A 72089-nucleotide genomic window follows, 5' to 3' on the forward strand; every position below is an offset into this window, starting at 1 on the left:
TCTGTGACTGCATGTGTGACTGTGTGCGTGTGACTGTCTGCCTGTAACTGTGTGTGACTGTCTGTCTGTAACTGAGTGTGTGACTGTCTGTAACTGAGTGTGTGACTGTCTGTCTGTAAATGTGTGTGTGGGGCTGCAGGGGTTTTATAGAAGGGGCAGGGGTTTTGTATTGGGACAGGAGTCTTTATAAGAGGGGATAAGGAGGGGATTTGTGGAAGGGGTTGCAGGGTTTTTTGTAGACGGGGCAGTACAGGATTTGTAGAAGGGGGCAGGACAGGGGTTTTGTAGGAGGGGGTAGGGCAGGACAAGGGTTTTGTAGAAGGGGCTGACAGCGGTTTTGCAAAGTTTACAAATTGTAAAAAAAAAGAAAACATTTCAAAAAATGTACAGGTTTTTGGGGGGAGGGTGGAGGTGGGGGGCGCGTGGGGGTGCCAAGCACAGGATTCGCCCCGGGTACCAAATGCTCTAGGTACACCCCTGCATGAACGCCTTCACAATATAGGGGAGAGTAAGTGCAAAACATCAGCTTTTAAAATATATAATTCCCTATAACATTTTGAACCAACTTATAACCAAAAACAGAAGATTTTTTTAGTAATCCCAAAAGACAAATTATATTTATATGATCAAAAGAAAGCTTTAACTTTTTTAGAGAATATTACAAATGAACAAACACACAAATAATGTAAGTTATTCTGGTACTTAATGTATTGTGGCACTAAAATGCCATAGTACTAAAGTGGCACTGTCACTTGCAAATGTGACATGTCCTCTTGTATGGTGGCTCTGTAGGGGTGAATACCTATGTAGATATACTTATCTGGCGCAGTCAACTGCCCAATGCAGCCATCATTTCCAGTCATGACTCTTTAGCTGCTGATGTTTCCTTTTTTTATGAGCTGTGTGCATCAATCTTGTACTCTTGTCAATGTCATAGTACAGAGTCATGCTTTGCCAGCAATATGGCTGTGAGAGCATGATACTCTGGAGTGCCAAAGGTTGCCTACCCCTGCTTTAGAACATCCCTCAGGATCATACATAGATCTTTTTGCACATGTGCAATAAGACGCATATCACATGTTCACATCATTTGTCACAGATGGTATATTATGGGATATAGCAGGTTGTGATGGTGGAAGCTGCTCCCATTTTCATATTTTGCCAAAAACAGAGTATTAATTTTGTTTAATATAGTGTATACTCCTGATTGTGTTGGCATTTCATGAGGTTTTTAGAGAAATATTTTTATTTTTTTAAAACCTCAAAGGGAACCAAAGTGGAAATTTTGTTAAAAATTTCAAGCATAATTCAGAATATTTTCATCAATAATATTCTACAGGAATGACTGTTGTAGCTTACCATGTTCATTATGATTTGCTGTCTTTGTTCTGCATTTGAAAGATAAACGAGGGAGAGAGTGAGGCTGCTTTTATCTGCAGGGAAAAAAAAAAAACAATGAATTAAACTAACTGGAAGAAGATTTTTTCCAGCAAACAATCAGCATGTTGATTTAATTTTTGATGTTGATGTGCACATTTCGGTTTAGAGTCCTAAGGCCTTGATTTAATATTGTTAGATACACTTTCCAAATCATGTAATATTTTAGAATAAAATGTATTTCTTCAACATATCAAAATATATAAATATGTAAAAAAAAATCTTAATATATAAAAAATATTAAAATATTAAAAAGTTAAAATAGGTTTCACAAAATGATATAATTGTAAAAGTTTTTTGGAAAATATTAAATCATTTGGAAAGCTTATTCAACAATATTAAATTGAGGCCTAAGTTAAAATTAGTTGGCGAGGTTGTTCCTGTGATATTATTATTATGTTAGTATTATGTTATTATTTATATAGCGCCAACAAATTCCGCAGCACATTACAGTGGGTGGACAAACAGACGTAGTTGTAACCAGACAAGTTGGACACACAGGAACAGAGGGGTTGAGGGCCCTGCTAAATGAGCTTACATGCTAGAGGAAGTGGGGTAAAGTGACACAAAAGGTAAGGATAGTATTAGACAAATGACAGTTGCAAAAGAGGAATCAGTCGGGAGCTATTAACAGTTTAATTGATATGCTTTTATGAAGAAGTGGGTTTTTAATGATTTTTTGAAGGAGTGGAGACTGGGTGAGCATCTAGCGGAGGAGGGAAGTGAGTTCCACAGCAACGGTGCAGCCCTCGAGAAGTCTTGAAGGCGAGCTTCAGAGGTGGGAGTATGGACAGAAGTCTTCAGCAGAACGTAAGGGCGTAGACGGGATATGTATTTATGTAGAGATTTGAAAGCAAGAACCAGAATTTTAAATTGAGCCCTATATCTTACAGGAAGACAATGTAGGGACTGACAGAAGGGTGAGGCTTAGGAGGTGCAGGCGGACAGGAAGATGAGCCTTGCCGCCACATTCATTATGGCCTGTAACGGCACAAGTTGGGAGCACGTAAGACCACTGAGAAGCGGATTACAGTAGTCAAGGCGAGAAAGGACAGTGGAATGGACCAGCACCTTAGTAACATCTGGCGTTAAGTAGGGTCGAATGCGTGCAATGTTTTTTTAGATGGAAGCGACAGGATTTGGCGATAGACTGAACATGAGGCGTGAAGAAGAGGTCAGAGTCAAAGAGAACATCTAGGCAGCGAGCCTGAGTGGTAAAGCTGATGGTAGCATCTTTGACTTGGAGGGAGACAAACACAGGAGTAGCAACACTTGAGGGAGGAAAGACCAGAATTTCAGTTTTGGTCAAGTTGAGTATAAGGAAGTGGGCAGCCATCCAGTTAGAAGTAAGTTACTTTTGCAGAGGAAAGAGCCAAGCTGTATGAGCACAGCATAAATTTATAGTGGAGAAAGTCAGAGGCACAGTGTGACTTTCTCCAACAGTGTTCAGCAGTTCTGGAGCCTTTTTGGAGGTAACATCTTGGTGTGCCAATGTTGTTGTTGGGAGTGCTTGCTGCGTTTAAATGTAGGAGGTGCCATGATGTCTAGTTGAGAGGATAGGTTGCAGAGCTAGGACAGATGAGGTTTGAGATAGGTAAAAGAAGACTTTGGAGATAAGTGGAGAAATGCTCTAGGTCAAGACATTGGAGGTTTCTGTGAGATTGATATTCAGACGGTAGTGTCAATTGGGTCTTAGGTATGCCAATGTCAAAAGTCAGCAGATGGTGGTCAGATAGAGGAAAATGAATATTGGAGAGATTAGAGGCGGTACAGAGATTTGTGAAGGCGAGATCAAGAGTGTTTCCCACTGTATGGGTTGCTAAATTGGACCATTGCGTAAGGCCAAAGGAGGGGGTTACAGAGAGCAGACGAGAGGCATCAGTGCAATTGGGGTTGTTGATTGGGATATTGAAATCCCCAAGTATAAGGGAAGGAGTGCTAGATGAGAGGAAGTGGGGAAGCCAGGAAGAAAAGTGCTCAATGAATAGTCTAGGATAATCAAGGGGGCAGTGGATGATAGCAATTCTTAAAAGAGTGGGTTTAACTAGGCGGGCAGTGTGAACTTCATAAGAAGAAAATGATAGGACTGGGGGAGTTATGATTGGTTGAAAGGTACATTGAGGAGAAATATGGATGCCTACACCACCTCCTTTACGGTTGGGTCTGGGAGTGTGAGAGAATTGTAGCCCACCAAAACATAAAGAGGCAGGAGTAGCGCTATCAGAGGGGGACAGCCAGGTTTCTGTAAGTGCAAGTAGTGTGAGTGAGTTTGAGGTGAAAAAGTCATGTATGGCTGTTTTTAAATTACTGCAGATGGAGCGGGCATTCGAAAATGCACACTGAATGTATGTAAGTGAGGGTAAAGGGCAAGGTATTGTGATGAGGTTTGTAGGGTTTCTGGCTTTCTTAGTGTGTAGATAAGGTGAAGGGCCCTGGGTTGGGAGAGACATCACCAGCTTCTGGAAGCAGGAGGAGACAAAGTGACAGGTGTGAATGGGTTTTGTATGCATGGGGTCTAGGATGAGAACGATTGTGGGTAGGAGGGAGAGTAGAAAAATGATTGCAAGGCATGAGATGAGAGAAGGGGGGAGTATAGCACCATGGGTGAAAACATAATCAAACAAACATGTTCAGCCATTACCTTAGAAACTTCATCAGTTATACAGCACTTCTGAGATATTGAATTTGACAAAACAGCTGATTGACCCAAATTTGTTCAAATGGCAAATCAGCCAAATGCAAATGCACAAGTCTAATATTCATCTGCATTAATCAGGGAAGGAGGCCTTTTCTATGGAGGAATAAAATCCCATCCAACCAACTCTGTACCCTGCAGGATGCTAAACATAATGCAGGTGAAATTGGTCTTCTTGTAACTCTTTTGTCAATAAAACAAAAACATTCATAGCTTCAATATGAACTACGTCAGAGCTTTAACATGAACTGGTGATGTGAAAGTTAAGAAAAATGCGTGTGGAAAATTATCTCTGAAGCCATGAAATCTCTCTTCACCAGAAGGTGCTGCCACTATATTTTCCTTTTACCTCTTCCAAGGGGCTGAGTACCAAATAGTCAGAAGTTACTAATTTTCCTAATGCCCAGTGACATCAGAGCAGTGTGTGGAGTTACTGTAATATGTTACTGTGTATACATCTCAACACATTGCACATAACAGGCATAAAATATATCATATACACATACCCACACAGAACTATGCATTATGCAAATAATACATGCTTAGCATGCTTCACAAAACATTACACAAACATGACAGACTACAGTGACTTGAATAATGCACTTCATGACATACACTTATTAAACACATCAAACATATGATATATATATTGCACACATTATGCATAACTGTAGCATAAATATTACACAATATACACATGCATCACACACGCAATACATGCATCACAGGCATATGCACATACATCACACCAATACTACACATGCCTATACCTCACAAACATGTATTACACATATTACTTCAGAATCCACATTAGTTTCAATTTCTGTTACATTAACAAACCTCCCTTTGTGCATAGGACATCACATACATCTACTACTATTCTCTTCATTCAAGAGAATTTGTTTACATAAGGATTATTGTTCCACAACAGTTTTCTTTCTTCCAAGGCCCCAATACTTACGAGTAGATGCAGATATACTGGTACATTGACCTTTCAGGGTGTTTCCTCCTGACCTTGCACACACTATAAATGTGTACTGCATTCCTGCAGTCAAGTTTCCAAAAAAGATCAATTCTTCACGAGTAACACTGGTAATATTTATAGAACTGCTCTGGACTGAAATCAAATATGAACTTATATTCCCTCTAGGTGCCATCCAACTCAAGACTGCAGAGTTAAGGGTGATATTGCTAACAGTAATATTTGTCACACTTTCGGGCACTGAAAATGAGAAATAAAAAAATAAATACAAAGTTAGCTATATATTTCATTTTGCTTGTTTAATCTAACTCCCAAAACATCTTGAGGAACATCTTACAATATCTTATAAGTACTATATAAAATGATTAGTCACAAATCAGTATCTAACATCAAGTTTCCAAGTGATGCCTTATTTACTACTGTGATTCACATTTCAAGTTCAATTATCAGTGTTCCAATCCCATGTCCAGAAGACATCAAATTCTTAGCTTACAAAATATCAACTTTCCCATAGACATCAATGGAGGGAATACTAATCAGTAAGCAAAGTAAGCCATTACTCTGCAAGGAGACTCCTATATATAGTTAGAAAACAAACAGTGCCACCTCTCATTCCAGAATCTCCCAAAAGAGATTTCAATTACCTCCACTGAGCTAAGCCTAGCGGTGCAAGCCTGCACTCATTGACTGAGAACAGCTCCACGATGGGCCTAACTAGGGGAGGAGCTTATAGGTCAGTGGGGATCATCTTGTGGGTTACCTAGAAGAAATCAGGCATGCTCTATGCTGTAAAACCATTCTTAGATGGCTTGAGAAAATACCGTGGGAGGGCATCAGGTCACTCATGGAACCATAATCACTATAGCAGGCAATAGTGATTATGGTGCTTGGAATGTTTCCTTAAATTTTTCCTTAATAACTAATTTTAGCAACTAATGGAATGCTAATAGAACGATAATAATAAAATGTTAGAGCTTATTCACCCCTCCTCCTCTCATTGACTGTAGTACTAGTATTACTAATTACAACTTTTATTATTTTTGGGTGAGTATAGCTGATGTTTTAAACAATGTTGTAGACATTAAATGACTGGAATGTATTCCTGGCAGAGAAATGTGTCCCTTTACAGCCTGACAATTACTCCAAGATAATAAAAGATGGAGAATGAGCCTTTATGGACTACATTTTAAATTGGAAACTAAACGTAAATATGTATACACACATTTGGGAATTAAGGAGTTAAAAAGTTATCCGGAATTTGTTTCTGTTCTTTTATCTAAAACGTTTCGCTTACCACCTAATTCTTGTCAAATTTTCATTATGCAATTACCCTTTACTATCTTTTCAAATTTTATAATGTTTGCACCCTACTACAAAAGCTTAGAGGGGAGTCCTAATAGTATAAATGTTCACCACTAGACTACTAAATAGAAAAAAGAATAACTGGGTTGAATTAAAACATAACTTTTATTAGTGCAAATAAAATTAATCCTGAATCAGTTTCAATCGGGAATTATTATGTTATTAGCATGTTATTATTTATAAAGTGCAGCACTTTACAGTGGGTGGACGAACAAACATGTAGTTATAACCAGACAAGTTGGGCAAACAGGAACAGTGGGGTTGAGGACCCTGCTCAATTAACCTACATGCTAGAGGGAGTTAGGTAAAGTGACACAAAAAGTAATGATAGTATTAGACTAATGACTTACAGAGACCTGGCTGTCCTCCTATGACAGCGTTACTCCTGCCTCTTTATGTTTTGATGGGCTACAATTCTCTAACACTCCCAGACTTAACTGTAAAGGAGGTGGTGTAGGAATCCTTCTCTCCCCTTAATGTACCTTTTAACCAATCATAAATCCACCTGCCCTATCCTTTTTTTCTTTTTAACTTCACACTGTCTGCCTATTTAAACCCACTCCTTTAAGAATTGCTATCATCTACCACACCCCCGGTCATCCGAGGCTATTCATTGAGCACTTTTCTTCGTGGCTTCCCCACTTCCTCTTATCTATCACTCCTTCCTTATACTTTTTGATTTCAATATCCCAATCAACAACCCCAACTGCACTGATGCCTCTCGTCTGCTCTCTCTAATCTCCTCCTTTGGCCTTACGCAATGGTCCAATTTAGCAACCCATACAGTGGGAAACACTCTTGATCTCGCCTTAGCCAATCTCTGTACCGCCTCTAATCTCTCCAATATTCATTTTCCTCTATCTGACCACCATATGCTGACTTTTGACATTGCATACCTAAGACCCCATTGACATCACCGTCTGAACAATTTCACAGAAACCTCCAATGTCTTGACTTAGAGCATTTTTCCACTAATCTCCAAACTTTCCTTTTACCCATCTCAAACCTGACCTGTCCTAGCTCTGCAACCTCCTTCTACAAATTCACCCTCTCCTCTCAACTAGACATCATGGCACCTCCTATATTTAAATGCAGCAAGTGTCCCCCACAACAACCTTGGCACACCAAGTTGACTCGATACTCCCAAAAATGCTCCACTCACTGTGCGTCTGACTTTCTCCACTATAAACTTATGCTGCGCTCATACAGCTTGGCTCTTTTCTTTGCAAAAGTAAATAACTTCAATACCATCATAACCACACTCTCCTGCGAACCCAAATGACTATTTCACATTTAACTCTCTTCTTCGCCCTATTGTTCCTCCTCCACCTACTAACTTGACCGCCTAAGACTTTGCAACTCACTTCATTGACAGGATCTCTACAATCAAGGAAGAGATCTCTCATCTTTCTTCTTCCCCTTACAATACATCCCCTAACCTTACTCCCTCTGCTGTTCATATATAAAATTAAGTAGTTCCCAATTTGTCTCTTATAAACTAAATTAGAAGAGATTAAGTCCTAGATTTTATCCCAAGTATTGCAGTACATATTATGCACCTATAGAGGACACTGTTTCATCCACTGTGTAGATATTCAAAATCCTCACTAGCGAAAAGTGGAGTAATTCCCCAAAATCACTTATAGGAAGCCTAGACAGACACATATATCAACATAAGTGTGCTAGTATGGTGAAAAATGAAATAATGCATCTACGGAAGAGAGAGGAAAGAAAGATGTATACATGGCTGCAGTGGTGTACTAAGAGGGGATGCATGGGAGCTGTCCGCCCTGGGTGCCACTCATTAGGGGGTTACTCAAAAGTTGTGATCACCAGGTGATCGGCAGGATGGGAGTGCACTGCAAGCGCTCCCCTCCTGCCCGTCACAAAATGTAGCGTGACTGAGCAGGAAGAATACCTCTGTTCCCTTACCAGGTCTGATAGGAAGTGCTCACAGAGAGCACATAACTGTTTCCTGTAACACCGGGTATACGAAGCAGAGACTCCTCTGACATGGAATGAGCAGTCACAGGGGAGAAGGGCTAAAGACTGAAGGGCAGGGGGCTAAAGAGTGGAGGGGAGTGCACAGAAGGTGACTAAATAAAAGTACACAAGCGAAGGTGGAAAAAACAAATGCACAGGAAGGGGAGGGGTGCTAAATAAAGGCACAAAAAGTGAAGGGAGAAAAGAGAGCGCAGGTAGGGAGGGGCAAAAGAGGGCACAAAAGGACAGGGGGCAAAAGAGGGCACAGGAGGGGAGGGGTCTAATAAAGGGATAGGAGGGAATAAAAGAAGGGCACAGCAGCGAGGGCAAAGGAAGGTACAAGAGGGGAGGTGGGTAAAAAGTACACAGGAGTGGGGCTTATGAAATCACATGAGACAAGGGGGCTAAATAAGTCACAGAGGGATCTAAAGAGGTCACAGGTGGGCAGGGGGGCTGAAGAGGGCAAGATAGGGGAGGGGGGAAAAGAAGGGCGCCAGAGGCGAGGGAGGTCAGAAGAAGAATACAGCAGGAGAGAGCACAAATAGAACAGTACAGGAATAGCTAACCTGTTCTTGGACTTAAAGCAGTTATTTTTCTTTCTCATGAGGCGACAATATTATATTGATAATACAAATTAGAAATATGTTCCAGATAACTTTTTTGTCCATGACCAGTACCAAAACCTACAGAATCTTTTTACATTTGACTAACTACAACACTCTACTGCCAAAAGGATGTGCCCTTTAACTCCTAGATAAGTACTTAATGTCATTATTAAAAAAAAATGTTTTGCTTCATTTTATTTTAATTTTATTAGGTTAATTTCCCATTACATGAACTCTAAAACTTTCTCAAACTTAAAATTGCTAATTTATTAGTAGACTATCTTCTAGGTTGTATATGATTAATGATTTAAAATATCTTAGATCACATTATCAGCATTCATAAATCAAATGTTTACATTCATTTTATCTTCTATCAGTCTAATATCCCATTAAATATCTTCAAAACATTCAACAGAAGATTTAAAAGACAACTTAGAAAAATTCAGTTCGAATAAATGTAGATTTTCTGAATATTTTTTTTAAATAGCAAAACCTAAGTACAGGCAGTTGACATTTAAAAACAATATTATATAAACTATAAAGTTAACCTACGTCTATTTAGTCTCTCAATCATGTTTAGGATTATATATATCTTTCATTAAGTTAAAATCCAAAATTAATTTCAAACTTTCCATGATAAAAAGTTTTTCTTGCCAATTAATTGTCAAATGTCAATTATGCAATTACCATGTATTCTTTTTTTTATTTTTCCTAATAATTAAATCCTGATGCTTTTTTAAATTACCTGTATATGAAAAAGTCTGAGTTGTATTCCCAGTTAAACCATTTCCATCTTTGGCATAGATTGTGAATATATAGAAATTTCCTGGTACTAGACCATACACAAGGGCAAATGTGTCCAAAGAATTCTGAGAAATGTAGGCTTTCTGAATATTTTTTTTATTTTATTCAAATAGCAAAACCTAAGTACAGTCAGTTGACATTAAAAAACAATATTACATAAACTATAAAGTTATCCTATGTCTATTTAGTCTCTCAATCATGTTTACCATTATATATCTCTTTACTTAAGTTAAAATTCAAAATCAATTTCTAACTTTCCAGGATAAAATGTTTTTATCACCAATTAATTGTCAAATAATATGTAAATAATATGTATTCTATTTTTATTTGTCCTAATAAAATCCTGATGCTTTTTAAAAGTACCTGTATATGAAATATTCTGAGCAATATTCCCTGTTAAACCATTTCCATCTTTGGCATAGATTGTGAATATATAGAAATTTCCTGATACTAGACCATCCACAAGGGCAAATGTGTCCAAAGAATTCAGGTTTTCATTCTTCGAAGGAGTGCCTGAAACTTCTAACGCATATGAGCTTCTGTTGCCTTCAGGGGTTAGCCAGCTCAGGAATACAGATGTGGTTGTTCTATTCACTATGTTTAAGTTCTCAACTGCAGCAGGAACTAGAAAATAAAAATGTGTTTAGACTATCTTCTAGGTTGTTCTTATTAATGATTTAAAATATCTTAGATACCATGATCAGCATTCATAAATCAAAAGTTTACATTCATTTTATCTTCTATCAGTCTAATATCCCATTAAATATCTTCAACACATTAAACAGAAGATATAAAAGACAACTTAGAAAAATTCAATTCGAAGAAATGTAGGTTTTCTGATTTTTTTAAATTTATTCAAATAGCAAAACCCAAGTACAGGCAGTTGACATTAAAAAACAATATTACATAAACTATAAAGTTAACCTATGTCTATTTAGTCTCTCAATCATGTTTACCATTATATATCTCTTTACTGAAGTTAAAATTCAAAATCAATTTCTAACTTTCCAGGATAAAATGTTTTTATCACCAATTAATTGTCAAATAATATGTAAATAATATGTATTCTATTTTTATTTGTCCTAATAAAATCCTGATGCTTTTTAAAAGTACCTGTATATGAAATATTCTGAGCAATATTCCCTGTTAAACCATTTCCATCTTTGGCATAGATTGTGAATATATAGAAATTTCCTGGTACTAGACCATCCACAAGGGCAAATGTGTCCAAAGAATTCAGGATTAGATTCTTCGAAGGAGTGCCTGAAACTTCTAACGCATATGAGCTTCTGTTGCCTTCAGGGGTTAGCCAGCTCACGAATACAGATGTGGTTGTTCGATTCACTATGTTTAAGTTCTCAACTGCAGCAGGAACTAGAACATAAAAATGTGTTTATTCAAAATGATGCACACTGAACAGTACAGGAATAGCTAACCTATTCTTGGACTAAAGGCAGTGATTTTGATTTCTCATGAGGCAACAATATTATAGTGATAATGCAAATTAGACATTTGTTCCAGACAACTTTTTTTTGTCCATGACCAGTACCAAAACCTACAGTATATTTTACCATTTGACTAACTGCAACACTGTACTGCCAAAAGGATGTGCCTTTTAGCTCCTGGATAAGTACTTAATGATACTATTAAATATCTCTCATTTGCATGATTCCATTTTAATTTTATTATGTTCATTTTCCAATACGTGAACTCTAAAACTTTCTCATACTTCAAATTGCTAATTTATTAGTAGACTATCTTCTAGATTGTATATGATTAATGATTTAAAATATCTAAGAAACCATGATCAGCATTCATAAATCAAATGTTTACATTCATTTTATCTTCTATCAGTGTAATATCCCATTAAATATCTTCAAAACATTCAACAGAAGATATAAAAAACTAATTAGAAAAATTCACTTAAAAGAAATGTAGGTTTTCTGAATATTTTTTTATATTTTATTCAAATAGCAAAACCTAAGTACAGGCAGTTGACATTAAAAAACAATAATATATAAATTATAAAGTTAACCTATGTCTATTTAGTCTCGCAATCATGTTTAGCATTATATATCTCTTTACTTGAGTTAAAATCCAAAAGTAATTTCTAACTTTCCAGGATAAAAAGTTTTTATCACCAATTAATTGTCAAATATCAATTATGCAATTGATATGTATTCTGTTTTTATTTGTCCTAATAATTAAATTATGATGCTTTTTAAAAGTACCTGTATATGAATAATTTTGAGCAATATTCCCTGTTAAACCATTTCCATCTTTGGCATAGATTGTGAATATATAGAAATTTCCTGGTACTAGACCATCCACAAGGGCAAATGTGTCTAAAGAATTCAGGTTTAGATTCTTCAAAGGAGTGCCTGAAACTTCTAACGCATATGAGCTTCTGTTGCCTTCAGGGGTTAGCCAGCTCAGGAATACAGATGTGGTTGTTCTATTCACTATGTTTAAGTTCTCAACTGCAGCAGGAACTAGAAAATAAAAATGTGTTTAGACTATCTTCTAGGTTGTTCTTATTAATGATTTAAAATATCTTAGATACCATGATCAGCATTCATAAATCAAAAGTTTACATTCATTTTATCTTCTATCAGTCTAATATCCCATTAAATATCTTCAACACATTAAACAGAAGATATAAAAGACAACTTAGAAAAATTCAATTCGAAGAAATGTAGGTTTTCTGATTTTTTTTAATTTATTCAAATAGCAAAACCCAAGTACAGGCAGTTGACATTAAGAAACAATATTACATAAACTATAAAGTTAACCTATGTCTATTTAGTCTCTCAATCATGTTTACCATTATATATCTCTTTACTTAAGTTAAAATTCAAAATCAATTTCTAACTTTCCAGGATAAAATGTTTTTATCACCAATTAATTGTCAAATAATATGTAAATAATATGTATTCTATTTTTATTTGTCCTAATAAAATCCTGATGCTTTTTAAAAGTACCTGTATATGAAATATTCTGAGCAATATTCCCTGTTAAACCATTTCCATCTTTGGCATAGATTGTGAATATATAGAAATTTCCTGGTACTAGACCATCCACAAGGGCAAATGTGTCCAAAGAATTCAGGATTAGATTCTTCGAAGGAGTGCCTGAAACTTCTAACGCATATGAGCTTCTGTTGCCTTCAGGGGTTAGCCAGCTCAGGAATACAGATGTGGTTGTTCGATTCACTATGTTTAAGTTCTCAACTGCAGCAGGAACTAGAACATAAAAATGTGTTTATTCAAAATGATGCACACTGAACAGTACAGGAATAGCTAACCTATTCTTGGACTAAAGGCAGTGATTTTGATTTCTCATGAGGCAACAATATTATAGTGATAATGCAAATTAGACATTTGTTCCAGACAACTTTTTTTTTGTCCATGACCAGTACCAAAACCTACAGTATATTTTACCATTTGACTAACTGCAACACTGTACTGCCAAAAGGATGTGCCTTTTAGCTCCTGGATAAGTACTTAATGATACTATTAAATATCTCTCATTTGCATGATTCCATTTTAATTTTATTATGTTCATTTTCCAATACGTGAACTCTAAAACTTTCTCATACTTCAAATTGCTAATTTATTAGTAGACTATCTTCTAGGTTGTATATGATTAATGATTTAAAATATCTAAGAAACCATGATCAGCATTTATAAATCAAATGTTTACATTCATTTTATCTTCTATCAGTCTAATATCCCATTAAATATCTTCAAAACATTCAACAGAAGATATAAAAAACTACTTATAAAAATTCAGTTAGAAGAAATGTAGGTTTTCTGAATATTTTTTAAATTTTATTCAAATAGCAAAACCTAAGTACAGGCAGTTGACATTAAAAAACAATATTATATAAACTAGAAAGTTAACCTATGTCTATTTAGTCTCGCAATCATGTTTACCATTATATATCTCTTTACTTAAGTTAAAATTCTAAATCAATTTCTAACTTTCCAGGATAAAATGTTTTTATCACCAATTAATTGTCAAATAATATGTAAATAATATGTATTCTATTTTTATTTGTCCTAATAAAATCCTGATGCTTTTTAAAAGTACCTGTATATGAAAAATTCTGAGCAATATTCCCTGGTAAACCATTTCCATCTTTGGCATAGATTTTGAATATATAGAAATTTCCTGGTACTAGACCATCCACAAGGGCAAATGTGTCCAAAGAATTCAGGTTTAGATTCTTCGAAGGAGTGCCTGAAACGTCTAACGCATATGAGCTTCTGTTGCCTTCAGGGGTTAGCCAGCTCAAGAATACAGAAGTGGTTGTTCTATTCACTATGTTTAAGTTCTCAACTGCAGCAGGAACTAGAAAATAAAAATGTGTTTATTCAAAATGATGCACACTGAACAGTACAGGAATAGCTAACCTATTCTTGGACTAAAGGCAGTGATTTTGATTTCTCATGAGGCAACAATATTATAGTGATAATGCAAATTAGACATTTGTTCCAGACAACTTTTTTTTGTCCATGACCAGTACCAAAACCTACAGTATATTTTACCATTTGACTAACTGCAACACTGTACTGCCAAAAGGATGTGCCTTTTAGCTCCTGGATAAGTACTTAATGATACTATTAAATATCTCTCATTTGCATGATTCCATTTTAATTTTATTATGTTCATTTTCCAATACGTGAACTCTAAAACTTTCTCATACTTCAAATTGCTAATTTATTAGTAGACTATCTTCTAGATTGTATATGATTAATGATTTAAAATATCTAAGAAACCATGTTCAGCATTCATAAATCAAATGTTTACATTCATTTTATCTTCTATCAGTCTAATATCCCATTAAATATCTTCAAAACATTAAACAGAAGATAGAAAAGACAACTTCGAAAAATTCAGTTCGAAGAAATGTAGGTTTTCAGATTATTTTTTTTTTTTTATTCAAATAGCAAAACCTAAGTACAGGCAGTTGACATTAAAAAACAATAGTATATAAACTATAAAGTTAACCTATGTCTATTTAGTCTCGCAATCATGTTTACCATTAGACATCTCTTTACTTGAGTTAAAATCCAAAAGTAATTTCTAACTTTCCAGGATAAAAAGTTTTTATCACCAATTAATTAATTGTCAAATATCAATTATGCAATTAATATATATTCTGTTTCTATTTGTCCTTATAAATAAATCCTGATGCTTTTTAAAAGTACCTGTATATGAAATATTCTGAGCAATATTCCCTGTTAAACCATTTCCATCTTTGGCATAGATTGTGAATATATAGAAATTTCCTGGTACTAGACCATCCACAAGGGCAAATGTGTCCAAAGAATTCAGGTTTTCATTCTTCGAAGGAGTGCCTGAAACTTCTAACGCATATGAGCTTCTGTTGCCTTCAGGGGTTAGCCAGCTCAGGAATACAGATGTGGTTGTTCTATTCACTATGTTTAAGTTCTCAACTGCAGCAGGAACTAGAAAATAAAAATGTGTTTAGACTATCTTCTAGGTTGTTCTTATTAATGATTTAAAATATCTTAGATACCATGATCAGCATTCATAAATCAAAAGTTTACATTCATTTTATCTTCTATCAGTCTAATATCCCATTAAATATCTTCAACACATTAAACAGAAGATATAAAAGACAACTTAGAAAAATTCAATTCGAAGAAATGTAGGTTTTCTGATTTTTTTTAATTTATTCAAATAGCAAAACCCAAGTACAGGCAGTTGACATTAAGAAACAATATTACATAAACTATAAAGTTAACCTATGTCTATTTAGTCTCTCAATCATGTTTACCATTATATATCTCTTTACTTAAGTTAAAATTCAAAATCAATTTCTAACTTTCCAGGATAAAATGTTTTTATCACCAATTAATTGTCAAATAATATGTAAATAATATGTATTCTATTTTTATTTGTCCTAATAAAATCCTGATGCTTTTTAAAAGTACCTGTATATGAAATATTCTGAGCAATATTCCCTGTTAAACCATTTCCATCTTTGGCATAGATTGTGAATATATAGAAATTTCCTGGTACTAGACCATCCACAAGGGCAAATGTGTCCAAAGAATTCAGGATTAGATTCTTCGAAGGAGTGCCTGAAACTTCTAACGCATATGAGCTTCTGTTGCCTTCAGGGGTTAGCCAGCTCAGGAATACAGATGTGGTTGTTCGATTCACTATGTTTAAGTTCTCAACTGCAGCAGGAACTAGAACATAAAAATGTGTTTATTCAAAATGATGCACACTGAACAGTACAGGAATAGCTAACCTATTCTTGGACTAAAGGCAGTGATTTTGATTTCTCATGAGGCAACAATATTATAGTGATAATGCAAATTAGACATTTGTTCCAGACAACTTTTTTTTGTCCATGACCAGTACCAAAACCTACAGTATATTTTACCATTTGACTAACTGCAACACTGTACTGCCAAAAGGATGTGCCTTTTAGCTCCTGGATAAGTACTTAATGATACTATTAAATATCTCTCATTTGCATGATTCCATTTTAATTTTATTATGTTCATTTTCCAATACGTGAACTCTAAAACTTTCTCATACTTCAAATTGCTAATTTATTAGTAGACTATCTTCTAGGTTGTATATGATTAATGATTTAAAATATCTTAGAAACCATGTTCAGCATTCATAAATCAAATGTTTACATTCATTTTAGCTTCTATCAGTCTAATATCCCATTAAATATCTTCAAAACATTAAACAGAAGATAGAAAAGACAACTTCGAAAAATTCAGTTCGAAGAAATGTAGGTTTTCAGATTATTATTTTTTTTATTCAAATAGCAAAACCTAAGTACAGGCAGTTGACATTAAAAAACAATAGTATATAAACTATAAAGTTAACCTATGTCTATTTAGTCTCGCAATCATGTTTACCATTAGACATCTCTTTACTTGAGTTAAAATCCAAAAGTAATTTCTAACTTTCCAGGAGAAAAAGTTTTTATCACCAATTAATTGTCAAATATCAATTATGCAATTAATATATATTCTGTTTCTATTTGTCCTTATAAATAAATCCTGATGCTTTTTAAAAGTACCTGTATATGAAATATTCTGAGCAATATTCCCTGTTAAACCATTTCCATCTTTGGCATAGATTGTGAATATATAGAAATTTCCTGGTACTAGACCATCCACAAGGGCAAATGTGTCCAAAGAATTCAGGATTAGATTCTTCGAAGGAGTGCCTGAAACTTCTAACGCATATGAGCTTCTGTTGCCTTCAGGGGTTAGCCAGCTCAGGAATACAGATGTGGTTGTTCGATTCACTATGTTTAAGTTCTCAACTGCAGCAGGAACTAGAACATAAAAATGTGTTTATTCAAAATGATGCACACTGAACAGTACAGGAATAGCTAACCTATTCTTGGACTAAAGGCAGTGATTTTGATTTCTCATGAGGCAACAATATTATAGTGATAATGCAAATTAGACATTTGTTCCAGACAACTTTTTTTTGTCCATGACCAGTACCAAAACCTACAGTATATTTTACCATTTGACTAACTGCAACACTGTACTGCCAAAAGGATGTGCCTTTTAGCTCCTGGATAAGTACTTAATGATACTATTAAATATCTCTCATTTGCATGATTCCATTTTAATTTTATTATGTTCATTTTCCAATACGTGAACTCTAAAACTTTCTCATACTTCAAATTGCTAATTTATTAGTAGACTATCTTCTAGGTTGTATATGATTAATGATTTAAAATATCTAAGAAACCATGATCAGCATTTATAAATCAAATGTTTACATTCATTTTATCTTCTATCAGTCTAATATCCCATTAAATATCTTCAAAACATTCAACAGAAGATATAAAAAACTACTTAGAAAAATTCAGTTAGAAGAAATGTAGGTTTTCTGAATATTTTTTATATTTTATTCAAATAGCAAAACCTAAGTACAGGCAGTTGACATTAAAAAACAATATTATATAAACTAGAAAGTTAACCTATGTCTATTTAGTCTCGCAATCATGTTTACCATTATATATCTCTTTACTTAAGTTAAAATTCTAAATCAATTTCTAACTTTCCAGGATAAAATGTTTTTATCACCAATTAATTGTCAAATAATATGTAAATAATATGTATTCTATTTTTATTTGTCCTAATAAAATCCTGATGCTTTTTAAAAGTACCTGTATATGAAAAATTCTGAGCAATATTCCCTGGTAAACCATTTCCATCTTTGGCATAGATTTTGAATATATAGAAATTTCCTGGTACTAGACCATCCACAAGGGCAAATGTGTCCAAAGAATTCAGGTTTAGATTCTTCGAAGGAGTGCCTGAAACGTCTAACGCATATGAGCTTCTGTTGCCTTCAGGGGTTAGCCAGCTCAAGAATACAGAAGTGGTTGTTCTATTCACTATGTTTAAGTTCTCAACTGCAGCAGGAACTAGAAAATAAAAATGTGTTTATTCAAAATGATGCACACTGAACAGTACAGGAATAGCTAACCTATTCTTGGACTAAAGGCAGTGATTTTGATTTCTCATGAGGCAACAATATTATAGTGATAATGCAAATTAGACATTTGTTCCAGACAACTTTTTTTTGTCCATGACCAGTACCAAAACCTACAGTATATTTTACCATTTGACTAACTGCAACACTGTACTGCCAAAAGGATGTGCCTTTTAGCTCCTGGATAAGTACTTAATGATACTATTAAATATCTCTCATTTGCATGATTCCATTTTAATTTTATTATGTTCATTTTCCAATACGTGAACTCTAAAACTTTCTCATACTTCAAATTGCTAATTTATTAGTAGACTATCTTCTAGATTGTATATGATTAATGATTTAAAATATCTAAGAAACCATGATCAGCATTCATAAATCAAATGTTTACATTCATTTTATCTTCTATCAGTGTAATATCCCATTAAATATCTTCAAAACATTCAACAGAAGATATAAAAAACTAATTAGAAAAATTCACTTAAAAGAAATGTAGGTTTTCTGAATATTTTTTTATATTTTATTCAAATAGCAAAACCTAAGTACAGGCAGTTGACATTAAAAAACAATAATATATAAACTATAAAGTTAACCTATGTCTATTTAGTCTCGCAATCATGTTTAGCATTATATATCTCTTTACTTGAGTTAAAATCCAAAAGTAATGTCTAACTTTCCAGGATAAAAAGTTTTTATCACCAATTAATTAATTGTCAAATATCAATTATGCAATTAATATATATTCTGTTTCTATTTGTCCTTATAAATAAATCCTGATGCTTTTTAAAAGTACCTGTATATGAAATATTCTGAGCAATATTCCCTGTTAAACCATTTCCATCTTTGGCATAGATTGTGAATATATAGAAATTTCCTGGTACTAGACCATCCACAAGGGCAAATGTGTCCAAAGAATTCAGGTTTTCATTCTTCGAAGGAGTGCCTGAAACTTCTAACGCATATGAGCTTCTGTTGCCTTCAGGGGTTAGCCAGCTCAGGAATACAGATGTGGTTGTTCTATTCACTATGTTTAAGTTCTCAACTGCAGCAGGAACTAGAAAATAAAAATGTGTTTAGACTATCTTCTAGGTTGTTCTTATTAATGATTTAAAATATCTTAGAAACCATGTTCAGCATTCATAAATCAAATGTTTACATTCATTTTATCTTCTATCAGTCTAATATCCCATTAAATATCTTCAAAACATTAAACAGAAGATAGAAAAGACAACTTCGAAAAATTCAGTTCGAAGAAATGTAGGTTTTCAGATTATTTTTTTTTTATTATTCAAATAGCAAAACCTAAGTACAGGCAGTTGACATTAAAAAACAATAGTATATAAACTATAAAGTTAACCTATGTCTATTTAGTCTCGCAATCATGTTTACCATTAGACATCTCTTTACTTGAGTTAAAATCCAAAAGTAATGTCTAACTTTCCAGGATAAAAAGTTTTTATCACCAATTAATTAATTGTCAAATATCAATTATGCAATTAATATATATTCTGTTTCTATTTGTCCTTATAAATAAATCCTGATGCTTTTTAAAAGTACCTGTATATGAAATATTCTGAGCAATATTCCCTGTTAAACCATTTCCATCTTTGGCATAGATTGTGAATATATAGAAATTTCCTGGTACTAGACCATCCACAAGGGCAAATGTGTCCAAAGAATTCAGGTTTTCATTCTTCGAAGGAGTGCCTGAAACTTCTAACGCATATGAGCTTCTGTTGCCTTCAGGGGTTAGCCAGCTCAGGAATACAGATGTGGTTGTTCTATTCACTATGTTTAAGTTCTCAACTGCAGCAGGAACTAGAAAATAAAAATGTGTTTAGACTATCTTCTAGGTTGTTCTTATTAATGATTTAAAATATCTTAGATACCATGATCAGCATTCATAAATCAAAAGTTTACATTCATTTTATCTTCTATCAGTCTAATATCCCATTAAATATCTTCAACACATTAAACAGAAGATATAAAAGACAACTTAGAAAAATTCAATTCGAAGAAATGTAGGTTTTCTGATTTTTTTTAATTTATTCAAATAGCAAAACCCAAGTACAGGCAGTTGACATTAAAAAACAATATTACATAAACTATAAAGTTAACCTATGTCTATTTAGTCTCTCAATCATGTTTACCATTATATATCTCTTTACTTAAGTTAAAATTCAAAATCAATTTCTAACTTTCCAGGATAAAATGTTTTTATCACCAATTAATTGTCAAATAATATGTAAATAATATGTATTCTATTTTTATTTGTCCTAATAAAATCCTGATGCTTTTTAAAAGTACCTGTATATGAAATATTCTGAGCAATATTCCCTGTTAAACCATTTCCATCTTTGGCATAGATTGTGAATATATAGAAATTTCCTGGTACTAGACCATCCACAAGGGCAAATGTGTCCAAAGAATTCAGGATTAGATTCTTCGAAGGAGTGCCTGAAACTTCTAACGCATATGAGCTTCTGTTGCCTTCAGGGGTTAGCCAGCTCAGGAATACAGATGTGGTTGTTCGATTCACTATGTTTAAGTTCTCAACTGCAGCAGGAACTAGAACATAAAAATGTGTTTATTCAAAATGATGCACACTGAACAGTACAGGAATAGCTAACCTATTCTTGGACTAAAGGCAGTGATTTTGATTTCTCATGAGGCAACAATATTATAGTGATAATGCAAATTAGACATTTGTTCCAGACAACTTTTTTTTGTCCATGACCAGTACCAAAACCTACAGTATATTTTACCATTTGACTAACTGCAACACTGTACTGCCAAAAGGATGTGCCTTTTAGCTCCTGGATAAGTACTTAATGATACTATTAAATATCTCTCATTTGCATGATTCCATTTTAATTTTATTATGTTCATTTTCCAATACGTGAACTCTAAAACTTTCTCATACTTCAAATTGCTAATTTATTAGTAGACTATCTTCTAGGTTGTATATGATTAATGATTTAAAATATCTAAGAAACCATGATCAGCATTTATAAATCAAATGTTTACATTCATTTTATCTTCTATCAGTCTAATATCCCATTAAATATCTTCAAAACATTCAACAGAAGATATAAAAAACTACTTAGAAAAATTCAGTTAGAAGAAATGTAGGTTTTCTGAATATTTTTTATATTTTATTCAAATAGCAAAACCTAAGTACAGGCAGTTGACATTAAAAAACAATATTATATAAACTAGAAAGTTAACCTATGTCTATTTAGTCTCGCAATCATGTTTACCATTATATATCTCTTTACTTAAGTTAAAATTCTAAATCAATTTCTAACTTTCCAGGATAAAATGTTTTTATCACCAATTAATTGTCAAATAATATGTAAATAATATGTATTCTATTTTTATTTGTCCTAATAAAATCCTGATGCTTTTTAAAAGTACCTGTATATGAAAAATTCTGAGCAATATTCCCTGGTAAACCATTTCCATCTTTGGCATAGATTTTGAATATATAGAAATTTCCTGGTACTAGACCATCCACAAGGGCAAATGTGTCCAAAGAATTCAGGTTTAGATTCTTCGAAGGAGTGCCTGAAACGTCTAACGCATATGAGCTTCTGTTGCCTTCAGGGGTTAGCCAGCTCAAGAATACAGAAGTGGTTGTTCTATTCACTATGTTTAAGTTCTCAACTGCAGCAGGAACTAGAAAATAAAAATGTGTTTATTCAAAATGATGCACACTGAACAGTACAGGAATAGCTAACCTATTCTTGGACTAAAGGCAGTGATTTTGATTTCTCATGAGGCAACAATATTATAGTGATAATGCAAATTAGACATTTGTTCCAGACAACTTTTTTTTGTCCATGACCAGTACCAAAACCTACAGTATATTTTACCATTTGACTAACTGCAACACTGTACTGCCAAAAGGATGTGCCTTTTAGCTCCTGGATAAGTACTTAATGATACTATTAAATATCTCTCATTTGCATGATTCCATTTTAATTTTATTATGTTCATTTTCCAATACGTGAACTCTAAAACTTTCTCATACTTCAAATTGCTAATTTATTAGTAGACTATCTTCTAGATTGTATATGATTAATGATTTAAAATATCTAAGAAACCATGATCAGCATTCATAAATCAAATGTTTACATTCATTTTATCTTCTATCAGTGTAATATCCCATTAAATATCTTCAAAACATTCAACAGAAGATATAAAAAACTAATTAGAAAAATTCACTTAAAAGAAATGTAGGTTTTCTGAATATTTTTTTATATTTTATTCAAATAGCAAAACCTAAGTACAGGCAGTTGACATTAAAAAACAATAATATATAAACTATAAAGTTAACCTATGTCTATTTAGTCTCGCAATCATGTTTAGCATTATATATCTCTTTACTTGAGTTAAAATCCAAAAGTAATTTCTAACTTTCCAGGATAAAAAGTTTTTATCACCAATTAATTGTCAAATATCAATTATGCAATTGATATGTATTCTGTTTTTATTTGTCCTAATAATTAAATTATGATGCTTTTTAAAAGTACCTGTATATGAATAATTTTGAGCAATATTCCCTGTTAAACCATTTCCATCTTTGGCATAGATTGTGAATATATAGAAATTTCCTGGTACTAGACCATCCACAAGGGCAAATGTGTCTAAAGAATTCAGGTTTAGATTCTTCGAAGGAGTGCCTGAAACTTCTAACGCATATGAGCTTCTGTTGCCTTCAGGGGTTAGCCAGCTCAGGAATACAGATGTGGTTGTTCTATTCACTATGTTTAAGTTCTCAACTGCAGCAGGAACTAGAAAATAAAAATGTGTTTAGACTATCTTCTAGGTTGTTCTTATTAATGATTTAAAATATCTTAGATACCATGATCAGCATTCATAAATCAAAAGTTTACATTCATTTTATCTTCTATCAGTCTAATATCCCATTAAATATCTTCAACACATTAAACAGAAGATATAAAAGACAACTTAGAAAAATTCAATTCGAAGAAATGTAGGTTTTCTGATTTTTTTTATTTATTCAAATAGCAAAACCCAAGTACAGGCAGTTGACATTAAAAAACAATATTACATAAACTATAAAGTTAACCTATGTCTATTTAGTCTCTCAATCATGTTTACCATTATATATCTCTTTACTTAAGTTAAAATTCAAAATCAATTTCTAACTTTCCAGGATAAAATGTTTTTATCACCAATTAATTGTCAAATAATATGTAAATAATATGTATTCTATTTTTATTTGTCCTAATAAAATCCTGATGCTTTTTAAAAGTACCTGTATATGAAATATTCTGAGCAATATTCCCTGTTAAACCATTTCCATCTTTGGCATAGATTGTGAATATATAGAAATTTCCTGGTACTAGACCATCCACAAGGGCAAATGTGTCCAAAGAATTCAGGATTAGATTCTTCGAAGGAGTGCCTGAAACTTCTAACGCATATGAGCTTCTGTTGCCTTCAGGGGTTAGCCAGCTCAGGAATACAGATGTGGTTGTTCGATTCACTATGTTTAAGTTCTCAACTGCAGCAGGAACTAGAACATAAAAATGTGTTTATTCAAAATGATGCACACTGAACAGTACAGGAATAGCTAACCTATTCTTGGACTAAAGGCAGTGATTTTGATTTCTCATGAGGCAACAATATTATAGTGATAATGCAAATTAGACATTTGTTCCAGACAACTTTTTTTTGTCCATGACCAGTACCAAAACCTACAGTATATTTTACCATTTGACTAACTGCAACACTGTACTGCCAAAAGGATGTGCCTTTTAGCTCCTGGATAAGTACTTAATGATACTATTAAATATCTCTCATTTGCATGATTCCATTTTAATTTTATTATGTTCATTTTCCAATACGTGAACTCTAAAACTTTCTCATACTTCAAATTGCTAATTTATTAGTAGACTATCTTCTAGGTTGTATATGATTAATGATTTAAAATATCTTAGAAACCATGTTCAGCATTCATAAATCAAATGTTTACATTCATTTTATCTTCTATCAGTCTAATATCCCATTAAATATCTTCAAAACATTAAACAGAAGATAGAAAAGACAACTTCGAAAAATTCAGTTCGAAGAAATGTAGGTTTTCAGATTATTTTTTTTTTTTATTCAAATAGCAAAACCTAAGTACAGGCAGTTGACATTAAAAAACAATAGTATATAAACTATAAAGTTAACCTATGTCTATTTAGTCTCGCAATCATGTTTACCATTAGACATCTCTTTACTTGAGTTAAAATCCAAAAGTAATGTCTAACTTTCCAGGATAAAAAGTTTTTATCACCAATTAATTAATTGTCAAATATCAATTATGCAATTAATATATATTCTGTTTCTATTTGTCCTTATAAATAAATCCTGATGCTTTTTAAAAGTACCTGTATATGAAATATTCTGAGCAATATTCCCTGTTAAACCATTTCCATCTTTGGCATAGATTGTGAATATATAGAAATTTCCTGGTACTAGACCATCCACAAGGGCAAATGTGTCCAAAGAATTCAGGTTTTCATTCTTCGAAGGAGTGCCTGAAACTTCTAACGCATATGAGCTTCTGTTGCCTTCAGGGGTTAGCCAGCTCAGGAATACAGATGTGGTTGTTCTATTCACTATGTTTAAGTTCTCAACTGCAGCAGGAACTAGAAAATAAAAATGTGTTTAGACTATCTTCTAGGTTGTTCTTATTAATGATTTAAAATATCTTAGATACCATGATCAGCATTCATAAATCAAAAGTTTACATTCATTTTATCTTCTATCAGTCTAATATCCCATTAAATATCTTCAACACATTAAACAGAAGATATAAAAGACAACTTAGAAAAATTCAATTCGAAGAAATGTAGGTTTTCTGATTTTTTTTAATTTATTCAAATAGCAAAACCCAAGTACAGGCAGTTGACATTAAAAAACAATATTACATAAACTATAAAGTTAACCTATGTCTATTTAGTCTCTCAATCATGTTTACCATTATATATCTCTTTACTTAAGTTAAAATTCAAAATCAATTTCTAACTTTCCAGGATAAAATGTTTTTATCACCAATTAATTGTCAAATAATATGTAAATAATATGTATTCTATTTTTATTTGTCCTAATAAAATCCTGATGCTTTTTAAAAGTACCTGTATATGAAATATTCTGAGCAATATTCCCTGTTAAACCATTTCCATCTTTGGCATAGATTGTGAATATATAGAAATTTCCTGGTACTAGACCATCCACAAGGGCAAATGTGTCCAAAGAATTCAGGATTAGATTCTTCGAAGGAGTGCCTGAAACTTCTAACGCATATGAGCTTCTGTTGCCTTCAGGGGTTAGCCAGCTCAGGAATACAGATGTGGTTGTTCGATTCACTATGTTTAAGTTCTCAACTGCAGCAGGAACTAGAACATAAAAATGTGTTTATTCAAAATGATGCACACTGAACAGTACAGGAATAGCTAACCTATTCTTGGACTAAAGGCAGTGATTTTGATTTCTCATGAGGCAACAATATTATAGTGATAATGCAAATTAGACATTTGTTCCAGACAACTTTTTTTTGTCCATGACCAGTACCAAAACCTACAGTATATTTTACCATTTGACTAACTGCAACACTGTACTGCCAAAAGGATGTGCCTTTTAGCTCCTGGATAAGTACTTAATGATACTATTAAATATCTCTCATTTGCATGATTCCATTTTAATTTTATTATGTTCATTTTCCAATACGTGAACTCTAAAACTTTCTCATACTTCAAATTGCTAATTTATTAGTAGACTATCTTCTAGGTTGTATATGATTAATGATTTAAAATATCTAAGAAACCATGATCAGCATTTATAAATCAAATGTTTACATTCATTTTATCTTCTATCAGTCTAATATCCCATTAAATATCTTTAAAACATTCAACAGAAGATATAAAAAACTACTTAGAAAAATTCAGTTAGAAGAAATGTAGGTTTTCTGAATATTTTTTATATTTTATTCAAATAGCAAAACCTAAGTACAGGCAGTTGACATTAAAAAACAATATTATATAAACTAGAAAGTTAACCTATGTCTATTTAGTCTCGCAATCATGTTTACCATTATATATCTCTTTACTTAAGTTAAAATTCTAAATCAATTTCTAACTTTCCAGGATAAAATGTTTTTATCACCAATTAATTGTCAAATAATATGTAAATAATATGTATTCTATTTTTATTTGTCCTAATAAAATCCTGATGCTTTTTAAAAGTACCTGTATATGAAAAATTCTGAGCAATATTCCCTGGTAAACCATTTCCATCTTTGGCATAGATTTTGAATATATAGAAATTTCCTGGTACTAGACCATCCACAAGGGCAAATGTGTCCAAAGAATTCAGGTTTAGATTCTTCGAAGGAGTGCCTGAAACGTCTAACGCATATGAGCTTCTGTTGCCTTCAGGGGTTAGCCAGCTCAAGAATACAGAAGTGGTTGTTCTATTCACTATGTTTAAGTTCTCAACTGCAGCAGGAACTAGAAAATAAAAATGTGTTTATTCAAAATGATGCACACTGAACAGTACAGGAATAGCTAACCTATTCTTGGACTAAAGGCAGTGATTTTGATTTCTCATGAGGCAACAATATTATAGTGATAATGCAAATTAGACATTTGTTCCAGACAACTTTTTTTTGTCCATGACCAGTACCAAAACCTACAGTATATTTTACCATTTGACTAACTGCAACACTGTACTGCCAAAAGGATGTGCCTTTTAGCTCCTGGATAAGTACTTAATGATACTATTAAATATCTCTCATTTGCATGATTCCATTTTAATTTTATTATGTTCATTTTCCAATACGTGAACTCTAAAACTTTCTCATACTTCAAATTGCTAATTTATTAGTAGACTATCTTCTAGATTGTATATGATTAATGATTTAAAATATCTAAGAAACCATGATCAGCATTCATAAATCAAATGTTTACATTCATTTTATCTTCTATCAGTGTAATATCCCATTAAATATCTTCAAAACATTCAACAGAAGATATAAAAAACTAATTAGAAAAATTCACTTAAAAGAAATGTAGGTTTTCTGAATATTTTTTTATATTTTATTCAAATAGCAAAACCTAAGTACAGGCAGTTGACATTAAAAAACAATAATATATAAACTATAAAGTTAACCTATGTCTATTTAGTCTCGCAATCATGTTTAGCATTATATATCTCTTTACTTGAGTTAAAATCCAAAAGTAATTTCTAACTTTCCAGGATAAAAAGTTTTTATCACCAATTAATTGTCAAATATCAATTATGCAATTGATATGTATTCTGTTTTTATTTGTCCTAATAATTAAATTATGATGCTTTTTAAAAGTACCTGTATATGAATAATTTTGAGCAATATTCCCTGTTAAACCATTTCCATCTTTGGCATAGATTGTGAATATATAGAAATTTCCTGGTACTAGACCATCCACAAGGGCAAATGTGTCTAAAGAATTCAGGTTTAGATTCTTCGAAGGAGTGCCTGAAACTTCTAACGCATATGAGCTTCTGTTGCCTTCAGGGGTTAGCCAGCTCATGAATACAGATGTGGTTGTTCTATTCACTATGTTTAAGTTCTCAACTGCAGCAGGAACTAGAAAATAAAAATGTGTTTAGACTATCTTCTAGGTTGTTCTTATTAATGATTTAAAATATCTTAGATACCATGATCAGCATTCATAAATCAAAAGTTTACATTAATTTTATCTTCTATCAGTCTAATATCCCATTAAATATCTTCAACACATTAAACAGAAGATATAAAAGACAACTTAGAAAAATTCAATTCGAAGAAATGTAGGTTTTCTGATTTTTTTTAATTTATTCAAATAGCAAAACCCAAGTACAGGCAGTTGACATTAAAAAACAATATTACATAAACTATAAAGTTAACCTATGTCTATTTAGTCTCTCAATCATGTTTACCATTATATATCTCTTTACTTAAGTTAAAATTCAAAATCAATTTCTAACTTTCCAGGATAAAATGTTTTTATCACCAATTAATTGTCAAATAATATGTAAATAATATGTATTCTATTTTTATTTGTCCTAATAAAATCCTGATGCTTTTTAAAAGTACCTGTATATGAAATATTCTGAGCAATATTCCCTGTTAAACCATTTCCATCTTTGGCATAGATTGTGAATATATAGAAATTTCCTGGTACTAGACCATCCACAAGGGCAAATGTGTCCAAAGAATTCAGGATTAGATTCTTCGAAGGAGTGCCTGAAACTTCTAACGCATATGAGCTTCTGTTGCCTTCAGGGGTTAGCCAGCTCAGGAATACAGATGTGGTTGTTCGATTCACTATGTTTAAGTTCTCAACTGCAGCAGGAACTAGAACATAAAAATGTGTTTATTCAAAATGATGCACACTGAACAGTACAGGAATAGCTAACCTATTCTTGGACTAAAGGCAGTGATTTTGATTTCTCATGAGGCAACAATATTATAGTGATAATGCAAATTAGACATTTGTTCCAGACAACTTTTTTTTGTCCATGACCAGTACCAAAACCTACAGTATATTTTACCATTTGACTAACTGCAACACTGTACTGCCAAAAGGATGTGCCTTTTAGCTCCTGGATAAGTACTTAATGATACTATTAAATATCTCTCATTTGCATGATTCCATTTTAATTTTATTATGTTCATTTTCCAATACATGAACTCTAAAACTTTCTCATACTTCAAATTGCTAATTTATTAGTAGACTATCTTCTAGGTTGTATATGATTAATGATTTAAAATATCTTAGAAACCATGTTCAGCATTCATAAATCAAATGTTTACATTCATTTTATCTTCTATCAGTCTAATATCCCATTAAATATCTTCAAAACATTAAACAGAAGATAGAAAAGACAACTTCGAAAAATTCAGTTCGAAGAAATGTAGGTTTTCAGATTATTTTTTTTTTTATTCAAATAGCAAAACCTAAGTACAGGCAGTTGACATTAAAAAACAATAGTATATAAACTATAAAGTTAACCTATGTCTATTTAGTCTCGCAATCATGTTTACCATTAGACATCTCTTTACTTGAGTTAAAATCCAAAAGTAATTTCTAACTTTCCAGGATAAAAAGTTTTTATCACCAATTAATTAATTGTCAAATATCAATTATGCAATTAATATATATTCTGTTTCTATTTGTCCTTATAAATAAATCCTGATGCTTTTTAAAAGTACCTGTATATGAAATATTCTGAGCAATATTCCCTGTTAAACCATTTCCATCTTTGGCATAGATTGTGAATATATAGAAATTTCCTGGTACTAGACCATCCACAAGGGCAAATGTGTCCAAAGAATTCAGGATTAGATTCTTCGAAGGAGTGCCTGAAACGTCTAACGCATATGAGCTTCTGTTGCCTTCAGGGGTTAGCCAGCTCAAGAATACAGAAGTGGTTGTTCTATTCACTATGTTTAAGTTCTCAACTGCAGCAGGAACTAGAAAATAAAAATGTGTTTATTCAAAATGATGCACACTGAACAGTACAGGAATAGCTAACCTATTCTTGGACTAAAGGCAGTGATTTTGATTTCTCATGAGGCAACAATATTATAGTGATAATGCAAATTAGACATTTGTTCCAGACAACTTTTTTTTGTCCATGACCAGTACCAAAACCTACAGTATATTTTACCATTTGACTAACTGCAACACTGTACTGCCAAAAGGATGTGCCTTTTAGCTCCTGGATAAGTACTTAATGATACTATTAAATATCTCTCATTTGCATGATTCCATTTTAATTTTATTATGTTCATTTTCCAATACGTGAACTCTAAAACTTTCTCATACTTCAAATTGCTAATTTATTAGTAGACTATCTTCTAGGTTGTATATGATTAATGATTTAAAATATCTAAGAAACCATGATCAGCATTTATAAATCAAATGTTTACATTCATTTTATCTTCTATCAGTCTAATATCCCATTAAATATCTTTAAAACATTCAACAGAAGATATAAAAAACTACTTAGAAAAATTCAGTTAGAAGAAATGTAGGTTTTCTGAATATTTTTTATATTTTATTCAAATAGCAAAACCTAAGTACAGGCAGTTGACATTAAAAAACAATATTATATAAACTAGAAAGTTAACCTATGTCTATTTAGTCTCGCAATCATGTTTACCATTATATATCTCTTTACTTAAGTTAAAATTCTAAATCAATTTCTAACTTTCCAGGATAAAATGTTTTTATCACCAATTAATTGTCAAATAATATGTAAATAATATGTATTCTATTTTTATTTGTCCTAATAAAATCCTGATGCTTTTTAAAAGTACCTGTATATGAAAAATTCTGAGCAATATTCCCTGGTAAACCATTTCCATCTTTGGCATAGATTTTGAATATATAGAAATTTCCTGGTACTAGACCATCCACAAGGGCAAATGTGTCCAAAGAATTCAGGTTTAGATTCTTCGAAGGAGTGCCTGAAACGTCTAACGCATATGAGCTTCTGTTGCCTTCAGGGGTTAGCCAGCTCAAGAATACAGAAGTGGTTGTTCTATTCACTATGTTTAAGTTCTCAACTGCAGCAGGAACTAGAAAATAAAAATGTGTTTATTCAAAATGATGCACACTGAACAGTACAGGAATAGCTAACCTATTCTTGGACTAAAGGCAGTGATTTTGATTTCTCATGAGGCAACAATATTATAGTGATAATGCAAATTAGACATTTGTTCCAGACAACTTTTTTTTGTCCATGACCAGTACCAAAACCTACAGTATATTTTACCATTTGACTAACTGCAACACTGTACTGCCAAAAGGATGTGCCTTTTAGCTCCTGGATAAGTACTTAATGATACTATTAAATATCTCTCATTTGCATGATTCCATTTTAATTTTATTATGTTCATTTTCCAATACGTGAACTCTAAAACTTTCTCATACTTCAAATTGCTAATTTATTAGTAGACTATCTTCTAGATTGTATATGATTAATGATTTAAAATATCTAAGAAACCATGATCAGCATTCATAAATTAAATGTTTACATTCATTTTATCTTCTATCAGTCTAATATCCCATTAAATATCTTCAAAACATTAAACAGAAGATAGAAAAGACAACTTCGAAAAATTCAGTTCGAAGAAATGTAGGTTTTCAGATTATTTTTTTTTTTTTATTCAAATAGCAAAACCTAAGTACAGGCAGTTGACATTAAAAAACAATAGTATATAAACTATAAAGTTAACCTATGTCTATTTAGTCTCGCAATCATGTTTACCATTAGACATCTCTTTACTTGAGTTAAAATCCAAAAGTAATGTCTAACTTTCCAGGATAAAAAGTTTTTATCACCAATTAATTAATTGTCAAATATCAATTATGCAATTAATATATATTCTGTTTCTATTTGTCCTTATAAATAAATCCTGATGCTTTTTAAAAGTACCTGTATATGAAATATTCTGAGCAATATTCCCTGTTAAACCATTTCCATCTTTGGCATAGATTGTGAATATATAGAAATTTCCTGGTACTAGACCATCCACAAGGGCAAATGTGTCCAAAGAATTCAGGTTTTCATTCTTCGAAGGAGTGCCTGAAACTTCTAACGCATATGAGCTTCTGTTGCCTTCAGGGGTTAGCCAGCTCAGGAATACAGATGTGGTTGTTCTATTCACTATGTTTAAGTTCTCAACTGCAGCAGGAACTAGAAAATAAAAATGTGTTTAGACTATCTTCTAGGTTGTTCTTATTAATGATTTAAAATATCTTAGATACCATGATCAGCATTCATAAATCAAAAGTTTACATTCATTTTATCTTCTATCAGTCTAATATCCCATTAAATATCTTCAACACATTAAACAGAAGATATAAAAGACAACTTAGAAAAATTCAATTCGAAGAAATGTAGGTTTTCTGATTTTTTTTAATTTATTCAAATAGCAAAACCCAAGTACAGGCAGTTGACATTAAAAAACAATATTACATAAACTATAAAGTTAACCTATGTCTATTTAGTCTCTCAATCATGTTTACCATTATATATCTCTTTACTTAAGTTAAAATTCAAAATCAATTTCTAACTTTCCAGGATAAAATGTTTTTATCACCAATTAATTGTCAAATAATATGTAAATAATATGTATTCTATTTGTATTTGTCCTAATAAAATCCTGATGCTTTTTAAAAGTACCTGTATATGAAATATTCTGAGCAATATTCCCTGTTAAACCATTTCCATCTTTGGCATAGATTGTGAATATATAGAAATTTCCTGGTACTAGACCATCCACAAGGGCAAATGTGTCCAAAGAATTCAGGATTAGATTCTTCGAAGGAGTGCCTGAAACTTCTAACGCATATGAGCTTCTGTTGCCTTCAGGGGTTAGCCAGCTCAGGAATACAGATGTGGTTGTTCGATTCACTATGTTTAAGTTCTCAACTGCAGCAGGAACTAGAACATAAAAATGTGTTTATTCAAAATGATGCACACTGAACAGTACAGGAATAGCTAACCTATTCTTGGACTAAAGGCAGTGATTTTGATTTCTCATGAGGCAACAATATTATAGTGATAATGCAAATTAGACATTTGTTCCAGACAACTTTTTTTTGTCCATGACCAGTACCAAAACCTACAGTATATTTTACCATTTGACTAACTGCAACACTGTACTGCCAAAAGGATGTGCCTTTTAGCTCCTGGATAAGTACTTAATGATACTATTAAATATCTCTCATTTGCATGATTCCATTTTAATTTTATTATGTTCATTTTCCAATACGTGAACTCTAAAACTTTCTCATACTTCAAATTGCTAATTTATTAGTAGACTATCTTCTAGGTTGTATATGATTAATGATTTAAAATATCTAAGAAACCATGATCAGCATTTATAAATCAAATGTTTACATTCATTTTATCTTCTATCAGTCTAATATCCCATTAAATATCTTTAAAACATTCAACAGAAGATATAAAAAACTACTTAGAAAAATTCAGTTAGAAGAAATGTAGGTTTTCTGAATATTTTTTATATTTTATTCAAATAGCAAAACCTAAGTACAGGCAGTTGACATTAAAAAACAATATTATATAAACTAGAAAGTTAACCTATGTCTATTTAGTCTCGCAATCATGTTTACCATTATATATCTCTTTACTTAAGTTAAAATTCTAAATCAATTTCTAACTTTCCAGGATAAAATGTTTTTATCACCAATTAATTGTCAAATAATATGTAAATAATATGTATTCTATTTTTATTTGTCCTAATAAAATCCTGATGCTTTTTAAAAGTACCTGTATATGAAAAATTCTGAGCAATATTCCCTGGTAAACCATTTCCATCTTTGGCATAGATTTTGAATATATAGAAATTTCCTGGTACTAGACCATCCACAAGGGCAAATGTGTCCAAAGAATTCAGGTTTAGATTCTTCGAAGGAGTGCCTGAAACGTCTAACGCATATGAGCTTCTGTTGCCTTCAGGGGTTAGCCAGCTCAAGAATACAGAAGTGGTTGTTCTATTCACTATGTTTAAGTTCTCAACTGCAGCAGGAACTAGAAAATAAAAATGTGTTTATTCAAAATGATGCACACTGAACAGTACAGGAATAGCTAACCTATTCTTGGACTAAAGGCAGTGATTTTGATTTCTCATGAGGCAACAATATTATAGTGATAATGCAAATTAGACATTTGTTCCAGACAACTTTTTTTTGTCCATGACCAGTACCAAAACCTACAGTATATTTTACCATTTGACTAACTGCAACACTGTACTGCCAAAAAGATGTGCCTTTTAGCTCCTGGATAAGTACTTAATGATACTATTAAATATCTCTCATTTGCATGATTCCATTTTAATTTTATTATGTTCATTTTCCAATACGTGAACTCTAAAACTTTCTCATACTTCAAATTGCTAATTTATTAGTAGACTATCTTCTAGATTGTATATGATTAATGATTTAAAATATCTAAGAAACCATGATCAGCATTCATAAATCAAATGTTTACATTCATTTTATCTTCTATCAGTGTAATATCCCATTAAATATCTTCAAAACATTCAACAGAAGATATAAAAAACTAATTAGAAAAATTCACTTAAAAGAAATGTAGGTTTTCTGAATATTTTTTTATATTTTATTCAAATAGCAAAACCTAAGTACAGGCAGTTGACATTAAAAAACAATATTATATAAACTATAAAGTTAACCTATGTCTATTTAGTCTCGCAATCATGTTTAGCATTATATATCTCTTTACTTGAGTTAAAATCCAAAAGTAATTTCTAACTTTCCAGGATAAAAAGTTTTTATCACCAATTAATTGTCAAATATCAATTATGCAATTGATATGTATTCTGTTTTTATTTGTCCTAATAATTAAATTATGATGCTTTTTAAAAGTACCTGTATATGAATAATTTTGAGCAATATTCCCTGTTAAACCATTTCCATCTTTGGCATAGATTGTGAATATATAGAAATTTCCTGGTACTAGACCATCCACAAGGGCAAATGTGTCTAAAGAATTCAGGTTTAGATTCTTCGAAGGAGTGCCTGAAACTTCTAACGCATATGAGCTTCTGTTGCCTTCAGGGGTTAGCCAGCTCAGGAATACAGATGTGGTTGTTCTATTCACTATGTTTAAGTTCTCAACTGCAGCAGGAACTAGAAAATAAAAATGTGTTTAGACTATCTTCTAGGTTGTTCTTATTAATGATTTAAAATATCTTAGATACCATGATCAGCATTCATAAATCAAAAGTTTACATTCATTTTATCTTCTATCAGTCTAATATCCCATTAAATATCTTCAACACATTAAACAGAAGATATAAAAGACAACTTAGAAAAATTCAATTCGAAGAAATGTAGGTTTTCTGATTTTTTTTAATTTATTCAAATAGCAAAACCCAAGTACAGGCAGTTGACATTAAAAAACAATATTACATAAACTATAAAGTTAACCTATGTCTATTTAGTCTCTCAATCATGTTTACCATTATATATCTCTTTACTTAAGTTAAAATTCAAAATCAATTTCTAACTTTCCAGGATAAAATGTTTTTATCACCAATTAATTGTCAAATAATATGTAAATAATATGTATTCTATTTTTATTTGTCCTAATAAAATCCTGATGCTTTTTAAAAGTACCTGTATATGAAATATTCTGAGCAATATTCCCTGTTAAACCATTTCCATCTTTGGCATAGATTGTGAATATATAGAAATTTCCTGGTACTAGACCATCCACAAGGGCAAATGTGTCCAAAGAATTCAGGATTAGATTCTTCGAAGGAGTGCCTGAAACTTCTAACGCATATGAGCTTCTGTTGCCTTCAGGGGTTAGCCAGCTCAGGAATACAGATGTGGTTGTTCGATTCACTATGTTTAAGTTCTCAACTGCAGCAGGAACTAGAACATAAAAATGTGTTTATTCAAAATGATGCACACTGAACAGTACAGGAATAGCTAACCTATTCTTGGACTAAAGGCAGTGATTTTGATTTCTCATGAGGCAACAATATTATAGTGATAATGCAAATTAGACATTTGTTCCAGACAACTTTTTTTTGTCCATGGCCAGTACCAAAACCTACAGTATATTTTACCATTTTACTAACTGCAACACTGTACTGCCAAAAGGATGTGCCTTTTAGCTCCTGGATAAGTACTTAATGATACTATTAAATATCTCTCATTTGCATGATTCCATTTTAATTTTATTATGTTCATTTTCCAATACGTGAACTCTAAAACTTTCTCATACTTCAAATTGCTAATTTATTAGTAGACTATCTTCTAGGTTGTATATGATTAATGATTTAAAATATCTTAGAAACCATGTTCAGCATTCATAAATCAAATGTTTACATTCATTTTATCTTCTATCAGTCTAATATCCCATTAAATATCTTCAAAACATTAAACAGAAGATAGAAAAGACAACTTCGAAAAATTCAGTTCGAAGAAATGTAGGTTTTCAGATTATTTTTTTTTTTATTCAAATAGCAAAACCTAAGTACAGGCAGTTGACATTAAAAAACAATAGTATATAAACTATAAAGTTAACCTATGTCTATTTAGTCTCGCAATCATGTTTACCATTAGACATCTCTTTACTTGAGTTAAAATCCAAAAGTAATTTCTAACTTTCCAGGATAAAAAGTTTTTATCACCAATTAATTGTCAAATATCAATTATGCAATTAATATATATTCTGTTTCTATTTGTCCTTATAAATAAATCCTGATGCTTTTTAAAAGTACCTGTATATGAAATATTCTGAGCAATATTCCCTGTTAAACCATTTCCATCTTTGGCATAGATTGTGAATATATAGAAATTTCCTGGTACTAGACCATCCACAAGGGCAAATGTGTCCAAAGAATTCAGGATTAGATTCTTCGAAGGAGTGCCTGAAACTTCTAACGCATATGAGCTTCTGTTGCCTTCAGGGGTTAGCCAGCTCAGGAATACAGATGTGGTTGTTCGATTCACTATGTTTAAGTTCTCAACTGCAGCAGGAACTAGAACATAGAAATGTGTTTATTCAAAATGATGCACACTGAACAGTACAGGAATAGCTAACCTATTCTTGGACTAAAGGCAGTGATTTTGATTTCTCATGAGGCAACAATATTATAGTGATAATGCAAATTAGACATTTGTTCCAGACAACTTTTTTTTGTCCATGACCAGTACCAAAACCTACAGTATATTTTACCATTTGACTAACTGCAACACTGTACTGCCAAAAGGATGTGCCTTTTAGCTCCTGGATAAGTACTTAATGATACTATTAAATATCTCTCATTTGCATGATTCCATTTTAATTTTATTATGTTCATTTTCCAATACGTGAACTCTAAAACTTTCTCATACTTCAAATTGCTAATTTATTAGTAGACTATCTTCTAGGTTGTATATGATTAATGATTTAAAATATCTAAGAAACCATGATCAGCATTTATAAATCAAATGTTTACATTCATTTTATCTTCTATCAGTCTAATATCCCATTAAATATCTTCAAAACATTCAACAGAAGATATAAAAAACTACTTAGAAAAATTCAGTTAGAAGAAATGTAGGTTTTCTGAATATTTTTTATATTTTATTCAAATAGCAAAACCTAAGTACAGGCAGTTGACATTAAAAAACAATATTATATAAACTAGAAAGTTAACCTATGTCTATTTAGTCTCGCAATCATGTTTACCATTATATATCTCTTTACTTAAGTTAAAATTCTAAATCAATTTCTAACTTTCCAGGATAAAATGTTTTTATCACCAATTAATTGTCAAATAATATGTAAATAATATGTATTCTATTTTTATTTGTCCTAATAAAATCCTGATGCTTTTTAAAAGTACCTGTATATGAAAAATTCTGAGCAATATTCCCTGGTAAACCATTTCCATCTTTGGCATAGATTTTGAATATATAGAAATTTCCTGGTACTAGACCATCCACAAGGGCAAATGTGTCCAAAGAATTCAGGTTTAGATTCTTCGAAGGAGTGCCTGAAACGTCTAACGCATATGAGCTTCTGTTGCCTTCAGGGGTTAGCCAGCTCAAGAATACAGAAGTGGTTGTTCTATTCACTATGTTTAAGTTCTCAACTGCAGCAGGAACTAGAAAATAAAAATGTGTTTATTCAAAATGATGCACACTGAACAGTACAGGAATAGCTAACCTATTCTTGGACTAAAGGCAGTGATTTTGATTTCTCATGAGGCAACAATATTATAGTGATAATGCAAATTAGACATTTGTTCCAGACAACTTTTTTTTGTCCATGACCAGTACCAAAACCTACAGTATATTTTACCATTTGACTAACTGCAACACTGTACTGCCAAAAGGATGTGCCTTTTAGCTCCTGGATAAGTACTTAATGATACTATTAAATATCTCTCATTTGCATGATTCCATTTTAATTTTATTATGTTCATTTTCCAATACGTGAACTCTAAAACTTTCTCATACTTCAAATTGCTAATTTATTAGTAGACTATCTTCTAGATTGTATATGATTAATGATTTAAAATATCTAAGAAACCATGATCAGCATTCATAAATCAAATGTTTACATTCATTTTATCTTCTATCAGTGTAATATCCCATTAAATATCTTCAAAACATTCAACAGAAGATATAAAAAACTAATTAGAAAAATTCACTTAAAAGAAATGTAGGTTTTCTGAATATTTTTTTATATTTTATTCAAATAGCAAAACCTAAGTACAGGCAGTTGACATTAAAAAACAATAATATATAAACTATAAAGTTAACCTATGTCTATTTAGTCTCGCAATCATGTTTAGCATTATATATCTCTTTACTTGAGTTAAAATCCAAAAGTAATTTCTAACTTTCCAGGATAAAAAGTTTTTATCACCAATTAATTGTCAAATATCAATTATGCAATTGATATGTATTCTGTTTTTATTTGTCCTAATAATTAAATTATGATGCTTTTTAAAAGTACCTGTATATGAATAATTTTGAGCAATATTCCCTGTTAAACCATTTCCATCTTTGGCATAGATTGTGAATATATAGAAATTTCCTGGTACTAGACCATCCACAAGGGCAAATGTGTCTAAAGAATTCAGGTTTAGATTCTTCGAAGGAGTGCCTGAAACTTCTAACGCATATGAGCTTCTGTTGCCTTCAGGGGTTAGCCAGCTCAGGAATACAGATGTGGTTGTTCTATTCACTATGTTTAAGTTCTCAACTGCAGCAGGAACTAGAAAATAAAAATGTGTTTAGACTATCTTCTAGGTTGTTCTTATTAATGATTTAAAATATCTTAGATACCATGATCAGCATTCATAAATCAAAAGTTTACATTCATTTTATCTTCTATCAGTCTAATATCCCATTAAATATCTTCAACACATTAAACAGAAGATATAAAAGACAACTTAGAAAAATTCAATTCGAAGAAATGTAGGTTTTCTGATTTTTTTTAATTTATTCAAATAGCAAAACCCAAGTACAGGCAGTTGACATTAAAAAACAATATTACATAAACTATAAAGTTAACCTATGTCTATTTAGTCTCTCAATCATGTTTACCATTATATATCTCTTTACTTAAGTTAAAATTCAAAATCAATTTCTAACTTTCCAGGATAAAATGTTTTTATCACCAATTAATTGTCAAATAATATGTAAATAATATGTATTCTATTTTTATTTGTCCTAATAAAATCCTGATGCTTTTTAAAAGTACCTGTATATGAAATATTCTGAGCAATATTCCCTGTTAAACCATTTCCATCTTTGGCATAGATTGTGAATATATAGAAATTTCCTGGTACTAGACCATCCACAAGGGCAAATGTGTCCAAAGAATTCAGGATTAGATTCTTCGAAGGAGTGCCTGAAACTTCTAACGCATATGAGCTTCTGTTGCCTTCAGGGGTTAGCCAGCTCAGGAATACAGATGTGGTTGTTCGATTCACTATGTTTAAGTTCTCAACTGCAGCAGGAACTAGAACATAAAAATGTGTTTATTCAAAATGATGCACACTGAACAGTACAGGAATAGCTAACCTATTCTTGGACTAAAGGCAGTGATTTTGATTTCTCATGAGGCAACAATATTATAGTGATAATGCAAATTAGACATTTGTTCCAGACAACTTTTTTTTGTCCATGACCAGTACCAAAACCTACAGTATATTTTACCATTTGACTAACTGCAACACTGTACTGCCAAAAGGATGTGCCTTTTAGCTCCTGGATAAGTACTTAATGATACTATTAAATATCTCTCATTTGCATGATTCCATTTTAATTTTATTATGTTCATTTTCCAATACGTGAACTCTAAAACTTTCTCATACTTCAAATTGCTAATTTATTAGTAGACTATCTTCTAGGTTGTATATGATTAATGATTTAAAATATCTTAGAAACCATGTTCAGCATTCATAAATCAAATGTTTACATTCATTTTATCTTCTATCAGTCTAATATCCCATTAAATATCTTCAAAACATTAAACAGAAGATAGAAAAGACAACTTCGAAAAATTCAGTTCGAAGAAATGTAGGTTTTCAGATTATTTTTTTTTTTTATTCAAATAGCAAAACCTAAGTACAGGCAGTTGACATTAAAAAACAATATTATATAAACTAGAAAGTTAACCTATGTCGATTTAGTCTCGCAATCATGTTTACCATTATATATCTCTTTACTTAAGTTAAAATTCTAAATCAATTTCTAACTTTCCAGGATAAAAAGTTTTTATCACCAATTAATTGTCAAATATCAATTATGCAATTAATATATATTCTGTTTCTATTTGTCCTTATAAATAAATCCTGATGCTTTTTAAAAGTACCTGTATATGAAATATTCTGAGCAATATTCCCTGTTAAACCATTTCCATCTTTGGCATAGATTGTGAATATATAGAAATTTCCTGGTACTAGACCATCCACAAGGGCAAATGTGTCCAAAGAATTCAGGATTAGATTCTTCGAAGGAGTGCCTGAAACTTCTAACGCATATGAGCTTCTGTTGCCTTTAGGGGTTAGCCAGCTCAGGAATACAGATGTGGTTGTTCGATTCACTATGTTTAAGTTCTCAACTGCAGCAGGAACTAGAACATAAAAATGTGTTTATTCAAAATGATGCACACTGAACAGTACAGGAATAGCTAACCTATTCTTGGACTAAAGGCAGTGATTTTGATTTCTCATGAGGCAACAATATTATAGTGATAATGCAAATTAGACATTTGTTCCAGACAACTTTTTTTTGTCCATGACCAGTACCAAAACCTACAGTATATTTTACCATTTGACTAACTGCAACACTGTACTGCCAAAAGGATGTGCCTTTTAGCTCCTGGATAAGTACTTAATGATACTATTAAATATCTCTCATTTGCATGATTCCATTTTAATTTTATTATGTTCATTTTCCAATACGTGAACTCTAAAACTTTCTCATACTTCAAATTGCTAATTTATTAGTAGACTATCTTCTAGGTTGTATATGATTAATGATTTAAAATATCTAAGAAACCATGATCAGCATTTATAAATCAAATGTTTACATTCATTTTATCTTCTATCAGTCTAATATCCCATTAAATATCTTCAAAACATTCAACAGAAGATATAAAAAACTACTTAGAAAAATTCAGTTAGAAGAAATGTAGGTTTTCTCAATATTTTTTATATTTTATTCAAATAGCAAAACCTAAGTACAGGCAGTTGACATTAAAAAACAATATTATATAAACTAGAAAGTTAACCTATGTCTATTTAGTCTCGCAATCATGTTTACCATTATATATCTCTTTACTTAAGTTAAAATTCTAAATCAATTTCTAACTTTCCAGGATAAAATGTTTTTATCACCAATTAATTGTCAAATAATATGTAAATAATATGTATTCTATTTTTATTTGTCCTAATAAAATCCTGATGCTTTTTAAAAGTACCTGTATATGAAAAATTCTGAGCAATATTCCCTGGTAAACCATTTCCATCTTTGGCATAGATTTTGAATATATAGAAATTTCCTGGTACTAGACCATCCACAAGGGCAAATGTGTCCAAAGAATTCAGGTTTAGATTCTTCGAAGGAGTGCCTGAAACGTCTAACGCATATGAGCTTCTGTTGCCTTCAGGGGTTAGCCAGCTCAAGAATACAGAAGTGGTTGTTCTATTCACTATGTTTAAGTTCTCAACTGCAGCAGGAACTAGAAAATAAAAATGTGTTTATTCAAAATGATGCACACTGAACAGTACAGGAATAGCTAACCTATTCTTGGACTAAAGGCAGTGATTTTGATTTCTCATGAGGCAACAATATTATAGTGATAATGCAAATTAGACATTTGTTCCAGACAACTTTTTTTTGTCCATGACCAGTACCAAAACCTACAGTATATTTTACCATTTGACTAACTGCAACACTGTACTGCCAAAAGGATGTGCCTTTTAGCTCCTGGATAAGTACTTAATGATACTATTAAATATCTCTCATTTGCATGATTCCATTTTAATTTTATTATGTTCATTTTCCAATACGTGAACTCTAAAACTTTCTCATACTTCAAATTGCTAATTTATTAGTAGACTATCTTCTAGATTGTATATGATTAATGATTTAAAATATCTAAGAAACCATGATCAGCATTCATAAATCAAATGTTTACATTCATTTTATCTTCTATCAGTGTAATATCCCATTAAATATCTTCAAAACATTCAACAGAAGATATAAAAAACTAATTAGAAAAATTCACTTAAAAGAAATGTAGGTTTTCTGAATATTTTTTTATATTTTATTCAAATAGCAAAACCTAAGTACAGGCAGTTGACATTAAAAAACAATAATATATAAACTATAAAGTTAACCTATGTCTATTTAGTCTCGCAATCATGTTTAGCATTATATATCTCTTTACTTGAGTTAAAATCCAAAAGTAATTTCTAACTTTCCAGGATAAAAAGTTTTTATCACCAATTAATTGTCAAATATCAATTATGCAATTGATATGTATTCTGTTTTTATTTGTCCTAATAATTAAATTATGATGCTTTTTAAAAGTACCTGTATATGAATAATTTTGAGCAATATTCCCTGTTAAACCATTTCCATCTTTGGCATAGATTGTGAATATATAGAAATTTCCTGGTACTAGACCATCCACAAGGGCAAATGTGTCTAAAGAATTCAGGTTTAGATTCTTCGAAGGAGTGCCTGAAACTTCTAACGCATATGAGCTTCTGTTGCCTTCAGGGGTTAGCCAGCTCAGGAATACAGATGTGGTTGTTCTATTCACTATGTTTAAGTTCTCAACTGCAGCAGGAACTAGAAAATAAAAATGTGTTTAGACTATCTTCTAGGTTGTTCTTATTAATGATTTAAAATATCTTAGATACCATGATCAGCATTCATAAATCAAAAGTTTACATTCATTTTATCTTCTATCAGTCTAATATCCCATTAAATATCTTCAACACATTAAACAGAAGATATAAAAGACAACTTAGAAAAATTCAATTCGAAGAAATGTAGGTTTTCTGATTTTTTTAAATTTATTCAAATAGCAAAACCCAAGTACAGGCAGTTGACATTAAAAAACAATATTACATAAACTATAAAGTTAACCTATGTCTATTTAGTCTCTCAATCATGTTTACCATTATATATCTCTTTACTTAAGTTAAAATTCAAAATCAATTTCTAACTTTCCAGGATAAAATGTTTTTATCACCAATTAATTGTCAAATAATATGTAAATAATATGTATTCTATTTTTATTTGTCCTAATAAAATCCTGATGCTTTTTAAAAGTACCTGTATATGAAATATTCTGAGCAATATTCCCTGTTAAACCATTTCCATCTTTGGCATAGATTGTGAATATATAGAAATTTCCTGGTACTAGACCATCCACAAGGGCAAATGTGTCCAAAGAATTCAGGTTTAGATTCTTCGAAGGAGTGCCTGAAACTTCTAACGCATATGAGCTTCTGTTGCCTTCAGGGGTTAGCCAGCTCACGAATACAGATTTGGTTGTTCGATTCACTATGTTTAAGTTCTCAACTGCAGCAGGAACTAGAAAATAAAAATGTGTTTATTCAAAATGATGCACACTGAACAGTACAGGAATAGCAAACCTATTCTTGGACTAAAGGCAGTGATTTTGATTTCTCATGAGGCAACAATATTATAGTGATAATGCAAATTAGACATTTGTTCCAGACAACTTTTTTTTGTCCATGACCAGTACCAAAACCTACAGTATATTTTACCATTTGACTAACTGCAACACTGTACTGCCAAAAGGATGTGCCTTTTAGCTCCTGGATAAGTACTTAATGATACTATTAAATATCTCTCATTTGCATGATTCCATTTTAATTTTATTATGTTCATTTTCCAATACGTGAACTCTAAAATGTTCTCATACTTCAAACTGCTAATTTATTAGTAGACTATCTTCTAGGTTGTATATGATTAATGATTTAAAATATCTTAGAAACCATGATCAGCATTCATAAATCAAATGTTTACATTCATTTTATCTTCTATCAGTCTAATATCCCATTAAATATCTTCAAAACATTAAACAGAAGATATAAAAAAACTACTTAGAAAATTTAAGTTAGAAGAAATGTAGGTTTTCTGAATATTTTTTATATTTTATTCAAATAGCAAAAACTAAGTACAGGCAGTTGACATTAAAAAAACAATATTATATTACTATAAAGTTAACCTATGTTTATTTAGTCTCGCAATCATGTTTATCATTATATATCTCTTTACTTAAGTTAAAATCCAAAATTGATTTCTAACTTTCCAGGATAAAACGTTTTTTATCACCAATTAATTGTCAAATATCAATTATGCAATTAATATGTAATCTGTTTTTATTTGTCCTAGTAAATAAATCCTGATGGTTTTTAAAAGTACCTGTATATGAATAATTTTGAGCAATATTCCCTGTTAAACCATTTCCATCTTTGGCATAGATTTTGAATATATAGAAATGTCCTGGTACTAGACCATCCACAAGGGCAAATGTGTCGAAAGAATTCAGGTTTAGATTCTTCGAAGGAGTGCCTGAAACTTCTAACGCATATGAGCTTCTGTTGCCTTCAGGGGTTAGCCAGCTCAGGAATACAGATGTGGTTGTTCGATTCACTATGTTTACGTTCTCAACTGCAGCAGGAACTAGAACATAAAAATGTGTTTATTCAAAATGATGCACACTGAACAGTACAGGAATAGCTAACCTATTCTTGGACTAAAGGCAGTGATTTTGATTTCTCATGAGGCAACAATATTATAGTGATAATGCAAATTAGACATTTGTTCCAGACAACTTTTTTTTGTCCATGACCAGTACCAAAACCTACAGTATATTTTTCTACAGCATCAGAGGTACCTATCACGACTTATGTTGGTTATGTGCCAAGTTTCACTCTTTTCTAAAGTAAATTGATATAATGCCCCCAAAGCATGATGGATGTACAAGTTCTTTTGTACCTCAGCAAGTTCTTCTAAGATAGTTTTTCTTTTTATTTCCCATTACCCACATCAACTGTACAGTCTCCTCAAAGCAGTAAAACAATGATACCAATTAGATCCATATCTCAGATCCCAGCTGAGCAGAAAAAATGTGACACTAATGTGGTATTTAGGGATCTGTAACAATTCATCTACATACAGGACTAAATTTATGGAGATGAAAGCAAACACAGTGTTCATATACATAATTGGATAATATTATCATTTACTGTTACTAAATACTCTATGGTACACAGTTTTATTATTAAAATGAAATAAAATAAAAAAGGAAAAAACTCAAAACTTTATAGACCTTGCAACTAGTTTAATGTGCTCTATATTTTGTATGCTGTAGCAGCTGGTCCCTAATCCTGACAATATAAGCATTTCAAGGTGAGTACAGCCTGATGTAAAAATTACATGAGTTTTGACAAATTTCTGGTTTCCAACATTTCCATCACATAACAAGACTCTAATTAAACATTGCAGCTGGACTTATCACTTAAAGGAACACCCCAAAACCACTACAGCTCACTGTATAATTTATAGTTCCTGGAGTGCACTGAATTCACAAAATTTTTGAAATATTTGACTTTTTACTACAGGTGCACTTGATGTTGCTCCCCACTTCTACTTCAAACTCCCAAAAGCCAGAATTCCTTCAACAGGAATTTCTATTAGGTCTTCTGAGATAAGCTCCTTGGTTGAGATTGTTCAGCAAATCATTTTTTACACTAACAATTGTTTTTCTTTTTTTTATACTGATATGTTATGTTAAAACTGAAAAGTACTCACGTGTCATGCCTGAAACATTAACTGGTTTTCCTTGTGTCCTATTTTCTCCAACTACTGCATAAACAGAGAAAGTATACTGGGATCCAGGAATGAGGTCAGACACAAGCAAATATTCTGTGTAAGACGTTAGGTTATTTGTAGAGGGTCCAGTAACCTCTACCAGATAAAACAAATGGCCACCCTGGGGCTGGATCCAACTCAGTATTGCAGAAGACGCAGTGATCGAACTAATCCTTAGATATTGGACAACATCAGGCTCTGGGTATGAAACAAATGTAAAGTTTCAATAGGAGATGAATACCCTATTAACACATCATGACTGTTAAATTTACTTTCTAGTATTTTTTACATATCAGTAAACTGACCAGTAAAAATAGATAGCTTGTATATATCTCCAGGAATATTTTCTCCTGCAACTGCAGAGATTTTGAATGTATATTCAGTTCCAGATGTGAGGTTGTAGATGGATGCAGACTCTAAAAATGATGTAAAATTCTGCAGATAATCTCCCATCATTTGAATAATGTAATTACTATGGTTACCAAATGGAGAATTCCAACTCAGATCCATAGAGGTAGTAGTTATATTTCCAAACTTGACATCACTGATGATATCAGGTCCTGTGTAGATACATAAATTGAGGATTGAGGATATCAGATAAGTATTTTTGTGGATATTAGTAACAATATATGCATATGGTAATATATTTAAACAACTACAATTTACTAGATATATGTCTCGGGTTCCCCGTAATTAGTTTGAGCTACAGTACTGGACAGACACTGATATTGGCAGCTGCATACATTAAGTTGCAATGTCTTTCTCTGGTGAATTGTCAAGAAATTAGCTGGGGAGGATGGTGAGATGGTGAAAGAACAGAAATTAGATATGGGCAGAAGAGAGATATATCCCAGTAGTCACATTGGGAAACAGTTATGGCTTGTGTACAGTTATCATTTGAAATACACTTTGTACCTGTCACTTATCATGAAGGACCTTCTGTTCTTACCCAAATTATATTATCAGCTAAAAAAAAAACTCCCTCCCTGCCTCATATATTGACAGGATGGTTAGCAAGAGTGAAATCAATAAATGGCAGCAACATTTTCAAAAAAGTGAAATGATGCATACCTAACCTAGCATGTCATAGTATTCTAAATACAAAAAAATTGCAAGATATCTCCAAGCCATGTTTCTGTTACATCAAATGAAAATAGAGCTTGTGAAAGCTAATGTGGATGTGCAAGCACTGTTGTAATTGAAATGGAAAAAAGGTAACACCCACAGAGGAGACAGTTAAAGACAAAAGGATATGCTATTTCATTACATTACTTTTATTATAATTGTTAGTTAATATGCAGTGTAAAGAAAAGTAAGATGTAACTTTATATTAATGATTTCATACTATTTTTTAATGGTAGAGTTGCTTCAAATTAGTGTATTGAGAGAACTCCATTTTCTCTCAAAACCACTTGGCTTTCTCACTTACCAGGATTAGCAGCAATGTATTTCAACAACAACCAAACATATAGTGAATTCATAATTAAACTCTAAGAGTATAATAAAAAAATCAACACTTACGTGTAAACACAGAAATCTGTCCTCCATAGCCATACAATACATTGTTCTCTTGTGAAGCCGATAACTGAATTGTATAAAGATTCCCTGGTATTAAACTCTCAATAAGCACTTCTTCTGAAGCCCCAGACCAATTATAAGATGGAATACCAAAAATAGTTATGTTGTAGGATATCTGATCAATGTTCGAAGGCAGCCAGACCAGTTTTAATGTAGAGGTGGTAATGTTGGTAGCACTAAGGGATCCTGACACTGTTAAAGAGAAATAAAAAGTACAACTAGTTTAAAATCAGTTGTCTATCCATTGTCTATCCTAAATACGTATATAAATATATTGATATCGTTTTCCACTAAATACATCTTTGAGCATAATGGAATTGATTCATCAAAGTAAAATCAGGTTTCAATCTGGGGCAAATAGCTAAAGAACCAATCACTTTGTATCTAGCATCTGTTTTGCCTTGTTAAATATACTAGCAATAGTTCTGAAACTTTATGCTGTAAACATATCATAATTTTGATATACTAGTTATTTTTATATCATGTATCACGTCAGCCAACAGGGGAGACCTAATGCGCATGCGCAACAATGGCCGCACACGCATTAGGATTTCCCCATAGGAAAGCATTATTCAATGCTTTCCTATGGGGTAAATCTGACGCTGGAGGTTCTCATGCAGAGTGTGAGGACATCCGGCATCAGATAACGGACCAAAGGTCCGTTTCAAACCTGGAAGCCCTCTAGTTGCTGTCTGGTATACAGCCACTAGAGGTGGAGTTTACCCTGGATAATAATTATTGCAGTTTCTCAATAACTGCAATAATTACTATTGCAGGGTTAAGGGACATGGGACAGCTCATTGAAGTGGTCTGAGTGCCTACAGTGTCCCTTTAAGGAGATATGAAAATTAATTCTGATATAGCCCAAGAGAAAAACATATCTAATTAATAATTGATCTCCATTAATAAAAATATAAATTAGTTAAACTAGGAAATGTAAACGTCTCATTTTTATTTTTCAAGTACATAGAGTGTCTTAATTTTATTCCAAAACAGTGGCGTACTAAGGGGGAAAGCGGGGGGCGGGAGGGGGGAGTGCGGTCAGCCACGGGGGCCACCAGGTAGGGGGTGCCATGATCCTGGCCTGGGTGCTGGAGGGGGATGTGTGAGCTGTGCCCCATGGCAGCTCGGGTGCCGGGCGGCCGGCACAGCTCACAAGTGAAGAGATGAGCAATTACCAATGGTCGCACAGAAGAAAAGTGGAGGAGAAGCTAAGAAAAGTAGGGGGCAGAGCCAAATCAGCAGCAGGGGCGCAGCTTAACATGGCCCTTACCCGCTGCTGTTACTGCTGCACTTGGAGGTGCACCAAGAAGGAATCCCTGCTTCTCCAATTAACAGGCTCCAAAGAAGGACTTCAGTGAATCCAATCCTTCTCCAGCCCACTGTCTGCAAGTAAGAGTATGTGTGTGTGTGTGTGTATGTGACTGTCTGCCTGCTTGTGACTGTCTGCCTACCTGTGACTGTGTGTGTGTGTGTGTGTGTGTGTGTGTGTGTGTGTGACTGTCTGCCTGTAACCGTGTGTGTGTGTGTGTGTGTGTGTGTGAGACTATCTGTGACTAAGTGTACCTGTCTGCCTGGGAGTGCATGTGACTGTCTGCCTGTGATTGTGTGATGCTGCCAGTAACTGTGTGTGTGTGTGTGTGTGTGTGTGTGTGTGTGTGTGTGAATGAATGTCTGCCTGTGACTGTATGTGTGTGTGTGACTGTATATGTGACTGTTTGCCTTCAACTGTGTGCGTGACTGTCTGGCTACGACTGTGTGTGACTACCTGTAACTGACTGTGTGTGTAACTGTCTGCCTATAACTGTGTGTGGGACTGTCTGCATGTGACTATGTGTGCATGACTGTCTGCATGTGACTGTGTGATGTTGCCTGTAACTGTGTGTGACTGTTTGCCTGTGACTGTGTGATGCTGCCTGTAACTGTGTGTGTGATTGTCTGCCTGTGACCGTGTGTACCTGGCATGGGTGCCTGGGTAACTGGGTGCATGGGGTGCAGGAGAAGGGCAGGACAGGGGTTTTGTAGAAGGAATTGACAGGGCTTTTAGAAAGTTTACAAAATTGTGCAATACATAAAAAAAAGAAAACGTAAAAAAATTCAGGTTTGTTTTTTTTTTTTTGAAGGGGGGGAAGGGGTGCCAAACACAGGACCCGCCCCGGGTGTCAAATGCTTACATTATCAATATCATCAGAAAATAATACTAACATAGGACTGAAATATCACTGCTGCTTCCCTGCTGTTTCAGGTCATTCTCTCCAGCAAGTGCAGAGATCCTCACTGTGTACTGGATATCGGTGGTCAGGTTGGTAATAGTTGCAGATTCTGTAGTCACGGTGAACCTCTGGGTTGGGTCTCCCAAAACTTCCACCGTATAAGCACTTCGGTTTCCTTCTGAGGGTGACCAGCTCAAGTACAATGAACTTAAATTTACTTTCAAGACATTGAGAATGGTCACTTTACCAGGAGCTAGAAAACAGCACAAATACAATGAATTTAAAAAGTTTCACTAAGGTGCACGAAAATAAAATAAATTAAGATGGTTAAACACTTCATTTAAAAAAAATATTTAAATTATTATTGTAACCTTATTATTTCCTTTGTTTTTTTTGTTTAAATATATTTTTTATTAGATTTTTGACATAAATACAAACAATCATTTATACTTTATATTTGTCATTTTTAGAAAGTACAAATATTACATATAAAAAAATTCTTTCACATACAGTACAACCTCTATTGTTGAGACACTATCTAATTACGTCTTTTCCTTTTTTTTTCTTACCAAAATCAGATAAAATACAACCAACAAAAACATAAATACATAATTTCATCTTCAAATGTTGACATTATATATGAGGTTCTGGTAACACTACTCTGTTTTCTAACGTCTTTCCACAAATGTCAAATTTAGAAAGGTACGCCATTTATTTATTTAAATAAAAAGAGGGGCCACAAAGGTGAAATGTATATATAGATGGGTGTAGGTGGGTGGGGACAAACAGCTTGAACGGCAAAGGTGAGTAGGGGGATAGGAGTTTATATAGGGGACATAACTCCTCCCACAAACACAGGCCAAATGGCCTTTTAACTTGTGCTCGGAATTTCTAATATGAAATGGAATGTAGAAGGAAATGCAAAGTTAGTTGAGGTGTGCCGAAACCAATGTACGAGTAGGCCTGTAATAAAAAGAGGGCAAAAAGAGGATTAAAAGTAAACACACTTTATTGCAAGTTATACAACAAGGTTACTGAAGGCTCGGAGCTCCCTCTCTGGTCGGGGTATATAAGTAAATTAATTGAGGATTTCCAGCGTCCCAGTCTCTCAATGATGTGGACTGGGGTGTTAGAGTTTTAAGCTGATGATTCTGCGCCTATACGGAATGAGTGACCAGAGAAGGAAGCCGGGTTGTAGCCCAACCTTGAGGGTAGGGCTTTGTCGTGAGAAATTAATTTAGCTGATAGTGAGTGGGTGTCCTTGGAGTAATAATAGTAAAGTGTCAGGGTAGGAGGACAAGAAAGGTGCGTGATTAGGGCAGGTTGTGAGGACGTGGTGTTGAACCCCAGTAAAGGTAGAGTTATGATATTGTGTGATAATTTAAGGTGTAGGTGAGAAGAGGAGGCAAAAAACTACCATAGTTTTAATGGAAAAGTCTCCTTATAAGTAAAACTCTGCAGTTAATTAGTTAAAAATAGTCAGTGCCCTAGCGTAAGTAATAGTGTTATTGGGTGAAATTTTGTGGAGCGTGAGTGCCTGTGCGTGGTGTAAATGTGCACTTAGTCCAGGATTAGCTTGTGGAATGGTGGTATCCTGGATGGTAGGTGATGGGCCATAGGCAGTGCCTGGAAGAAGACCTGAAATGAGAGCATGACAGAGCGTCAGCTTGCGAATCAGCCTCAATAGTTAACAAGGATGAATGCCCCTTGTCAAAGATATCACAAGCTGCGGCGTTGTCTGAGTAGCTTTTTTTTTTTTACTGCCTTGCCGGTCCAGAGATGACCCCATGATGTGGTAGATCTCAAACAATGTGGATGTCTCTGTAAAGGCCGGCAAGGTATCCTTCTCAGGGATCTGTGGGTAGAAGAGGTGAGGGAATCCTCTGGAGACCCAGACCTGACTGGAATGCTGGGTATTTCGTCCAACGGCAGATTGATGATTGGGATGGATTCTTGTGACATTCTGAAAAAGGAATAATGATTTGGATAAATAGGGTGTTATGAAGGTGGGGGATGAGACCTTCAGAGAACTGGCCTGCTAACTAGTGCCGAGGCGAAGAATTTAACTAGAACCAAGTGACAGGTGAGGCCCTGCTAGTGCTAAGTGGCGTTGAGAGGCTCTACCTATGATTTTGGCCAAGGGGATTCGTGGCCACTTGAACGTGTGTCATGATCGCCACCGTGACATCCCGACTGCCAGACGTGGTCACCCCAGAAGCGGCCAACAGGGGATTTGAACCGTGGTTCTTCTGGACTGTATCCTGATATGTTACCTCTGAGCCATTTCAGGACTTTGGATAACTCCTGTTTATTCTTGAATTGCCTGCAGCACTAGGGGGCTGGACTTCACCAGGCTCAGACCTGTCAGTAACTCTCCAGCTGAATCTGATACCTAATTAACAAGGTATAAGACACTGCCAGTCCCTAAGGGCAGTGTCAGTTCATTGACTCTGGTTCGAGTATTGCTGTTCCGTGTTCCAGTGTTCTCCTGACCTTGGATTGTTATTTCGTTGTACCCTGACTTCTGGCATCCTCTGACCTCGGCTCTCTACTCGTTTATCCTGAATTCTGGCATCCTCTGACCACTGGCTTACCCACGACGATTCTCCTGCTCTAGTCCTTGTCTGTACTTCGACCTGGTTATCCTGAACAGCCCCGTGCACAGACTCACCGGCCAGGTGAGTTCTACCCTGACCACCTTGGCCTGTGTTTAATTGCAAGGGTGAGCATATCTCTGCACACTGGACTCCCACCAAGGTAAGCTGTGACAGAATGAACTGACCATAATGGAGTCTGCAGAGATGTCTCAATTGCTTACCCAGCAAGTATCCAGCCTGGCCCAGACTGTCTTGGAGCTGCAGCGAGAAGTTCGTTTTCTTAAAGGCACGGTAGGCCCAGCCCTGGAACCTGTTTATCCTGAACCGTTTACAGTTATGCCGGAGAGATTTGATGGTAACCATGCTTCCTTCCTATGCTTTAAAGTGGATTGTGAATTGGTGTTTTCCCTGAAGTCTCGGACTTATGCTAATGACTTCATAAAGGTCCGAGCAGCTATTAACCTGCTGTCTGGAAAAATTAAACAATGGGCACATGAAATGTTGCAGTCTCAGAGTCCTATCCTTGCTGGATGGGATGCTTTCATGACTGCCATGGAAGCACAGTGCAAGACTCCTAGCAAGACCGCTGTGCCTAAACCAGCACCACGTCCCAGAGGATCCCAGATTCCCAGAAACAAAGGGAACCTGTACCAATACCACAACCCCGTGCTGCCTCATTATGCTCCTGTTCCTAGGAAGGCCCCAGAGCAATCCTACCTTCCTCTTGACTCAGATGAACCTATGGAAATACGATTGGTCCAGCTCAAGGAGACTAGTGAAGAAAGAGACCGGCGGAGAAATCATGGCCTTTGTTTTTACTGTGGTGAAAGAGGGCACTTTATCTCACTCTGCCCAATTCGCCCACATCGGCCAGAAACCGTTCAAGTTGGGGTTATGCATACCCATCCGGCCAAGTCTGCACCTCTGCCTGAGAAACGCCAAAGTCGCTGTCAGTCTGGTCCACGCTCCGTGACACATAAGAGTACTCAGACCACGGTAGTTAATACAATCTGTGTTTCTCTAGAATCAGCTACCAGTACCCCCGAAGAATCTCTACCTCCTGCTCCAGAAACATCTTTACCTCTTCTTGAAGAAACTACTGTTCAAGCAAGCACCATCACCACCTGACCGCACATATGCCTCTAATGTCACAGTTATATGCAAACAGGATCTAGATGTGTTTGAGGAAGCTGCGAACGCCTCTCCTGTGAGAACGACTAGAGCAAAGGCTACAGTAGGTGCTGTGTTTCCCAATGATCTGGAAGAAGGACGAACTTATGGCATGGATGATTATGGGCATATGTACCTCCTGCCAGAGGATATCTTTGATCTCTTGGAGGAGGAAGGTATTTCCAATCTAAAAAACAATGAAGAACATCCTAGTAACGCCCAGAGTGCGTTCTTAAGGGGGAGGTATTGTCATGATCGCCACCGTGACATCCCGACTGCCAGACGTGGTCACCCCAGAAGCGGCCAACAGGGGATTTGGACCGTGGTTCTTCTGGACTGTATCCTGATATGTTACCTCTGAGCCATTTCAGGACTTTGGATAACTCCTGTTTATTCTTGAATTGCCTGCAGCACTAGGGGGCTGGACTTCACCAGGCTCAGACCTGTCAGTAACTCTCCAGCTGAATCTGATACCTAATTAACAAGGTATAAGACACTGCCCCTCCCTAAGGGCAGTGTCAGTTCATTGACTCTGGTTCGAGTATTGCTGTTCCGTGTTCCAGTGTTCTCCTGACCTTGGATTGTTATTTCGTTGTACCCTGACTTCTGGCATCCTCTGACCTCGGCTCTCTACTCGTTTATCCTGAATTCTGGCATCCTCTGACCACTGGCTTACCCACGACGATTCTCCTGCTCTAGTCCTTGTCTGTACTTCGACCTGGTTATCCTGAACAGCCCTGTGCACAGTCTCACAGGCCAGGTGAGTTCTTCCCTGACCACCTTGGCCTGTGTTTAATTGCAAGGGTGAGCATATCTCTGCACACTGGACTCCCACCAAGGTAAGCCGTGACAACGTGGTGGCAGGATGTTGGCCTCTCGGTGACCGTAAAAGATTCAAAATGTGTGGCCGTGACTTGGGAAGCCCTAACTGTAGCCCTAAAGAAGGGCAAGCGAGGTGGCTAACTATGATTTGGTCATAGGGGTTGAACCTCCATGTTGAGGTGGGGAGTAGACCTCGCAGGACCAGTGTATTACTTAGGATAGCTAAGGCCAGCGCCTAACCCTAAATGCCAGTTCTCTAACCTGATGGGGCTTGTCTCCTTGAATGATGTACTTGAACGTATGTAGATACTAACCTTGAGTATTGGTCCTATTGCTTTGGATGAGTCACAGGAAGGGAACAAGTCCGGTATCCTAGAGTTAAGATAGTTGCTAGTGGAGCCTAAGCGTGTCACTGGTATGCCTCGTGTAAAAATGTTGAACGTATGGATAGGTGTGTATCAATGATACTGTAACGTAAGAACCCGTGTAAGATGAGGGACCTGAACTTTGGTCCGTAATTAGAGACACGCCCCTGGGTTCCCACAATTGTGAATTTGAATGATAAGAAGGCGGAGTGAGGCCTTTAGGAGAAAGGTAATAGTAGTGAGTAAGATTAACAATACCTGGTACTGAAATACGGGATACCAGGTGGGCTGTTAGTGCTTGATGGCGTAGAACTTGGAGAGACTGCGGTATTAACACAGGTCTAAGTAATGAAATGTAGAAACGAAAGACAAGCAATGTATCATTACAATTAGTAGTAGCAAAGCGGTGTTGGTTTAGGAGGTGATTGTCGTAGAAATCGTAGTGCAGGGTCTTTGCCGTGGCCTAGTTAGAAGTTTAGAACCCACCTTGGGGGCTGGGGGCAGGGGGTGGAGGCTGAATGAGGCTGTGGAGGCTGGATGATGCCTCAGGGGAAGACAAATTCAACTGGAAAACAAAAACGACTGGTAAACCTTCTTACCTGATACAGTAATACAGGATTCTGGGATAACACTTCCTGGAGACTGTTAGAAAGAAATGTAGTAGAGCCTAAAAACATATGTATACTAAGTATAACGAACCAGTATATAAGGTTTTAGGAAAGAGAGATTTGCAATCGTGCTTATGGACTGTAATGAGCCCGGTGAAAAAGGAACCGTTAGAGCTTAACCTATGATAAGTCAAAACAAAGATAAAGACGTAGTGTAACAGAGTGAACTTAGTTACGCAGAAAGACTTGTTTGTGAATTAGGGAAAGGAAATTAATTTATGATATGAGAAACTAAGTTCTAGCGGGAGTAAATAATGGTGCAGAGTGGTGTATTTAGTATATGTAACGGCACCCCGGGCATAAAAGGGGTTAAACGCCATTTAGGAGATATTCCCTTCCAGATATACAGGCAGCTACTGTAGACACCAATCCACCGAACTGGAGAAGCATATGAATGCTCTCAAACATCCGAATGCTGTAAACAGTCGAATAGGAAAAACCATACGAAAGGTTTACACTCCTAGCAGTCGAACTGGAACAGTATACAATAAATACCCCCAAGAACGAGACAAGGCTCCGTTTTGAGGGTCAAGCAGGAACAGACAGAGTTGTGGGTTTATTGTTCTTATATACACATTCTTACACATTAGTACCACCCACAGGGTTTTGGAAAACAACCAATAAACACGTACAATACACTCAGACACTCCCACACAAAATCGTCCCCTCTGCCTGTGATACAATTACCTTACACAATGGGTAATGTAATTATCACAGGCAGAGAAATACAGTTTTTCCACATTATTCATAATTTTAAAAGTATCAGCATACTCCAAATACAAACATACGTCAAAATCATACAAATTGGTCCAGTGGTTCAAAAGATAGATCGTAGTCCTTTGTGACCAAATGAAGCATGGCTTTTCTGCCCAAAACCAGTTCCACAGAGTCTTCTATCCTGGAGATAATTGGGAAGTAATCCAATTATCTCTAATTACAGATGCAAAACTCCATTGAACACATGGCAGCAAAAGACAATAAAATATATAAAAATATATAACTGTGCAGCCATTGCATAAAACAGGTACATTCAACATATCCCCAGATAGCTCAGATCTGAGCACACATTATTACTGAATGGTGCTCAGATCACACACATACAGTTCAATTGCCATGAAGCCAAAGTCTTTCCCATAGTCTTTCATTGGACGAATGGGTTCCATGGCATAGCTATCTGGGGTATCACCGCTCAAACAGGGCAAGCACTGAATGACCCGGCTTTTGTGTCTTGGCAGGGGAAAATCAAGCGTTTCAACATGGGGCTATAGTCTAAAGGCAGCAGGCGGGCAACCAGGCTCCTCCAATGCACAGTGGCGAGATTGGTCTTGTCACAGTATACCTTACTTATTAAGTGATTATGACCAGACCGTGCCTTTAAGAAGATTTCCCCTGTGTAAAAATTAAGTTTCCCATAAATAAATATGACCATAGCCGAGGAATAGTGAAAAACAGATTAAATATATATTAGCCAGTAGTAAATGATGAGCCATATGCTTAACACATTAAAATATAGGATGCAAAAAAAGTGAAAGGTGAGTTATTTTGTTTAAATGAATGACATAATGAAATACATTAAACAACAGAATAGTGAATTTAGACATTGAAGCCTCCTGCGGTCGGCTAAACGAACGAATGGAGAGGACTGTAAGCCGAAAAGAAATAGCTGCAGTCGGTTTAATGGCCCGCACGAAAGAACAAACAAAAGTCATGTACATAGCGGTCGGTTGTTTGACCATACGAATTAATAGACAAACGTGAGTATGTTAGTTATGCGAAAGATCAAACAAAGGTGTGTACTCTGCGGTCGGCTGTTAGCCGCACGAACCGCAGAAGTACACAAACGGGTGAATATGCACGAACGGGTAAGTATTATGAAGGGAGCCTAGCCGCGTTTTTAGGCCCGAACGCTATTTCCCACGTTATGCTCACGTGGACGTGCTGGTCTCGTGACCGTAAGCCGGGTAGCGATGCCGGTAAGAAGCCGGTTGGCAGGCACGGAGGTCGGAGGCAGGAGAGCTGCTGGCAACAAACTGCTGCTGGAGGCTGGAATTTTGGCGGGAACTATGGACCGGAAGTGCTGGGACAAACAGCTTGAATGGCAAAGGTGAGTAGGGGGGTAGGAGTTTATATAGGGGACATAACTCCTCCCACAAATACAGGCCAAATGGCTTTTTAACATATATATATATTTCTATACATATTGTGTGTTATATAATATGTTTATCACTTTTTAAGTATTGATATTATGTCCTATGTTTCTTCTATGCTTGTTTATCGTATTACACTATTTATCTTTATATGTTTATCATATTGATGTGTTTTTTTATTAATAATATATTTATTATCTGCATGCATTTCCCCTTTGTATTTTGCAGAGTTCTGACCATTCATCCCTTTTAAAAGATGGCCAATTATACCTCTGTATGTTCTGAACAGATGCATGTGCGATTGATAGACTTTTGCACATGCGCGAATAACAGACACATCGGACGCATGCGCAGGCTACATGAATGTGCAGAAATTCAGCAATCTATTCCACCTTGTACCCAAGACAATCTTCAGGGACTGAGATGGACATCTGCGAGACGACACTTTTGAGTGATTCTTGCAAACACCAATGAGTAATAACTCTTCTCAAAATGCTGTGAGCATCTGCGAGCCATCACTTCTGGGTGAACCTCGTAGGTACCAGGAAGTACTATAAGTTTTCTAGCCCCACCAATAAGAATCAATATGGTAATTTGAATTTTAAAGGAAGTCAATGAACAATGCACATCTGTTGTTGTTAATTACACTAAAAAATTGTCTATATAAACTGATACTATGCATTAAGAAACTACACTCCTTTATTTTATTTTTTATTTTGAATTTATTTTGGATTGCTACCTAATTTATTCTGGCTTCCTGACCTATATACATCCCAGGTGGGGATTGTACCACTATAGCGCTGCTATCCTAGAGCAGGTCCATGCTCTACTTCATGTGAGTAGGATACTTATTATTTTATACACACAGTCACTTTATTGTACATGTTGCACTATTGGATATCCCTATTTTGTCTCCACATATCTGGTACACTGGAAAGGTCACCATCACCACTGCTGGATATATATCCCAAGACGGGGATTATACCGTCTACGCCTAATACAGCAAAGCTCTTTTGTAGCCTTCGCTACAGCACTTTATTTTACTTATTCTTAAGGACATATTGCACTATTGTTTCCTCCCTTTTTTTCCTTTCTCTGAGATACCTGATATTGGATGGATCCATGGATGTAATGGATAAAGATTCCACAGACATATGTACGTATATATGTTTTATGTGTGACCTCACTTATGGGCTACATTGTTTCTTAGGCGCGGTCATCCATTGTTTGTTTTTTCTCTGTCTGTATGTGTCTGTATATCTGCATGTGTGTCTGTGTGTTCTGTGTGCCTGTATGTGTATCTGTTTGTCTGTCTGTATGAGTATCTGTGCATCTGTTTCTCTGCATGTGTGTCTGTATGTGTTTCTGCATATGTGTCTGTATGTCTCTATGTGTATCTGTGTCTGCATGTGTGTCTGTATTTATATCTGTTTGTCTGTATGTATATCTGTTTGTCTGTATGTATATCTGTTTGTCTGTATGTATATCTGTTTGTCTGTATGTATATCTGTTATTCTGCATGTGTGTCTGCATGTGCATCTGTCTGTATGTGTGTCTGTGTATCCACATGTGTCCGTATGTGTCTGTGTATCTGTATGTGTGTCAGTGTTTGTATCTGTAGAAGTGTATTTCTGTGTATCTGAATGTGTGTCCATGTATGTATCTGTATGTGTTATATTATAGAAATAGAAGGCCAGGGGGGGGGGGGGTAGTGGTATGGCCGGGGGGGGGGGGGGGGGTAGGGTGGCAGCAATGGCTATAATACACATCAGCCCCAATATATACAATAAAAAAAAAAGTTACTTCTGCACAATCCAGATCCCTGTGCACACTTAAATAATTGGACATTTTAACCAAAGAAAAAAAAGTTACTTGCACACTATCCCCAAATCCCTGTGAACATTTAAATAGCTGGAGGTTTTATTTACAAATGCATATGGAATCGGGATAGTGCGCAGGTAACTTTTTTTCTTAGTTTTTTTTGTAAGAAAGCAGCTTCATCCATTGAGAAATCTTTGGACAAAATGATAGAAGGTTTTTTTTCTTGGGCAGGCATTCCCAGATAATCCACTTGGACTCCTTTCTCTGAACTTATTTGTATTCATTCACAACTGCACTGCACAAATTCACTCTTGCATTCACACACTGACATCACACACAAATGCATTCCAACGTATACAGCAAATACATTCATACACAAACAATGAAACTATGGACAAATGTATTGTGTTGCACGTTTGCACTATATGTAAAAATACAATCTATTGCCTCTGATGAAGTGTTTTTTTTCCTTGTGCTGACAGTGGAAAGCAGCAAATGCCCATAGGCTAAGTTCAATGCAATGTAAGTGGAAGTTCGATCGTTTAACTTGGAATCTCATATCCCCGGTACATTGACACACAGATACATATACTGACAAACATGCAGATACACAGACACAAATATACATACACTGAAACATTTAAAGATACATACTCTGACACTGTGCTGTGCAGGAAAGGAACAGGTCAGCTGGGAAGTTAAAAATCTCCCCAGCCAGCCTGCACACAGCAAGGGGCCTGCACGGCACTCCGCGGGCCCCTGTTACAAAATACATTCTCCCCTTGCTGGGCTCACTGAGAGACATCTAATGGGTCCTCACAAAGACCCACTGCCTCTCGGTGAGCCTGCGAGACCAACACAGCAGGAGAGCTGCCTGTAATAGATCAGGCAGCTCCATGCAGCATCTTATGTAGGAAATTACATCATGTGTCAAAAGTTCAGGGAGCAGTGTGGAGCTGCCTGATCACTGTTACATGCAGCACTTCAGGGAGAGACATCTGTCTTCAGTGCTGGCTGGACCGCTGAGAGAAGGATTCCCTACCCCTCTGGCCAAAGGTAAGGCTCAGGGAGGGGGGGGAATAAATAATTTATTTTCATTAAAAATGTATATAATGCCCCCCCACTACTGCCCATCATGGCTCCTATCCCTCTACTCCCTGCAGTCACTCTAACCCTGCAGCCTCTCTACCCACAACAGCCTCTCTACCCTCTGCAGCCCCTCTGCCCACTACAGCCCTGCACTGCAGCCCCTCTATCCCGTGCAGCCCCTTTACCCACTACCCACTACAACCGCTATACCCCCTGCAGCCCCTCTACCCTTTTACCCACCACAGCTCTACAGTCCCACTACACCCTGCAGCTCCACTACCTACTGCTGCCCCATTTACCCCCTGCAGCCCCTCTGCTCACTGCAACCCCTCTACCCACTACAGTTCCTCTATCCCTACAGCCCCTCTACCCACTACAGTCCCTCAACCCTCTACCTCCTGCACCCACTGCAATCCCTATACCTCTACAGCCCTTTTACCCACTAAAGCCCCTGTACCCCTTTACCCACTACAGCTCTGCAGCCCCAATACCCCTACAGCTTCTCTACCCACTACAGCCCCTCTACCCAAATCAACAGCCATACACAACTTTTTCATCTCAAACTCACTCACACTACTTGCACTTACAGAGACCTGGCTGTCCCCCTCTGATAGCGCTACTATGTTTTGGTGGGCTACACTTCTCTCACACTCCCAGACTTAACTGTAAAGGAAGTGGTGTAGGCATCCTTCTTTCCCCACAATGTACCTTTCAACCAATCATAACTCCACCTGCCCTATCCTTTTCTTCTTTTGAAGTTCACACTGTCCATCTATTTAAACACCCCCCCCCCCCCCCCGGGTATCCTAGACTATTCATTGAGCACTTTTCTTCCTGGCTTTCCTACTTCCTCTCATCTAGCACTCCTTTCCTTGTAATTGGGGATTTCAATATCCCAATCAACAACCCCAATTGCACTGATGCCTCTCGTCTGCTCTCTGTAACCTTCTCCTTTGGCCTTACGCAATGGTCCAATTTAGCAACCCATACAGCGGGAAACACTCTTGATCTCGCCTTCACCAATCTCTGTACTGCCTCTAATTTCTCCAATATTTCCTTTCCTCTATCTGACCACCATCTGCTGACTTTTGACATTGGCATACCCAAGACCCAATTGACACCACCGTCTGAACATTAATCTCACAGAAACCCCCAATGTCTTGACCTAGTGCATTTCTCCACTAATCTCCAAACTCTCCTTTTACCTATCTCAAACCTCACCTGTCCTAGCTCTGCAACCTCCTTCCACAATTCCACCCTCTCCTCTCAAATAGACATCATGACACCTCCTACATTTAAACACAGAAGGCGCCCCTAACAACAACCCTGGCACACCACGATACCTCCAAAAATGCTCCACAACTGCTGAACGCTGTTGGAGAAAGTCTCACTGTGCATCTGACTTTATCCACTATAAATTTATGCTGCACACATATAGCTTGGCTCTTTCCTCTGCAAAAGTAAATTACTTCAATATCCTCATAACCACTCCCGCGATCTCAAATGACTATTTTACACATTTAACTTCTTCACCCTATTGTTCCTCCTCCACCTACTAACTTGACCGCCTCAGACTTTGCAACTCATTTCACTGACAAGATCGCTACAATCAGGAAAGAGATCTCTCATCTTTCTTCTTCCCCTTACAATACTTCCCCTAACCTCACTCCCTCTGCTGTTCTATGTTCATTCACACCCGCTACAGTGGAAGAGGTTTCTGCTCTGCTCCAGTCCTCCCGCCCTCCCACCCCACTACCTGCTCCCTAGATCCAATTCCCTCGCATCTCATCTGTACTCTGTCCTCTTCTCTTTCTCCACCTCTCACTAAAATTCTCAATCTCTATCTCTCCTCTGGCATATTTCCATTGCCCTTCAAACATGCAACTGTAACCCCAATTCTAAAAAAGCCCAACATTGACCCTAACTCCCCATCCAACTACCGTCCTATCTCGCTATTGCCTTTTGCATCCAAGATCCTTGAAAGAGTTGTGTATGCAAGATTGACAGACTTCCTCCAGTCTAACTCTTTGCTAGACCCGCTTCAGTCTGGTTTCTGCGCTAAGCACTCTGTGGAAACGGCATTGACCAAAGTATTTAATGATCTACTTGCTGCAAAATCTCGTGGTCACTACTCTATCCTAATTCTCCTTGACCTGTCTGCAGCTTTTGACACTGTTGATCATCAACAGCTTCTTCTCATCCTCCGCAATATCGGTCTAAAAGATATTGCTCTCTCCTGGTGCTCCTCCTACCTCTCCCAGCGCACTTTCAGTGTTTCTTTCTCTGGCTCTGCTTCTTCTCCCCAACTTCTCTCTGTTGATGTCCCCAAGGTTGAGTCCTTGGTCCTCTACTGTTCTCTATCCATACTGCCTCCCTTGGTAAACTTATTAGCTCCTTTGTCTTCCAATATCATTTCTATGCGGTTGACACGCAAATCTACCTGTCCTCTCTTGATCTCTCTTGACTAGTGTCTCTGACTGCCTCTCTGCTATTTCTAACTGGATGGCTGCCCACTTCCTTAAACTCAACTTGACCAAAACTGAAATTCTAGTCTTTCCTCCCTCAAGTGTTGCTACTCCTGTGTCTGTCTCCTTCCAAGTCAACGGTGCTACCATCAGCTCCACCACGCAGGCTCGCTGCCTAGGTGTTCTCTTTGACTCCGACCTCTCCTTCACGCCTCATGTTCAGTCTATCGCCAAATCCTGTCGTTTCCATCTCAAAAACATTGCGCGCATCCGAACCTAATTAACGCCAGATGCGACTAAGGTGCTGGTCCATTCCACTGTCCTTTCTCTCCTTGATTACTGTAATCCGCTTCTCAGTGGTCTTACGTGCTCCCAATGTGCTCCCATAATAAATGCAGCGGCAATGCTCACCTTGTCCGCCCACACCTCCCACGCCTCACCTTTCTGTCAGTCCCTACATTGGCTTACTGTAAGATATAGGGCTCAATTTAAAATTCTGGTTCTTGCTTTCAAAGCTCTACATAATGCTGCTCCCACCTATCTATCCTCACTAATACACAAGTATGTCCCGTCTAGGCCCTTACGCTCTGCTGAAGACTTACGTCTATCTTCTGTCCGTACTCCCACCTCTGATGCTCGCCTTCAAGACTTCTCCAGGGCTGCACTGTTCCTCTGGAACTCACTTCCCTCCTCCGTTAGATGCTCACCCAGTCTCCACTCCTTCAAAACATCATTAAAAACCCACTTCTTCATAAAAGCATACCAATTAAACTGTTAATAGCTCCTGACTGATTCCTCTTTTGCAACTGTCATTAGTCTAATACTATCCTAACCTTTTGTGTCACTTTACCCCACTCCCTCTAGCATGTAAGCTCATTGAGCAGGGCCCTCAACCCCTCTGTTCCTGTGTGTCCAACTTGTCTGGTTACAACTACATGTCTGTTCATCCACCCACTGTAAAGCGCTACAGAATTTGTTGGCGCTATATAAATAATAACATAATAATAAAGATAATAAAACCCCTACAGCTCTACCCAGAAATATCTAACTTCTACCCACTACCTCCTGCACCCACTACAGTCCCTATACCCCCTAAAGGTGCTGTGCCCTGTGCAACCCCTCTGCCCACTACAGTCACTTTACCCCCTGCAGCCCCTCTACCCCTTTACCCGCTACAGCCCTGCAGCCACACTAAGCCCTGCAGCTCCACCACCCACTACATTCCCTTTGCCCACTGCAACCCCTCTGTCAACTACAGCCCCTATACACCCTATAGTCCCTCTACACCTACAGCTCCTCTACCCTCTACCTCCTGCACCCACTACAGCCCCTCTACCCTCTACAGCTCCTCTACCTCCTGTACTCACTACAGTCCCTATACCCACTACAGCTCTGCAGCCCCACTACTGCCCATCACAGCTCCTATCGCTCTATTGCAGTCACTCTAAACCTGCAGCCCCTCTGTCCACGACAGGCCCTCTGCCCCGTGGACCGCAGCCTCTCTACCCCTTGCAGCCCCTTTTCCCACTACAGCTCTGCAGCCCCAATACCCACTACAGCCCCACCTGCTCCTGTTCCCACTGCAGCCCCTCTACCCACTACAGCTCCTCTACTGCCTGCTGCCCCTACACCCACTACAGGCCTTAGGCCCCCTACACCAACTACAGCCCCTTGCACCACCTATTAGGGATCGACCGATATTGATTTTTTAGACCTGATACCAATAATCTGTGAATATTTAACTTACCTATATTCTGTACATTTACCATTTTGAAAACAAAACTATTTCTACATAAATCTGTTTACTGAACATGTTTATTTAATTTATTTTTTTAGCAAATCTTTTTTTTTATTAAGTGGTAAATGCACAAAATATACATGCCAGTCAGATTATTTTGTTTTCAGGAATATTTAGTGTTCCTTTTCCTTCACCTCACTGTCCCTTAGTGTACCTCTCCCCTCCCTTCCACGTCCCTTAGTGGTCCTCTCCCCTCTCTCTCCCTCCCTGTCCTTTAGTGTGTGTGTGTGTCCATTCTTAGTGGACCTCTCCCCTCCCTCATTATCTGTCTTGTACCACAGCCCACTGCATTTGGCCACGCTACAGGAGCTTTAGTTTCCTGTACCCGGCCGAACTGACCGGAAGTGCTCTCTCAGTCAGAAACTGAAGCTCCTGTACCGTGATCCGCTCTGCTCCATTCAACCACGCTACACTGAGTGACTGGTGGGCGGCAGCGCTGTACTCTATGCTTGCGCCCCCAGAGCCGGTGCACCCTATTACAGCAGCCTGTGCTGCCTTATGGACGCGCCGGCCCTACGTGCGCTGGGCCACCGTCGCCTCTCACATTATCGTCAATATCGGTATCAATAGTGGCCGATACCGATATTTGCCAAAATCTGTAATATCGGACAATAATATCGGCCGAACCGATTATCGGTCTATCCCTATCCCCTGTATCTCCCTATATCGCCCTATACCCCCTGCATCTATTAAAGCCCTGTTACGCCTTGCACCCACTACAGACCCAAACCCATTAAAGCCCTATGCCCAATACTGCCCTTTTCCCCTCCACCCACTATTGCCTTTATTGTTCTCTGCACCCACTACAGCCCATTTCCCCTTGCAACCACTACTGCCCCTATCCCACCCCTGCACCTACTATAGTCCATATCCCTCCCCTGCACCCACTATTGCTTCTATTACCCACTGAACCCACTATAGCCTCTGCCCCCACTTCAGCCCCTATTACCCCATGCCTTCATTAAAGTCCTGATTATCCTTTCACCTACTACAGCCCCTAACCCTCCCCTATACCAACTACCCCCCTTGCAATTACTACAAAAATGATTTAGTGGTGGAAATTACTAGTGCCCCAATTTCCACCTAGTTTTGACTATATAATGTATATGTTTAAATATACTCTGAATCCACATATTCTAATACGCAACACAAAGACATACATATATTTACTTAAAGTGAATATAGACACAGAAACACACATGCACATACAATTAAACACAAGTTACATCCACACCAGCATATTTTTAGGTCCGCAGGGGGCCCAGGTCCTAATTTTGCCCAGGACACTGTCAGTGCACCCTTGCACACATTTGACCAATTTTAAAATGGTTTGAGAACAGACCAGAGATGGAAATTTGCAGTAATAAAAGTATGTTATATATATAAAATATATTTTGCATGCAAATAGATTTTACAATTATGTATATGGATGCTGCAAGTGAGTGACCAATCACCAAGGTTATTTCCAAACACTATAAAATATCTCTGTATGGGAAATGTTTCAAACCGAAATGCTGCACATGCAGACTCCAAGCACCATTACACCTTCAATACAGTGCAGTGATTATGGTACTTAGAGTAATCCTTTAACATGGTTTAATATACTTACATGTATATGTTGATTTTTCTGTTTTATTTCCACTCAAACCATTTCCGGCTTTGGCAAACATAGTGAATATGTAAAAATTCCCAGGCACTAGATGATCTAAAAACACAGTTGTTTCATAATAATTAAGGGTCATGTTCTGTGATGGAGTGCCTGAAACTTCTAACTCATATGAACTTCTGTTCCCGGAGGGAGTGGGCCAGCTCAGCAATACAGAGCTAGTGGTGATATTCTGTATAATCACATCCGCAATTACTGCAGGAACTGGAATATAAAAAAACATATAATGATTTATACTGAACAATATATGAAGATTTTACTAATTCATTGATTTTTCCCAGTGCTAATTGATGCAAAAGACAAAATCATAATGCGCACATATTATATAAATTGTAAAGACAGTCCACAAAATCTGATTTTGCCTTACCGTTACCAGCAGCAACATTGTTTAAAGGGACTGTGTGCATGTATGGGTAAATTACACATATATAAATGTGAGCAAATAACAGTGCATGCATGGGTTAAAGGGACATGCATCATGTCTCATTTAAAACCTTTAGCTTTGAATTGGACAATTGCCTCACTCTGCAGGATAAAAAGAGCAGGTAAATATGTTTTAGTTGCAGTCACACCCAGTTACAGTCAGTCACACACACAGTTACAGTGACACACAGGCAGACAGTCAATCACACACAGTTACAGTCACACACACAAGGAAACAGTCACACACAGGCAGACAGTCACACACACAGCTACAGTCACACTCACACAAGCAGACAGTCACACACACACAGGCAGACAGTCACACACACTGGCAGTCACACACACACATAAATGGAAAGTTAACTCTCTCTATTATGCTCTTTAAGTGAGGAGTGAAGACAATTGTAGCACCTGGAGTTGTTGGGGAAGCAGGGACTCCTTCCTGCTCCCCCCTTCCTGTGCTCTGGGTGCACTTAGATCTGCCCCTGCTGTCATTTATAGTAACGCCTCTGCTGCTAGATAAACCCCGCCCTGCCTCTCAGTAAGCCCTGCCCACATGCTATGTGTTGTTTTGTTTTGTTTTTTGGGACAGTTGGCTGCCCGGGGGTGAAAAATTTAATCCTCCACCCGGGTAGCAGGTGCACACACTTCACATCCGGCCATGTGCTAGCTATGTCGGCCGCATGGCACTCCCAGTTGCCACACAGCTTTCACACCCCTAAGGCCAGCCCTGTTTACAAAGTCACACATATACAGTTGGAAGAGAGGAAGTGTGATTCATGAGAATAATGTGATTCATGCAGAAGAGGCTCCAATACCGGTGTTCCATAGAAATCCCCTACTAAGCTTAGGCACACGGGACATTTAGGGTTCAAATTAGGGTTAGGTAAGTTATTTTAACCTCTCTCACACTCTATTCTAACCCTAACCCTTGGGGTAAGGGTTAACATAAAGTGTGAAAAATCACAATTAATAGATATTCCCCTAATGTGAAATATCACTTAATAGTCCCTAATCTTAACCCTAATTTGAACTCTAACATTAACCCTAAATGTCCCATGTCCTAAGCTTAGTGAATGCACTAACTATAATTTAAGTGCAAAACTAGCTTTACTTACCTTCCAGGACCATGCTGTGGAGGAGTCACAGGAGTGTTAGCACGCATGTGCAGCACAGGATCCAACTGATTGCCCTCACCGTAAGAGACGAGGGTAGGGCATTTTCACAGGTAGGGAAATTTGATGGAACACCGGGTTTGTCTCTCCTTGCTGCTTTAGTGAAGAGACTATGAGGTGCTTGCTGCTGCTACACAAAGATGTATTGTTTTTTTTTATTAGTGGGCTTGTTTGGACTGGATTAGTGTGTGGGATTTGAGAGAGGGGGGAGGTTGAAGAATCCCACCCCAGCTGAAAGATTTGCCCAGCAATGCAATCTGACAAGTTTATTGTATGTTTATAAACTTTATTACATACTTTTCAAAGTTTTTCTTGCTCTGTTTTGGTTTGTATATTTGTTAAAAAGTATTTGCTTGCTGGTTTAAAAAAAAAAATGTCAAATGATGCATGTCCCTTTAAAGACCTTGACTGATTTTCAAAACTGTCTCATCAGAGGTCACACTTTTTTGTGATTGGCAGGTGTGGGTGGCTCAGTGGGTTGGTGACTAAACACTTAGGAGGTCTAATTATAGTGGGTGTTCGAGGGGCTATTCACTCATCAGGGAAATCAGTTCATATGAGAAAAACAAGTAGCAAAAGAGGTGAGAACGGGCAACAGCTCAATTCGCCTACACTTAGGCAGCCTCACCTCTCTTGCTACTTGTTTTTCTCTCTTTAGGTTAAGGGCAATCCAGACGTAGACCCTGGACGCTGCCATTTTGGATCTGGACTGCCCGTAGGGGTGGGACCAGTCTGATATCCTTCAGCTATGTTCTCTCTGTAATGGCTCTAGATGAGCTAAAACCAGCTTGAGATCTGAGCGGGGACCCACCGAAGGGCAGGCTAATTAAGCTGTTGTCCGTTCTCACCTCTCTTGCTTATTGTTTTTCTCTCTCTCTCTCTCTCTCTCTCTCTCTCTATATATATATATATATATATATATATGTATATATATTATACATATTATATATCCGTAAATATAATTTTTTCTTGGTGGCTTCTTCTTTATGTCTCTGGATGTGTCTAAAGCCATTTGATAGCACCTTCCACTGTACATATAATATATCTTTGTTTATTGTACCAAAAGATCAGTTCAGTTTGAAATCCCAGATATATTTGCTATATCTAGATTTAGTTCCTTAAAAACAAGTATTTTCTCCTTCGTGTTTTTAGATAGGTCTTTGAAGAATATGAAACTGTTGATTTTTCTTTTCTTTTTTCTCTACGGGCATCGAACATACAATTATGATGGCCGCAGGATTTTATCACTTGAAAGGGATTTTGAGATACCTTTGGGTTTTAACGATCTATGTGCTCTTTAAATTAGAACTTCCTTCTCTGCTTCTTGCAGTCCCATGCTTTTAAATAGATCTAGCAGATTTTTTTTCTGCGCATTCTATCCTCTATGTTAATGATTTTTTTCTCCAGATTTTGTAGTTTCTTTTTCAATAATTAACATACTTCTTGAAAAAATGTTTAATTTAAACTCCATTGCTTCATTCTTTTATTTATTTGTTTTAATACATAGAATGTGACGGCAGATAAGAACCATTCGGCCCATCTAGTCTGCCCAGTTTTCTAAATCCTTTTCCCAAGTTCAGGCATGTCTTCTTTCATAGTAGAAAAAAAATATAGCCTAATTCTTCTTTGAATAGACTAAGTTGTGTATTCACATTTTGTTGTAGATATTCCTGAGTTATTGGTTGTGGAGTTTGTATAATAGAGCCAAAAAAATACACATCCATATCACTTTCAGTTAGACCAAGCACAATATTGTGAATTGTATCTGTTTTTTTTTAATCCATGTGGTAAAAAAATATTTGTAATCTTTTTCTCATTTTTAGGCACTTGATCTTTCTTAACTTTTTTTTTTTTTACTTAATATCCCCTACTTTGCTTGCCATCTGATAATTAGTTTTCTGCACAGCTCATATATACATATATAGAGGGTTCTGAAAGATAACCACTTAGTAGGTCTGGCTTTTATCCTTGTAATATGAGAAGGGGTTGTCAGAGGAATTGGCAGTCTTTTTTCCCTTTTTAGAGGGACATTATTCTCCCCAAAAACTCACGCTACATGCAGCTTATTATTGCTCAAGGCCTCTAAGCCTCAAAGTGCAACTTCTGTTTGCAGGGATTGCCCTCTTTTCTCACCACTCTCACTAGCATATTATCAAGTTTTTTTCCAGCTTAGCACACCGCGACTGTCACCCTCTGAAATTAACGCAGTGCCACCACTCCTCCTACACCTCTGTTACGAGATTCCGTTGATGCTCAGTTTAGCACTGCGAGATCCACGGATGCTTTATCCCTGGCTTCCAATGTCATCATGCCACGAGATTGAATTAACTACTTTACTTTGATCTTACACTCATTAGGAAATATTTACAAGATAAATCTTCCTTTCAACTTAAATGCACTTTCTTTTTCTCTTCTAAAAGTGATTTAATTTGCTTTTACTTTTGGTATCAAATTTTATAACGAGATTTCAGCATGCTATATTTATATATATATATATATATATATATATATATATATATATATATATTTGAAATATGCATAAGACAACAGTGCTTCAAATATAATATAAACACAGAACACCTTTTTTTATGAATAACAGGTATCATCAGAAACATTGCATAGTAGCCCATGACTCATTGCAACACTGTCTTGGCAAATGTCAAAAGATTTTGCCCTCAAGAAACTTGACCTGGATTTCACAATGTGAAAAAAATGGATGTACCACAGTTGCTTCAAAAACACTATCAAATTAGTCTAGTTAATGCATTGTCAACTTTCCATCACAAATGCATTAGTAAATATTTACCAAAGTATTGTTCCTTTTAAGTTACATTCAGTTTTGGTTCTATTTTAACAATAGAAATTGTATTATTTTTCGTACATTTTGTGTTTCAAATTTTATGAAATATCAAAATGCTATTCTATATTTACCTGTGAATGTATAGTTTTCTGCGATGCCCCCAGTCAAACCGTTTCCAGCTTTGGCATAGATATTGAATGTGTAAAAGTTCCCAGGTATTAACTGTTCCACAAGGTAAGATGTATCATTAGAATTAAGGCTCACAATGGATGATGAATTGCCTAAAACTTCTAATTCATATGAACTTCTGTTCCCTTCAGGTGTTTGCCAGATCAGGAGAACAGAATTGGTGGTGATATTCTCTATGATCACATTCTCCACTGCAGCAGGAACTAGAATATAGAAATAATGTGCAATGAAAAATGACATAAACAAAAGATATTGAAATATTAGTTTTGTCTTTGACCATATATATGTATATATATATATTTGAAATATGCACGAGACAACAATGCTTCAAATATAATAGAAACACTGAGCGCCTTGATTGTGAATAACAGCAACCATCAGAAACATTGCGTTGTAGCTCAAAACCCATTGCAACACCGTCTTGGCAAATGGCAAAAGATTTTGCCTTCAAGAAACTTTACCTGTATTTAACAATGGGAAAAAACGGATGTACCACAGTTGCTTTAAAATCTGACATTGTCAAATTAGTATAGTCAATGCATGGTCAAATCTAACTAATTCACTCTGCTCTCACCTTAAACTCATTAGTATATATTTACCAAATTAATGTTCCTTTCAACTTACATGTAGTTTATTTTTATCTTCTGAAAGTTAATTATTTAGCTATCATTTTGCTATTACATTTTTACAATGAGATATCAACCTGCTATTCTATGTTTACCTGTGAATGTATAGTTTTCTACGATGCCC

This window comes from Pelobates fuscus, chromosome 2, assembly GCF_036172605.1.
Source record: "Pelobates fuscus isolate aPelFus1 chromosome 2, aPelFus1.pri, whole genome shotgun sequence".
In the NCBI taxonomy this organism is placed as follows: domain Eukaryota; kingdom Metazoa; phylum Chordata; class Amphibia; order Anura; family Pelobatidae; genus Pelobates; species Pelobates fuscus.